The sequence below is a fragment of the Barbus barbus genome (genome assembly GCF_936440315.1).
Source record: "Barbus barbus genome assembly, chromosome: 46".
Taxonomy (NCBI): Eukaryota; Metazoa; Chordata; class Actinopteri; order Cypriniformes; family Cyprinidae; genus Barbus; species Barbus barbus.
This window is the reverse complement of record NC_136724.1, coordinates 10,399,907-10,471,995: the sequence shown is the minus strand read 5'-3', so window position 1 is coordinate 10,471,995 and position 72,089 is coordinate 10,399,907. Positions and strand designations below refer to the sequence as shown.

Genomic DNA, 72,089 nt, shown 5'->3' with positions numbered 1-72,089 from the left:
CGACCATCTATGTTGTTCACGGTTACAGTAGGTTCTCAGATATCGTCCAATCTCCTGATTCAATCTTTCCACCTGGCCATTGGCTTGAGGATGATATCCTGAAGTCAGACTCACGTTAATATCCAACTGTTTGCAGAATGCCCTCCATACTTGAGAAGTGAATTGGGTGCCCCTATCACTCACTATGTCTTCCGGGAGGCCATAGATGCGAAACACATTGTGGAAGAGAGCAAGAGCGGTTTCCATGGCAGAGGGCAGACCTTTTAGGGGGATGAGACGACAGGATTTGGAGAATCGATCGATGGTTACCAGTATTGCTGTGAAGTCGTTGGAGGGTGGTAGGTCGGTGATGAAGTCGATGGATAGGTGTGACCATGGACTTTGTGGTATGGGGAGTGGGCGTAGAAGACCAGAGGGCAATTCTTTGGGGGTCTTAGACTGAGCACAGAGGGAGCATGATTTCACAAATGATGTTACATCTCTGTTCATGGAGGGCCACCAGAATGTGTTCTTAGTTAAATGGAGAGTACGTGAGATACCTGGATGCCCGGAGCTTAGGGAAGAATGCACCCATTGCATCACTCGATTCCGTAGAGTACTTGGTACAAATTGCTGGTTGGGGGGACAGTTTGTGGGTGGTGGTTCGTTCTGTTGCTCACGCTGAATCTCCTCCATGATATCCCAAGAGATGGGAGCCAGGATAACCGTGGGAGGAAGTATTGGTTCTGGGGATTGTTGTTCGATAGGAGGATCGTGGCGTCGTGAGAGAGCGTCCGCTTTACTATTCTGACTGCCCGGCCTGTAGGTTACCGTAAACTGAAAGCGAGTGAAGAAGAGTGCCCAGCGAGCCTGCCTTGGATTTAGACGTTTCGCTCCCTTGATGTATTCTAGATTCTTATGGTCTGTGATTACTTGGAAGTGGTGAGTGGCACCTTCAAGCCAATGTCGCCACTCCTCAATTGCTGCTTTCATTGATAAAAGTTCCTTGTTCCCCACGTCGTAGTTACGCTCTGCCTGAGTCAGTTTCCTGGAGAAGAAAGCACATGGAAACAATTTGCCTGGCTGACCGTGTCTCTGTGACAAGACTGCCCCTATACCACAATCAGAAGCGTCCACCTCCACTATAAAGAGCAAATTTGGATCAGGATGTTTCAGGATGGGGGCCGAGGTGAATCTCTCTTTTAGGGAGACGAAAGCTTGACTGGCCGCTTCGGTCCATGCTAGTTTGGATGGTTTACCTTTTAGGAGGGATGTTAAGGGGGCTGCAATCATGCTGTAATCACGGATGAACCTCCTATAAAAGTTAGCAAACCCCAGGAACCGTTGCAACTCCTTTACTGTGGTGGGTTGTGGCCATTCGACGACTGCTTGGATTTTGGAAATGTCCATTTTAACCCCTTGATGACTGATATGGTACCCGAGGAACGAGGTTTGACGAACGTGAAATTCACATTTCTCTGCCTTTACATACAGTTGATTCTGTAGGAGTCTTGATAGGACGGTACGTACATGATCAACGTGATCTTCCTCTGTCTTGGAATATACTAGAATATCGTCAATATAGGCGATCACATACTTGTTGAGCAGGTCCTTGAAGATCTCATTGATGAACGACTGAAACACAGCTGGAGAGTTGGCCATCCCATACGGCATCACCCGGTACTCGTAGTGCCCCCTAGTGGTGAGGAAGGCGGTTTTCCATTCATCACCCTCACGGATTCGAATGAGATTGTAAGCGCTTCGTAGGTCAAGTTTGGTGTATATGGTGGCTTCACGTAACTGTTCTAAGGCAGAGGGTACTAAAGGGAGGGGGTAACGAAATTTAACTGTGACATTATTCAGGCCTCTATAGTCTATGCAGGGTCTTAGTCCTCCGTCCTTCTTCTCGACAAAGAAAAACCCTGCTGCCGCGGGAGAAGTAGAAGGTTGGATGAATCCGGAGTCTAGAGCCTCGTTAATATATTCCTCCATGGCTTGACTTTCCTTTTGTGAAAGGGGGTAAACTTTACTTTTAGGGGGCATGGCATTCGGGAGGAGCTCAATGGCACAATCCCAGGGACGATGTGGTGGAAGTTGGGCTGCCTTGGTCTTACTGAACACCTCAGATACGTCGTGATAGCAGGATGGAATGGTAACGTCCTTGTGAGTGAGGGGACTTTCTACCGTGGTGGTGTAACAGGGTTGGGGTTTTGCGGAAAGACAGTTCTTTTGACAGAAGGCGGACCAATGTGTTAGCTCACCATGATACCAGGAGATGTCGGGGTCGTGAATCGAAAGCCAGGGGAATCCCAAGATTACCTCATGCTTGGGAGAGTCAACGACGTAGAATGAAATAGATTCCTGGTGCAGCAGGCCGACCTTGAGTGTGAGTGTCTTGGTTTGATAAGTGATTCCTTCTCCGATGAGGGCGTCATCAATGGCTTTGATCTTTATGGGGGGTGTGCAAGGTTGAACGGGGATCTGGTATTCCTCCACCACAGTCCAGTTGATGATGTTTAACGCTGCTCCAGAGTCTATCAAGGCAGTAAGTTCAAGAGACAGAGTATCATTTTCTAGGGTAATGGGAAAGGTGAGAGATCGATTGGTAAGTAAGGCAAAGTGGTTAATATTTACCCTGGTGTTGGATGGACGTTTCTGAGGGCATCCTAGACTGCGATGGCCTGTTCCCCCGCAGTAGAAACACAAGTTGTTAGTGCGACGTCTTTCCTTCTCCTCCGCTGACAATCTTGAAATGTTGATCTGCATGGGTTCCTCCCGTGGAGAAGATATGGGTGTTGGTGCTATTGCGAATTTACGGGGGTTACTCCTTTCAGGTTTGGGTTTGGAGTGTTGTCTCATGAGGTTATCAATCTTTACCGTGAGCGAGACGAAATCAGAAAAGGACAAATCCTCTTTGCGGCAAGCCAGTTCAGTCTGTAGAGCAGGATTAAGACTGTGGAAAAACATAGCTTTCAATGAGACATCATTCCATCCACTTTGAGCAGCCAGAGTTCGGAAGTTAATGGCATATTCCGCAGCTGTACGATCACCTTGCTGAAGTCTGATCAATTGTGTCGAAACATCCCTGCGCCCTGCGGGATATTCAAACACCTCACGGAGTTGGTCCATGAAATAGTTAACTGAGCATCTGAACCGAACGTCCGCATCCCACACTGCTGAAGCCCAATCGATGGCTCTGCCCGTTAACAGTGTCATAAGGAAAGCACACTTTGTTTCTTCGGTTTCGAATTTGTCTTTCTGGTGGTCGAAATATAACTTAACTTGACGAATAAATCCTTTACATAACTCAGCAGTACCATCGAACTTGTCAGGGAGAGCAAAGCTTACCGTTCTAGGCGTGGGAGGAGGTAGCGATCGGATGTACTGTGTTAGGTGCTCGTTGACGGACTGGAGTTTGCGGAGTTGTTCCTGATAGCTCTTTAATAATTCTCCTTGATAAGCAAATGCCGCTTGGAGGTTAGAAACGTCCGCTGGATTCATTGTAGGCGAAGTATTCTGTAACGGGGACGCTGAGGCAGAAGTTGAATCCATTTGCGGATGTTTATTAAGAAAAGCAGAGTACACAAAACAGGTAGGAGGTCGGTGTCAGAAGGCAGTCTAAGGCAGATGCAACATAAACGTATTCCAGGCAGCGGTGAGATAAAGCAGGCAGAGGGTCAATACCGGGTGATCAGTCCAATTAAACAAACGTAGCAAGAAGGGGAAATCTAGAGAGCAAAAGACAAAGGCAGGCAAAAGGGGTCAAACCATAAAGCAGTCCTCACTGGCAAACAATCCAAAAGGGGCGATCCGTAAACTCGATAATCCAGAGGCAAAACAAGACGGCAACAGGTAATCAGACAGGGTATATGAAAAACGCTCGGTAAGGCAGGTGAAACTGGCAATACTTCGCAAGGTGGAAGCACATGGTGATCGCTTTTAAAGTACCAAACAGGAAGTGGAAGTAGAAGCAGCAGAGGGAGCATGCAGTCAGTATTCAGGTGAGGGCTCCCTCTGCTGGCGTGGCGTTACATGTATTTCTTAAATACTATTTCACTTGATTGGTATCTTATTCTACTTGTTTTTATTCTGTTGTTTTAATTAGAAATGATTAAAAAGTTTACATTGTTTGATTTCATGTAATTTTTATGTTATGTGAACAATTTTATATATTACTTTTGTTTTACTGTACACCTTTGATACACCTTATGTCAGTACGTCACAAAACCAATTACAACCAATATCTGGTTAACCTAATAGCTGTTTTTCATTCTTCATTTTTCCCTTTTTGTAGGCCCATCAGAGGGACATTTCCTTGGTTTGCTCACATCAGGTAAGAATTCATTTCTGCTGATTGTTACCTGTGACAGGTGTTGCATACTCTTAATATTTAACTTTTTTTTTTAATCTAGGTCAGAGGATGGAATCTCCTGGATCAAGGTTAATAATAAAAGGCAAGTCGTATTAAATGTACAAAATACATGTCTTAAATCATCTTAATCTTAATAAAAAAAAAACTATTTTGTAAAGGGAAGTAAGCTGCAGCATTAAATAGTAAAAGAGGCATAGGCTGTGTCCAAATTCAGGGTCTGCATCCTTCGGAGTACTCATTTGAAGGATGTTACGTCACAGCGCCGCGACGAAGGCTGTCCAAATTCGTAGGATCCTTCAAATGCGGCCCACAAATACGTCCTCCTTTTCCCCGAATTGGAAGGATGGGTGTGGTGGATCCTTTCCCGTCCTACCTATCCCATAATTCTTTTCGGCAGAGCGTAATGGCGGACGAAGCGAGCGGTAGCGGAGTGGGAGAGGAGTTTCTCTGACAAAACAAGCTAAAGTTTATGCTTCGGCTCAATGAATTTGTAGGAGAAATTAGTAGAATACTTAAAAACAAATAAAAATAGGCTATAATGGCTTACCTGGATGTGACTGTCTTGTAGTCTGATATAAAAAACTCTCCGACAACGAGCAAAGAAAGTATTTAATTTATTTAATTGCTTTATTTCTTCCAAAATAATTAAAATGAGGAGAATAACTCTTTGTTTATCCATTTTCCCGCTTCTTGCTTGGCACTGTCACGGTTGCTAGGCGACAGGATATGAGCAACGGGTAAGGGAGGGAACTGAAAGAAGGGTAGGCTGTCCAAATTCACAAACACCGACTTCCGGGTTTTGCGGACGTCGGAGGATCCCTCCTCCTTCAACCGGGTAGGAAGGATCCTAAGGAGGATGCAGACCCTGAATTTGGACACAGCCGTAGTCTCATCTCCAGTCCTCAGGCCCCCTTCCCACAATGTTTTAGATGTCTCACTAATTAAAACACCTGGTTCAGCTGTAACATTATAAAAATCGCTGAATAAATGTATTCACATTCTTTAAAAAAATTGTTTTAATTAAATACTGACCCCAAACTTTGGAACAGTAGTGCATGTTGTTAAAAAACAGCAAACATGTTATTAAAAAACAATGGGGGTGCCACTGCACTCACTGTGTGAATGGTGGTAATGAGATGGCTGGGATCATGTGGTGATGGTGATTTAGGCTACGTCCACACGAAGACGGGTTTCTCCATATCCAATCTTTTTTTTTGCCTCAAATTCCGTAAACACGGAGTCGTCTCAGGAAATATCTGCGTCCACACGGAATCACTGAAACCGACTGAAAACGATGTAGTACACATGCCAGACCAATATGTGGCGCTGTAATTCTGCCACAGTGATACACAAAAAAACAGAGAAGAAGACTTGGACCATGTGCGTAAACCTTGCGCGCTGAATATAAACTAACACACAAAGCAGAAGATTTTGCTTTAATAAAACTAATGAGCTCAGTAGGTTCTGCAGCACGAACTCAGGCACGTAGTCTGACATTGTTGTTGTCGCTGTTATGTGACGTAGCGGTGTCTGATTAGGGGCGAGACGTGGGCTGATGACGTCATCGTTTCAGAAAATATACGGATTCGCCGTCCACACGAAAACACGAAAACGCCGTTTTCAAATTTATCCACCCTGGGACCCAGTTTCAAAAATGCGTATACAGAGAAACCCGTCTTCGTGTGGACGGGGCCTTAGTCACATTTTTTTGTGATTGCTGTGAGCATGACTGCAGTGAGAGCACTTCTGTTTTTTAGGCCACTTCTGTCTTCACTCTTTAGGTAACCTGTGGTCATCCATGGTTGGTTATTTTTGTCTATGAGAAGTTTTATCTGGTTTCTCTGTAACACCCATTTGGTTAGTTTGACCAATAACAAGGCACATAGTTTCAGCTGGAAAGTGTTTCTTTGTCCCACTTGACACCTCATTTGCATGTTTCATGAGTGTTCTGGCGAATCGGTGTAAATTTTCCCACAGTACAGTAAAAATAGTATGATGCATTTCACGATCACATAGTGTACATCATTGTTTGATAAATAAAGAGCAGATCATCTTGATATCAAGAAAGAGACATCTAAAAGATATTAAACCAGAGATATTCATACACCTGAGTATGAGTGTTTAGAGCGTATTAATACAAATAACGAGTGGTCACTAGGCTAATATAATAAGGAAACATACAAACAACACACGCATATACCAGATACCTTTATAACTGATTAATTATGGTGTAAATAAAGAATATGTCTCTACGTGTGTGTGTGTTATGTATCTTGTAATCGTAGGGGGTAGTCCATTGGTCAGCCAGGCCTGGTCATTTAGTTCTCTTTGGAATTTGTTTGAAGTCAAATGGAGAGAAAAAATAGTCAATCTGTTTAGCGTCTTTTTGTCAGTGGGGGGACAACCATTGGCAATTTAGCACCCATATAAAGGTTGAATGGGGAGCCAGGTCTGTGAATTATATGCAAATGTCAAAAGGCTAAAAGGGGTCACTTAAGACATAAAGTCCCAACAACCATCAAGGATCATAAGCATATGCTACAGTGGGTCTTCATTCTTGTCCTGTGAGAGGAAGCAAAAAACCACACTAAAAACTAGACTGTGCATGACTGAAGTCAAGTGCTTTGTAAAAGCTAATCTGGCCACTGTATAAAGTCAAACACTAGCAACTTCATTTCATATGTTATTCATGTTTTTCCAACTGTGCCTGATGTTTAAACTAACACAAGCACAATGCAGTGTATCTTAAAATCATCTGCTTCAAAATTACATCAGCTATGTAACTGTAAATATAATTGAATTCATCTTGTACAAAATCCAATAGCAAAGAGTGTGAGCAGTGCCACAATTTCTCCCACACAACCAACGATGACAGTCACAGAGTGTCCATTTTGTCCTGTGTCATGTGAAATGCCTGTAACTGGACCAGAATGTATTTCAAATAATCCTCATTGCTGTAAATGATCTTGTTCTTTACTTTAAACTGTGTAAACTCACTTTCCGCTGTGAGCTGGATCTCTGCTGTTGAATGGCTGCTAGATTTATAGACCATTTCAACGGATATTCGGCGGTATAAGGAAGTGATGTATTTGTTCCTCGGACGTTTCCGGTTAGCGTTTGAGTGCATTCAAAACAATGGCGGCAGGTGCTTGATGGGATTGCGATTAATTTATTTAATCCTGCTGTTTAAAATGTCGAAATTAAAATTAGATCCTTGTTGCTCGGTGGTTGGGTGATCTCTCTGGGCTGGAACTAATTTATAAATAATCGGAAATTAAAGGGTTTAGATGTCCGAGAAATGTGCCTGGATTGCAGCAGTGAAGCGAGAAGCAGAATAGCAGCTCTAGGATATACAGCGCACATTTCCATTCAGGTAAGGAAAAGTTCTTGTTTTTTCCATTTGGCTACACTTTTTACCTGTATGTGTGTTACATACATACCCACATATATACTGTATGTAGTGTGTGTGTGCATTTATTAATCTGCATGTAGGCTATACTTTTATCTTTAAAAAAAATATATAAAAAAAAATAATAAAGGTTTATGCAAAACACGGTAGCCAGCATTGAATTGCATTCATCTTGTTTATTTGTGACAACATGATGGCTCAGATAGAGCATTCAAATGCTTTCTAGCACTGTTCCACAGCAACAAACTTGACCAAACTAAGCACACATTATAAAACGAATGAAATCAGTAATAATGGGATGAAGTGATTAGCTTACTAGCATTCATTTAGCGTTGTAATAAACATTCATGTTCTGTAAAGCTGCAGTGAAACGATATATATTGTGAAAAGCGCTGTACAAATAAAAATGAATGCGTAGACATACAGACTGACCCAGCAATGCAAAGGGAAAGGGAAGTGGTGTGTGGTGACGAAGAGTTTTATTAATCAAAATATAAATGAATCAAGTGTAATCAATGTGAATATAGCCATTTATGTATCAAGTTATTCTACTATTATAAAATTGTATCTGCCTGTGTGAGTAGAGGCCTGCAGAAGAATGGAATGTGCTGACGTATGGTTTAAGATAAAGCTGCACATCTGGTTTTGACATGATTGGGTCTCCTCCTTTAACGTAACGTAAATTGGGGCCTATTATCTGCTCCAGGAAGCAGATGGAGGCACAGTCAAAAGAAGATAAACAATGACGTAGGAAATGTATAGAACACACCTTAATACCTTTAATACACAAAAAACTGTATTAAAGGGTATGGAGACACACACTCGGGAGATTCCCTGCAGGGTCTCTCGGTTTTATTGCCTCTGATAATAAAATCTAAATTCTGGCATCAAAACCCCAAGACTCTGAGAATGATTCCTCACAGCATCTGCAGAAGCCACCACAAATTGGCGTCACGAACAGGATGATAGGAGCAAAGGGTGAAAGAACACGTTGGGCTTGCTTGACGAGCAACACAAATTAAGTGGCCACTAAAAAGGTAGGCAGTTTATGCTTATATAATTAGTTTGTGTTGTTTGCCAGTTAGCCCTTGGTGGTAAGAACTCTTAAAAATTGCTCTTCCAAATTTAAAGAACAAAGAGAATAAAGGGTTTTGATTCCAGAAGAAATAATTGCATGCACAGATCTGTTTTACTGTTAAGAGGGCCTTTGATGGATGGCAGTGGACATTAAGCAGATATACATTGCATATGCAATGGTCTGTGTTTATTGTTAAGTGGGCCTGGAAGGATAACAATAAACGTTAAGCAGATAAAGAAAAGAGATGCGCTCTGTTTGTAATAAAGTACAAGGAGGTCTGTACGGGTAGGCAAAGCCCTGCAGGATGCTACTTTTTTACTGTGTTGAGGAAGTGTACAGTGAAAGAGGAAGTATCTGACAGGTCACTCAGGAAGAGTGTAAGTATAGTCTGTTTTAATGTATGTGTCATGTATGAGTGTGGTCAGGCAGCGGAGATGGGAGTGGCTGGTGTTACACTGGAGAAGAGTGTATGAGTGTATGAGCCCTATATCTAAAAAAGAGACAAAGAATGAGTGCTATTAAAAAAAAAAAAAAAAGAAAGAAAAATAAAAATTGTTCCAAGATATCGACATTGCAGATGAATGAAATAATAATAGATTAATTAAAATAATAAATGTATAAGATATACATTTATTATCATAATGACATGTCTTAATAGATTAATAAAAATATTGCACATGCTTAAAACTTTATATCTTATATCTGTAGACGTCTAAAATTTGTATCTTGTTATCCCTGGGAGACAGTGTGAAAGAAAATACATTATAGAGTTTCAAAGATTTGGGTTTGAGTTAACTAAAGATAACTTGTCTACTGAAATGTTGAATGAGAGCAAGATTAGGTGACCAAGTTCATAGAAATTTAGATTCAAAAGCTATAGGACAATTTACAGTAATAATAGAACTTGTTGATTAAATAATAAAATAAGACAAAAAGCAATTATTTTATGTTGGTTGGGAAAATTCATTCACCATTACTAGATTATTCTGAACCATGTATGCAATAATAGAAGAAAAATTACGTCTTTAGTTTACCATACGCATGTCATGCTGTTGTAGAATGAAGGATTATTTTGTTTTATTGTATATTTAGATAATGAAGGTAGCTGCTTTCTGCAATTTGCAAAGAAAAAACTGCTTGCTGTTTTTCTGCAATGAAGAACTTGCTTTACTAAAATAGAATAAGGGAACTGCTGTTTTTAACCAAATGACTTTTTTAATGTATTTATTTTGTCAGGGTTGAGTGAAGGGATAGAGCGAAGACTCAATTGCTGGAGGAAAATAGGGCTTTATTAATAAAAAAATAAAATAAACAAACAAAAACTACCCCGTAGGGGAAAACACACTGGCAAGGCAAGGCAAGGCAGGACTTCACAAGGGTAAAGTGAACGACGATCCGGCACAGGACTGCAAACACAAGGAGATTATAAAGGGAGCAAATGAGGAGGGTAATGAGGTAACAGGTGGGGCAAATGAACCAATAATCAGGAAACAAGGTGGGTGGGGTCAAAACAATTGACATGAGAGCACATGGCACATAGAACTAAACAAGAACAGCCATGGCTCAAACAAAACAAAAACACAAGCACATGGCCAGCAAAACAAATCACTAGCCATGTGCAAAACAGGACACAAACACGCAGCTAATGAGAAGACTCATAAGCCGCGTGTTCACAAGAAACAAACATAAAAGCACGCAGCCAGTGAAAAAACACCAACTGCGTGCAACGCAGAGCAAAACAAAACGAGAAAAAGCACGCGGCCAAAACCGAACCAAACAAAACACACACACACAGAGAACAGAGGAGCGCCCCAGAAATCGCCTCAGAAATCGCACGCTCCCCAGCAAGAACAAACCTGGAGCGTGAGTGTCCGAACCCCGACACGAAACCAGAACAGAGTCTGAACAAGACAGGAGTGCCAGGATCCGAACACCACTCCCCAACATGAAACAGAGCACGCAGACAAGAGAGCACGCAGCTCGAGCACACTCGAAGCCACGCGCTCACCAGAAAACAAGACAAGAAGGGAGTGTCAGGGCTCCGTCACATAACCATGAATAAACTAGACCAAAGTGACAGAACCCCAACATATTTTCATTTAACCTTTTTTATTAAGGAACCATTGAAAGAGATGGTTGAAAAGTGAAAATTAGATAAAGAGTTGATTTCTCAGACACAATTTAGTCAGAGTTTATAAAGGTTCAATTTGATTAATGCAGTCTCTGAGTGTTAAAAATTTCAGATGGCTTCTGGAACAGAAGTTCTGGAACTTGACAAAAGGAAGCAAAGAACTGGAGTCTGTCTAACAATGCGGCAAAGAAGCAAAGACTCAGCTGCAGAGAGAAGAAGAGTGAGGGGCTGATGGATTGCCAACTCCCCTCCTGAAAGAGGAGGGCACACGTCAACATGGAGAAAGGCTGACTTAAAGCAGGAAAAGGTGAATCTTTCACTTGAGACTTTTCCTAAAGGTAATGAGAACATCCTGAAATGCAAAACTGGCAGGATCAATCAAAAGCCAGAATTGAGGAGAGGCAGAGAACAACGGAGATCATACACCACAACATCAGGCCTTTGAGTGCCATCACAGACTGACGACCAGCCAAACAGCTTCAACAGGCTGATGATCTAACCAGAAGCACTTTCATCCCTTCCCTTTGTGTTCACAGGTGCTGCATATTTATTTGATCACTATAGAGACTGTTTCAAAGTTTATTTTATTAACTGTATTAATCTTGATTATTCACTGGTCTTACAGCAGTTCTCTGAATTCTGTGTTTTAACTAACATTCTCAATCTGCTTTTCAGTAGGTACCAGTCCAGGCCTTATGTCTTAAAGAAAAAGGAATTTTTACAGAAAGAAGTGGGTGCTTGACTCACTAATCAGATAAAAATGGAGCTGGATTTGGCATAGTGAGGGCTATTTCATTAACCAACTAAGGGGGAAATGCACAACTGAATATTGAAAACAATACTGAACTCTTTGGGGAAAAGAAAAAAGAAAAATCAACAACAACAACAACAACAAATTTGAAGTAAAAAAAGGGTAGACAAAATGTCTAATAGGAAAAATATAGCTGATAAAATAAAAATACTGGTCTCTCCGTTTTGTTTAATGGTAATTTTTTAGGGCTAGATTGTATTTATTATTTTTTTCTAATTATTTTATTCAAAGTTCCAAAATCATTCAATCACATACTGTATGCTGTGATCACTGGGGATAATAAGATAGAAATGTTGATGGCCATGGATCCTAGATTGTATAGAGATCTCCAATCCTCTTCTCAAAGTAGCTCATGAGCAAAAACAAAAAGAATGTGACTTAACTTTAAATTACACACAAAAGTGACAAAAAGTGAAATTGCAGCTCTCTCAATTGCACAAAGCAGACAATTATTCTAAACAAATTAATCTATTATATTGTGTTAGAGGAAAAAGAGGTATATACTGCAATATTAAATTAAACTTTATGGTGACTGACATTGTCCAGTTGCATAATATGACATCCAGTAACTGTGGAATGCTACCAGGTCTTTACTTACTTTACTTTTTACTTTTAGTCATTTAGCAGACACTTTTATCCAAAGCGACTTACAAATAAGAAAAAGTAATTAAAACTTAAAGTTAACACTCTGTAAATACTCTATACACACCCATTTAAGAAAATACAGAAATTAAATTTAAAAAAAAAAAATTAAAATAAAATTGACAAATGCATACAACAACAACATTTCAATAGTAAACATATAAAGGAAAAAAATTAAAAATAATAAAAAGCGATACTTATATCCTTTGCCGGTGTCCTAGCCCGGTGGAGTCGCACGGTAGCTCAATACAGTGTAATGAAAAGAAGTTCATGTTATCCTATTTAGAATCCGTGGCATTCCACAGCTAAAATAATTCACTTCACAATCTGCTGAGGTTTCACAGAGAAAAATAGGTTTTGGCCATAAGGGGGGTGTGAAAGAGTGTGAATGATGGTGCTGTATAGAGTGAAAGAAGGTGTCTGATGAGACACTGAGGCAAATTAATCATTTAGCCAAAACAGCTGTATGCAAATTTTAATATGTGGGCCCACAGGGTACATTATTCCCAGTAAAATAATGACCATGGATGAATTTGGTTAAGTTTCCTGGTCAGTACCTAGGTCATTGTTGTGGCAGAAAGAAAAACAGTGCCACACTTGCGCAGCGCATTACATGGGAAGGCAAAGCAAGCAACCTTGCTCTGTCCACCCCACATCTAACTTTCTTTTCAGCATATCATGATGGAGCTGATTCTGTATCAAAAGGCTAAAATATTGTCTTTCTGAATGTTAACATAATTAACGTGGGTTGAGTGTTTTCCAGGTCAAAATGCCTATGCTACTGAGCAAGATAGGCCCAGGAAATTATCGAGTGATATAGTGGACCTCAGTTTATAAAACAAAAAGATAAATGAATTAGTAAATTGTTGAGAATTAATTTGAAATCATTTGAAAAATAATAAGGATGCAGATAACTGAGTAAATCCAAATTCTTTATTATATTATAGAAAATGGGTATTAGCCCTATACTCATTGTATTGACAGCAATGTATTTGTGAGAGCTCAAAAAAGGGGCCAGGACAGCCCTCAACCCACATGAAATTTCCACAGGCCACACCAAAAATAGACGACTGGCCAGATGAGCAAATGAGCATGCGTGATATAACTAACAAAAGCTGTAAAGGTTTCTCTTTACAGGTGACTGCAGTTCTATCAAGGCCAGGGAATGGTTACCAATAAGAACTAGTGAGTGTGCAGTTATGATCTCGAGGAAGAATCTTTTAATGATCAGCAAAATAGTTGCAAAGTGACACCTGAGTTCACATCTCTCACCTTAAAATACGACAACCAGCTTCAACAACCCCACACAGCATGAAGTGAGGGATGAAGGGTGTGCTAGTAACGACCCTCCCTTGCCAAGGGAAGACCATTGCAACGACTCGTAAAGATTCACCCTGGTGAAGATGGAATGATTGATGGGACAGTAAAGAAATGATCAAAATACTTTAAAGCAAATGTGGACCAACAAATGGAAAAGAGGAAGTGGAAAGAGAAGGAAACAGACAAGCAGAAAACTCAAGAGAAAGTGACGAGAGAAGACCAATGACAAGATGAAGTGCAAACTGATGACAACTCAAAAAGAGATAAGCAAGGATCTCACATTCTTTTGTCAGAGAAGCATAATAGAAAAGATATCTGATGATCATCACATGCCTAATGCATCTAATTCTGCAAGCTCAAGCCGTAGACAACAGCACCCAGACTTGCCTAGAATTGACTTTTCAATTCTCATCTGAATCTGGCAGTGGCTTTTACTTAATACAAAATGAATAAGAATTGGACGAGAAGCAAAACATATTTAGATAATTTAGACATATTGTAGATAATAATCATAATATCAGTTATAAAAAATTAGCAATTCACATGTTTTATGGGAAAAGGTAAAAGAAAATAATTTGTATAAATGGGTAACTTACACACACACACACACACACAAAAAAAGGGAGGGGGGGGGGGGGGGGGCTTAGTTTGCTTAGAATCAAGACCAGTCTTGTATATTGTACCAATACTCATACACAGTTCAAGTTGTAGAATAGAATATTTTAAGACAGCGGTTCTCAAACTTATCCATTCCACGACCCACCTAAACATGTATAGGCTAATCTATTTCAAGACCCACAAAATTATTTGAAATCAAAAAACAACTGACATTACAGTAAACTTAATCTTAATTAAAAATTTAATATGGCAGAAATTAAGAATTTAAGAAAAATAACCATTTTATTTTATAGTACAACTGTAAATTTTCACTAATAATATTTATGTTTTAATTTGTTCATTTACAGATTCCTCACAGCATCTGCAGAAGCCACCACAGTAGCTCCACAGTGCGACAGAATGACAGCAACAGGACAGATAGTAAAAAAAAATGTTTTTAAATAAATTAAAAATAAAAATAAAATAATATACAAATATACAAAAATGGACAATGTGCCAAATATCACAAACACAATATACAAAATAGACAATTCAGTATGTACAGGTATGTTAGGTGCAAATTTGAAATGTAATAAGTATGTGTGTAAAATAAAAATGTTTTTAAATAAATTAAAAATAAAAATAAAATAATATACAAATATACAAAAATGGACAATGTGCCAAATATCACAAACACAATATACAAAATAGACAATTCAGTATGTACAGGTATGTTAGGTGCAAATTTGAAATGTAATAAGTATGTGTGTAAAATAAAAATAAAAAGTATGATAGTGTTGTGTGTTTCATGTTTATTGTTAAGAGTTCAAGTGTTCATGAGATGGATTGCCTGAGGGAAGAAACTGTATATGTCTGGTCGTTCTGGTGCTCAGAGCTCTGCAGCGCCGACCAGACGGCAGGGTGTGTGCTGGATGTGAGGGGTCCAGAGTGATTTTACCAGCCCTTTTGCTCACTCTGGATGAGTAAAGTTCTTGGAGAGTGGGGAGGGTTGTCAGCAGATGATTCGCTCAGCAGTCCGGACTACCCTCTGTAGTCTTCTGAGGTCAGATTTGGTAGCTGAGCTGAACCAGACAGTTATTGAAGTGCAGAGGATGGATTCAATGATGGCAGAGTAGAACTGTTTCAGCAAGTCCTGTGGCAGGTTGAACTTCCTCAGCTGGCGAAGAAAGTACAACCTCTGCTGGGCCTTTTTCACAATATAGTCAATGTGAATGTCCCACTTCAGGTCCTGTGGTGCCCAGGAACCTGAATGACTCCACTGTTGTTACAGTTCTGTTCATGATGGTGAGTGGGGGGAGTTCAGGGGGGTTTCTCCTGAAGTCCACGATCATCTCCACTGTTTTGAGCATGTTGAGCTCCAGGTTGTTAAGACTGCACCAGAGAGCCAGCTCTTTAACCTCCTGTCTGTAAGCAGACTCGTCACCGTCCTGGATGAGGCCAATCAGTGTGGTGTCGTCTGCAAACTTCAGGAGCTGGACAGAGGGGTCTGTAGATGTGCAGTCATTGGTATAGAAGGAGAAGAGCAGCGGGGAGAGAACATAGTCCCGAGGAATTCCAGTGCTGATGTATATTTTCCCAGCCTCACTAGCTGCTGCCTGTCTGTCAGGAAGCTGGTGATCCACTGACATACAGAGGTGGGCACTGAGTTCATTTGGGCTGGAGGAGTGATGGGATGATCGTGTTAAAAGCTGAGCTGAGGTCCACAAATAGGATCCTCACATAAGTCCCTGGTCTGTCCAGATCCTGCAGGGTGTAAGAGCTGGTCGAAACCAGAACACACACACACACACAGTTTCGGACAGCACATTCTTGAGCAAAGCTTAATCCACTGATCTCCTCCACTGAACCTTCTTATCTCCTGGGATCATAAAACCCAGGCTATATTGGAGAAGAACATCTGGATATCTTTAAAGAACAGCACGGTCAATCGGTACTATAAATAAAGTCGAACAGGGCAAAAGACCTTGTCATTTGGAGAAACTCCACACAAACCCTCCCTAATCTCTTTCCATTAACGCAGTAATTCAAGGATGGTATCGTTGAAGATGATGTTTTTACAATCAACGTCCAACTAAGAAAATCTCCAGATCTTCCAAAAAAAAGTGACATTACGAACTCGCGTTATCAGCATATTCCAGGAACGCGCTTTATTGCTCCCTAACAGACAAAGAGACGCCACGCTTTGCTCAAGTATCTAAAAAGGGACAAATTATACTAGTTTATGCTATTGAAGCAATATACTCGAAAAACACTATATACAATATATTTACAACATATATTAAGGTTGTTTTCGTGTCATTTTAAAGGCTTGTGGAACGTATGATATTGTTGTAATCTTTTGATGCATGACTTTATACCTGATGACTAGTGTTCAGTTCACATGCTCGATGTGATTATTTAGAATTAAGGATTGTTTCTTCTATGGCTTAACCGCGTAATGAATACAAATGATATATGTATTTTTGTGCATGTCAAATACGTGGTGTTTGGTTTCAGATGAAAGCTGATTTCATTAATAGTAAGCTGGTGTGGATGAAATTTGTTTGTTCTCATCAATGCATGATTACAATACAAATAGAAATCTGCTGTCAATAATTTCTTCATGTGATAAATAACTGAACGGATAATGTATGCACGGAAAAAGGGCTGTGCAGGGCGGGGCTCCGCCCCACAGGAAGAATCCGACTAGGTCAGGCGCCCGTGGGCGGATCCCAAATCGGCCCGTTAAAAACAGATACCCAGTGGTTGTTGTTGGGAATTGAAAAGAAAAGCTTAAGCTCAGCTCGCTCCTTGCTCGACGCTCTCAGTCATTTAACATCATGATTGAGCAGTAAACTGAGATCAAGACTCAAGCTTCCAAAGAACTTTAACATCTAAAAGCCTCAGAAACTGAGACCAACTTCCTGGGAGTGTCATCAAGTCAGAACGAGGCCAACCAACCACTGAAGAGTATTCTCGTGACAACGAACTACCAAGCCGCCAATCAGCGCACGATTTTTCCTGAGCCGGGAAACAGCTGAACTCAACTGAAAGCAAAGAAAGTTGAAGTAGAGCATTCTTGAACCGGGAAAAGACTGAACTCAACCGAAAGCAAAGACAGTAAGACAAAATCTTCTGAATCTGCTGAACTGGTTGTATTTATCTTTTAAGAGTAAAGATAGAAGAGTTCCATGTGTGTGTGATTTCCCTCAGGTTGAAAACGAGCATTAGAACCTAAAACTCTCTTCAGATCAAAACAATTCATTGCAACGAATGTGTGTGTTTGTTTACGTATTTTGTTTCGTGTTGTTTAGCTTAGTATTGTGTTAGAGTAGTGAAATAAACTTTGATTCCATTAAGAAATCTCATGTCTGTTGCTATGTGATTTTCCAAGTCTGAAATTACTTGCCAAACATCGCATTTACCTGCGTTCATGAGCTTGATAACTAACTATTTGGTTTGTTTTATCGTTGGCCGCGAATAAGATAAACAAAATTGTTAAGAGATAACGTGCTGATTTTAATGCTTGCTGGACAAGTCGTTAATAAGGTATCTTAACAAGGTATAAGTTGGACATTCTGATTAATCTCAATTAATCATATAAATATCGAATTTTAAGAGTGATTCCCTAAAAGCTAAAATTAGAACAATGATTCTAAAGATTATTACAAGGGTAATGTGCAGTCCCATGTTGACTTTAAATATACACTGTGTATGTGTACACATATAGGCCTATATACTCCTGAAATAAAAGTTTAGAAAGATGTGATGCATTGTTTTTGTTAATATGACTCATCATATACAGTCTCTTTTAAGGGTATAATCAACTATTTTCCATTGTCTAGTCTTTAATAAGCAAACACAAATCACAATAAATTGTAACATCGAATTGCAAAATTGACTGCAAAGATGTTTTTTTTTTTTATTAATTGTGACAGTCTGTGTACGTAATGTATCATTCAACTTTTTCCCATGGTCTAGAGTTAAAAACAAAAATTCAAAAATCGCAACACATAGCAATATCGAATCGCAATACTTGTAGAATCGAAATTCTAAAAAAAAAAAAAAAAAAAAAAATCGCAATACATATCGTATCGGCACCCAAGTATCGTGATAGTATTGAATCGGGAGGTAGGTGTATCGTCCCATCCCTACTAAAAATACACGTCAATCAAAATACGTAACTATGTAGTTTGCATTAATGTTAGATTTTAAGCAGCTGAAACTGTTTAACCAATAACCAGCCAACAGGATTGTTTTTTATTTTAAAATATTTTATCTAGATCACATTAACCACAAGGATAAAACAAGGATATAAGCCATTACACAGATAATGATAGAAATCATTTTAACACAATACAAATGCTTCAAATAAATGCATTTACAGTATCAGCATCAATTGTTATAAGAAAACACATTGAAGGACAGTCCATGACCATTTACTAATTAATTACTAAATTAACAAACTTGTTTTTGATGTTGTCAATGATATTGTTTCATGTTTGATGTCAAATTCCAAAGAAAACACAACTGTAGGCGTTGATCCCTATAGCAAACAGAAACTTTTAATGAAAAAAATAAATAAATAAACAACTGAAAATATCCTGCTTGCACAAGTATGCACACAATAGAGCAGGGACTCTTTCTAAATAAGAGTACTAACACATCTGGATCTGTCAGTTTTCCCCCACTCTTCCTTTTAGACTGATCATACTGCCAGGGGATCTTCTGTGCACAGCCTTCTTCAGTCCAGTCAACAGGTGTTTTTGACTGGATTTACCCTGATCACCATGGCTTTCTGTTGTCAACAGAATGTCTAAAGGGGACCATCAAAATAAAGTGTAAACTTATTTTTTCACCTGAGCATAGATGTTCTCAGACAGAACACTGATGGCTTTTGTTTTTTTGTGTAACACGTGGACCTGTGCATATACTACATCTGAGCCTTTTTCACTGTTGTCTTCTTCTGTTGAATCATTCTCTGTAATGTGGTCGATCTGAGTACTGAACTCAGTTTCACAGTCACACACACTTTGATCATCAGAGATCTTGTTGTCCTGGTTGGTTAAGGTGAGGACATTAGCATACGTGGAATTCCTGTCAGTACTTCCATCCTGTGCCTTAAAATTTAAGACAAAAATATTTAGTGCAGCCTATACCAGCATTTCAGTCACGACAACTTTCTGTATAGTTTTAGCATGTTAAATGGATATAAATGTTGATGTATGTTGATCTTGGATCTGGGGGAGGTGGACAATTTCAGAGGATCTCTGATAATGTGCTGCAGGACCAGTTTACAGCACATGCTGAACCAGACTATTTAAATACTGAACAAGCAAGATCACCAACTGAAGAATCTGCAGAGGCCAATCAGCTTGTACCTTGTAGTAAATGATTGCTAACAGATGGCATGTTAGGACCTATCAACCTGCGCCATCTAGAGTTTGATGACTGAACTAGATATGCATAAAATTCTTGAACAATAGAAGTAATTTTGTGGATAGTTTTAGTTTGTTTATTGGACATCTCTTATTAAAAATTCATATAATGAAATTAAATTCTGCATTTTTAAAAGGAAAATATTTTGTCAGTTTCTTTAAAGTGACACTTTCATTGTCGTGTCATACTAAATCATTAACATATTTATGATTTGTGTTGACATGCATTACACAACCATCTCTTTCCACATCTTTTAATGTTCAAACTGCAAGCAAAAGTGGACAAATGTGATGAGGAATCAGCAGAGTTGGGATCCAATTGCGGCTTTATTGTAAAAGATTGTAGAGTAAAAAAGAGGCGAGGGTCAATCACCGGTGACAGGTATAAACAGGGCAGAGCAAACCCGTAATGTGAACAGCACAAACCACATGGAATCAGATTTATTTGATTCTGATTTGGGCCAAATCCATGCGGTACTAAATCAGATACAGGTTTGATGTTTTGCAATGCAACCTCAGTCTGAAGTTAACAGGATTTAGGGATAGGGACAAGAAATATCCCGATAAGGCACCATACATTTACACTGAATATGTTGTTATAGTTGCATACTGATTTATAACATACTACAACACACTGAGTTGCAAATAGTATCTGCCACGTATTCATTATTGGGTGTCCCTTACTTTCCCAATAGTGAAGATGGCAACCCTTTTTGAAAAAAGGCAGACCATAAAACCAAAACTCAGTTTTGTTTTTGACTGACATGCAATTCGCTAACCACTCAACAAATTTTGTCTCTCCTATCTAACACATGAACTGAGCTGTGTTTTGATTGACAGGGTCCCTATGCAGTGTTCACTGCTCACTATTCCCTGAGCATGGGATAATCATCGCCGTTCACTTCACTTGATGAAATGCAGTCATTCAATACACCCTGCAATGTCATCATATTACAGACAAAAGTCTGCATTATAGAGAAGTTTGATTTAAATAAATCACAATTAAATATTAGAAGTTGTTGAATTAAGAGAGAATTAAGAGCCATTGCTTTACATCAATGACAGTGATTTACAAAAAATCTTTGTTGTTTGATCGGTGTTATGACTAGTGTTTGAGGAAACATGCTGCACTGTATATAGTATGTAAAACATAAATGGAAACTGTTGGTTTATTTTTTGCTGACTGTGAACTAAATAGTCATCAGTCCACTGAACCTAAAAACCAAGGAATAGTGCACACACCTTATTTAGGGAATCATTTCCTCCAGCGTTGTCTCCCCTGTGTGTCTTTTTCCTGGTCCTGTTAGTAAAAATAAAGGATTAAACTAAATAACTTCTCGGGTTACTTGACTGTAACCTTGTTCCCTGAAAAAGCGGGAACGAGATGCTGCGTTTCAATAACGCTAATGAGAACATTCTTTGTTCGACTGGTTGTGAAGCACGTGTGTCAAACACGCCAAGAATTGGCTTAAATAACCTCGGTTGGTGACGTCATGATTACATGCACCTGCAAAGTTAAAAATAGACGTGACATGGACACATCCTCAGGTTACACCTTTGTCTGAAAGGATGTCCAGGCACGCCTACCATGTGGCATTGAGGCGCAGCATCTCGTTCCAGCTTTTTCAGGGAACAGGGTCACAGTCAAGTAACCCGAGAAACCTATCAAAAGTTACTCTCGATGCTGCGTTTCAATAACGCTAACGAGAACAAGAATACCAACGACACCGCACTGGAAGTGTCTGGACCCGTCAAGGTTGTGTAGTGTGTGCACACAAACATTGAAGAGGTCTCAGACATGACTCTAGGACGTTGACTCAAGGACATGCGAGCCCAGAGTAGCATGAACATCCAAACTACAGAATCTGACAAATGTATGCGGAGAGGACCAGCCTGCCGCATCACACACTTGCTGTAAGGGGGCACCTCTTGCCAAAGCCATAGAAGATGCAACCCCCATGGTTGAATGGGCCTTAACTCCTAGAGGCGAAGCTTGACCACGCGCCTCATAGGCTAGGGCAATAGCATCCCTTACCCAATGCGATACAGTATGCTTCATGGCAGCCGCCCCACCGGTTGCGGCCCCCATAGCATATGGAAAGCTGCTCCGACTTACGCCACTGGCTAGTGTGGTGGACGTAGATCTGAAGAGCACGTAATGGACACAGTAAGTGAAGTCTTTCCTGCTCCGGTGTCATGAACGGCGGAGGGCAGAAAGCTTCAAGAATGACCGGGTTCATGGTCGAGAATGGAACTTTCGGAAGATAATTCGGATAAGGATGCAAAATAACTTTGACCAGCCCAGGGGCAAAGTCTAGGCAGGATGGAGAGAGATTGACAGAGCCTGCAAATCCCCAATTCTCTTAGAGAAGTAATGGCCATTAAAAAAAACATCTTTAGAGTCAGAAACCTGACAGGCGTTAACTCTAGTGGTTCGAAAGTGGTCGTGACCAGACACTCGAACACAATAGCTAAGTCCCACAAAGGGACTGTCGCTCTGGTGGGCGGCCTCAACCGCTTAGCTCCCCGAATGAAGCGGGCAACTAGAGGGTGCTTTCCCACAGAAACCCCGTCAATCAGAACATGGCAAGCCGAAATAGGGCCACATAGACTCTGAGAGTACCAGGACATGTGCCTGAGGACAATTTCTCCTGCAGGAACTCCAGCACTGAAACAACTTGGCAGTGAACTGGGTCTACATGGTGTGCCATACACCAATTTTTGAAAATGTACCATTTGAAAGCATAACTCCTTCTAGTGGAGGGAGCCCTAGCGCTTAGAATAGTCTCTACTACGTCGGCTGGAAGCCCAGCATCTCTCAGTTGGTCCCCCTCAGGGGCCAGACATCCAGAGCTCGGGCCGGGGATGAAATACTGTCCCCTACGCCTGAGATAGGAGATCTCTCCTGACCGGAATTGCCCACGGCGAGCCGTCGATGAGGAATATTAGATCTGAGAACCATACTCTGGTCGGACAACGGGGCGCCATCAGTAAGAGGCAAGACCCCTGTTGACGGACCTTGGCCAGGACTCCCGGGAGCAGAGTGATCGGGGGAAATGCATAAAGACCCCGACTGGGCCACATATGGGCCATAGCGTCCAGACCCAGGGGAGCTGGAGGAGTCAGAGAGAAGTAGAGGGGACATTGTGCTGTCTCCTGTGAAGCAAAGAGGTCCACCTCCGCTTCGTAAAATCTTTCCCAGATTTGACTGACTACTTCGGGGTGAAGTTTCCATTCCCCATGGAAACAAGGTGTTTCTGCTGTCCAGAACTTATCCTGTGCCCAAAGCAGAACCTTCTGTGCTAGCCTGTTCAGGCGGTGCGAATGCAGTCCGCCCTGGTGATTTATGTAAGAGACTACCGCTGTGTTGTCCGCCCACACTAGGACATGGTAGCCTCTCAACTGCTGGAGGAAGTATTTTAGGGCCTTAAATAGAGCCATTATTTTGAGGCAACTGATGTGCCAATCGAGAAGATGGCCTCTCCAGATCCCTTTGGCTGGACGACCATCCAAGACCGCACCCCAGCCCGTGAGGGAAATGTCTGTCGTTAACATCTTGTGACGAAAACACGGACCTAGAGTGGGACCCAAAGTCAGAAACCGGGGTCTGAACCACATAAAAAGGGTACGAAGTCCCTGGCGCGTAACCCTTATTTGCCTCTGGGGATTGGCCCTTGGATGAAATCCCCTGGCTCTGAGCCACAACAGTGCTGCATCCATGCATTTCGTGTACGTGCGGGGTGATAAAGCTAGGCCGAATGGAAGAACCCGATACTGGTAAGCTTCGCCCCTGAAAGCGAACCTCAGGAACTTCCTGTGTTGTGGCAATATTTCTATATGAAAATATGCGTCCTTGAGATCGATTGTCACAAACCAATCCCCCAATTGGATCTGAGACACAATCATCTTGATTGTTAGCATTTTGAACTTGTAAGTTCTGAGGTAGCGGTTCAACCCACGAAGATCTAAAATTGGACACAACCCCCCATCTTTCTTGGGCACCAGAAAATACCGGCTGTAATAGCCTGACTCTCTGTCTGGCAGGGGAACACGTTCTATGGTCCCTTTGTCCAGCAGAGCTTGTAATTCCTGTCAACAAATGCACTTGTTCTAGTTCACGAATGTGGAAACCACACCGTTGAAACGCGGAGGCCGACACCCCCACGGTCCTGGGCGCACCAGCTCCAGGACTTTTCCTTAGCGGAGATGATGCTCCGCAGGTCCGGTCTCTTCGAGGCGGGTTGAGAAGTGCGGCGAGCCGCTCCCCAGTCTCTTTGGGGGGGTGCACGACTCGCCACACTCTCCTTCTGGGCTTCTCGCCACAGAGAAACTGAACCTGGTCGGGACTGGGTGGCGTCGCCAAATAGTCCGGAAGGCGAGACAGGGGCATCAAGAAGGAAAGATCGATCCCTCTCCTTGATGCCCGTGAGGTTCAGCCACAGATGTCTCTCCGTGGAAACCATAGCAGCCATAGAACGGTCGATGGCATGGGCCGTCTGCTTAGTCGCACAGAGAGACAAATCTGTGACCCGGCGAAGTTCGGAAAACGCCTACTCATCGATAGTCCCGCATGTGTTCAAGTCTTTGAGCAGGTCAGCCTGGTACGCCTGCAGAACCGCCATGGTGTGCAGGGCAGCACCAGCCTGACCCGCTGCCTGAAAATCTTTCCCCACCAGCGAGGATGTCATTCTGCAAGGCTTGGTGGGGAGCAAAGGCTTTTTCAGGGAAGATGAAGTCCCAGGGGAGAGATAGCCCACAAGTGTCTCTTCCACCTGGGGCATCATCATGTAGCCACATGCCTTTGCATCCACGATAGTCGAATAAATCGACGTCGATGGCACAAAGACACGGGATGAATAGGGCTTATTCCATGAACGAACCAGCTCGTCATGGAGATCGCCAAAGAAGGGGAGAGACCATCGCTAAGGCCCCGACCACCTGACAGAAACCTGTCATCTAACTTTGAGCATTTGGGGGTCTCGTGCTCCTGCGGCCAGTCTAGTTTTAAACAATCGACTGCTCGAGTTACCACCTCGTGTAACTCCTCATACGCTCTATCATCGCGAGAGGAGCGCTCTGAGGTGGCACTCTCCATCTCCGCAGAAGCATGAGATGAAGTATCCTCGGCCCATTCAGAAGAAGCGCTAAGGCGCGCTTCAGAAGTGGACGCGAGGACCTCGTGATCCGGCGAGAGTGCGAGAGAAAGGGGCAGACCCGTCCCACGCACCTCAGCCAGATCAACACGCGACCCCCAGGATCCTAATGAGGGAGCGGCGGCTCGCTCGTCTTTGAAAAGATGGCAGCGTGCTCATCCCCCAAACACTCAAAACAGAATCTGTGAGGATCGTCCTCCGAGATGAGCTTCTGACACGGAGGCACACATCCCTTATCAGACTCTGCCATGATAATGTAAGTGTTTTATTTACTTTTCTTTTATTTAAAGCTCTTTTTCTTTTCTCACACACACACACACACACAATGCGGTCCTTGAATACAAAAAAACCTGAGGATGTGTCCGTGTCACGTCTATTTAGAAACTCGCAGGTGCATGTAATCATGACGTCACCAACCGAGGTTATTTAAGCCAATTCTTGGCATGTTTGACACACGTGCTTCACAACCGGTCGAACAAAGAATGTTCTCATTAGTGTTATTGAAACGCAGCATCGAGAGTAACTTTTGATAGGGAACATGACTGGTCAAACACACTAGCAACTCTAGTTTTAACTGTGGCTGATGCTTAAACTCAAGCACATCTTAAAACTAACTGTTTCAAAATTACATTAATGATGATTAAGTAACTGTAAATGTTACTGAATTTAAATAAACGTAACTAAATACCTTGCACAAAATCCAATAGCAGAGAGCATGAGCACTGCCACAATTCCTACCACACAACCAGTGATCACAGTCATAGAGTGTCCATCTTGTGCTGTGTCATGTGAAATGCCTGTAATTGGACCATAATGTTGTATTTCAAATGATGTCCATTGCTTTAGATCTGCAAATAAGCTTGTTTTTTACATTTAGACTGTGTAAACTCACCTTCAGCTGTGAGCTGGATCTCTGCTGATGACTGATTGCCATGTTTATTCTGTACTCTGCATAAGTACAATCCTGTATTAATGTTATTTAGAATTAAATGAATCTTCTTTTCCTGAGCTATTAGCATCTCCTGTCCATGTTTGTACCAGGTGTAGTTCATTTCTTTTGATGGACTGGCTTTGCTTTTGCAGGTCAAAGTCACATTAGTGCCAACAGAGACTGAATCAGATGGATTGATGGTGATGTGAGTTTCTTTTGGAGAAACTTTGACAAAAACACAAGCACATACATGGGATAAAAGTGAAATCTTTGCATTAGACATTTCTGGGTAGCTGAGCATCAGATTATATGTTTAAGTTGCACTTTATGCATTTAAGCACACACAGGGTTCTGTTAAATGAAATAAGCTGTCACATCTCTTACACAGGACTCGTAGCATCACGGTGCTCTCCACAGTTGAGGCATCAGATGTATTTCTTGAATATGTAGCAGTGCAGGTGATGTTCTTCCTGTGATCTTTATATGAAGCTTTTAAGGTCATGTTCGAAACCACTGACTGGGTTTTATCAGGTTTCTCCTGTAACTGTGTTGTAATGTGGGCAGATTCAGGGATGTTAGACCAGGATATTGTAGGAGGTTGTTTGGGGCAGGGGGCTTCAGCAGAGCAGCTCAGATTGACTGTAGTTCCTTCCATCCTTCCTCTTTTCAGATCAGTGGGTTTCAGTTCAGGAGGTTGTGGTGAATCTACAGAATAAATTACTGTAGGAGATATTTTTGTCCTTTTACCCAAAAATTTTAATTTGCTGTTAATTTACTCATCCTAAGGCCAGCAGAACCATAAAGAAGACTTTTAGCTGAAACTGTGGTTCTTGGTGATTCCTAAAATGCAAGTCAGCAGTTGCCCATTAAGAATAAAAAAGCATATCAAGGAGTAAAAAAATAATATCTGTGGCTCCTGGCAATATACTGTTGTCTTATGAAGTGAAACAGTTGGTCAGTGCAAGAAACTGAACATTATGCTTAAACATAACCTGTAATAGCCTCAGGGAAATGGGAAAATCTGATTCTTTCAGTCCGATTTGATGAACTGCAGCTAGTTCACCAAAAACAACTGGTTAAAACGAATGATTTGTTCAAGAGCCAGACATCACTCCTGACCATTTACCTGAGGCTATGGATTACAGGTAATAATGTTGCAAATAATGTTTCTCACACACACTGATCGTTTCGCTTAAGACCTCATTATATCAGGAGCCACAGGTATTATTTTTCTGTTCCTTGACGCTTTTAGTTATTGTTAAAAACGGGCAGCACTTCAACCTTCTTTAAGCCAAACTATGGCTTGAGGAACTGATATCTACTCTACCCCTGGAATGAATCAGATATCTCTTAAAAGGCAACACTGGACAATTTTACAAGATTTGGGACCCTTTCTTCTGTAACCTCAATAGATTCTGTTCCTTAATGCAATGTATTGTAACTTAAATGTTGTGTGTTTATGTCACTGTATTGTATATTAACAGGCTGTGGAAGAGGTGTTACATAAAAAAAAAAATATCTTCTTTTAGTTTATTTACAACAAAGGCATACATTGGCATAAGGCAGTCATAAAGGACACAACAGCACCATTACAGTAATTGACTTATATATGACTTGTGTCCTACATTCAAAGGCTTCTGAAGCCACATGATAGCTTTATCTGAGGAACAGACAAAAATGACAGTCTTTGCTTGATACTATTTTTTTTTCTTTTTCGTCTTTTGCAAATCACATGCCTTCCCACTATTTTGTCTCGGGTCGTCATATCAGTAGTGGTTCTGCTGGTAAATGTTGTGATATTTGTCATTGAAAATAAACTTAAAATGATATGGACCAACCTGAGTGAGTGAGTAGAAACACAGAGCTGAGGATAATGATGAAGGATATTATATGGAACACGAACATTTCTGGAGCTCTGACACAAACACAGGTAAGAAAATTAATTTATAAATATATATTTCTGCCAAAAAACATACAACAAATTGTTTTTACTCTGTCCACAAGTGTAAGCCATGAACTGCACCTTATGCTTGTGCATTAATACTAAAGACATTTCTGCTTTACGTTTGAGAGTTAATAGTCAGTGGAAACTGCAGATTCTCCCATCCTCGATTAATATCTTTATAAAATGAATAATCATTGTTATGAACTTTCTGTACAACATTTTTCTAATGATTAATATTTTAAAATCGGTCAGTTTGCAAGAGAAGATCCTAACCTCAGAGCAATGCAGTCAAAGAAAAGCAGAAGATCATGAAGGTGTCGTCCTCTCTATGAGATCTTACTGACGTGAAACACCACTGACTACTTCCCAGCAGCACTACAGGACGAGATACTATGAATCTCATTCTGTGATTAAACACCCGTGTTTGAAGAGTAAAGAAGAAAGGAAAGACAATGCACAAAAAATAATTTGAAGAATTTAGTTGGCAAGAGACCTGACACTTTTGAAAATGTGCTTGAAAATATAGGACTTCTTTTTCCCGATGTAAATGTGAAGATGGTCAGAATGCTGTTTTTTTTTTTTCTGATCACCACTTGACAATTAAAATGAATTGTAGAATATAAGTGTGACATCAAAGTCACACTAACACTCATTCAGCTGAACTCATTCATTGCATATCATCATATTATCTACATTATCTATGCCAACTGAAACATTCTGAAACTTTTGTTGTCTTTGTGCTCATTGTAGCTGATACACAAGTCAGCAACAGTGCAACCCACAAATTAACACCATTTTTTTTACTGTATGCTACCAGAGTGCTTGTCAAAGTCTGTTTATAATCTCGCATTAAAAAAAGGAACTACAGCTTATAAGCGCTTTAAACGTATCGCCCTTTAGTCTCTTTAAACAAGTCTTTCTGTATTCAGTTTCTGAATTTAAAACTATTTCTGAGAAAATACTTTACTGTGACTTTCATTTGTATTATATATATATATATATATATATATATATATATATATATATACTTTACTTTACTTTACTTTTGTCATTTAGCAGACGCTTTTGTCCAAAGCGACTTACAAATAAGAAAAAGTAACTAAAACTAAAAAGTTACAACTCTATAAATACTATCTACCCACATATTTAAGAAAATAAAGAAATTAAATAAAATTAACACATGCATATAACAACAACATTTCAATAATAAACATATCAATGAAAAAATTAAATAAAAAGCTACTACTATCCCTTGCCGGTGTCCCTGCCCGGTGGAGTCGCACGGTAGAGTCGATGGTCTTTACACTCTTTACTTTTTTACTTTTGTCATTTAGCATTTATATATATATAAAATGTCAGGTGGTGTGAAGTTTAACCAATAACCAGTCAACAGAAGGTCTCTAGTGTTAATCAAAAGCACAGTTTCCTTGGAGGAAATAAGCCATTACACAGATAATGACAGATAATAGACAAATTATAACACAATAATAATGTTTAAAATAAATGGCAAGCTGTAATCCATGATTCATTTACACATAGTTTTGCTCTCTCTCTTTCTGTGGTTCATCATGGCCTATTTTTGAAAGTCAGAGTCAAATTCTGACCAATTCTGTCAGAAAGCTGCTAGAATTAACAGGGAACTTGAACTCGAAGCTCCCAGAAGCTGACAAGGAGGCAGAACAATCCTTCGAAGGTTCAACCCTTGACAGTTAATGTTGAACACAGTTAGTTATAACCAATCTGCTTTAATGAATGCATCCTTATTTTACGTGTTAATAATAACTTTCCTTACAGTTCTTCCTCTCAAATATTTTAGGTACTCAAATACCAAAGGAAGGCCTGTCAAGGGATTTGATTTTGGCCATACTGTGCGTGTACAGAGAAGACCAAAAGCTGCAAAGGCAAACACTTCCAATGGTACGTCTGTGTTGGTCTGAGAATCTTGGCTAAACTGTACTGCAGTTACATTTTGCACAGCATGTGATATTTCTTAAACTTTGATTTACACACCCCACGGTAGTAGTAATAATTCATACAATTTACCAAGTTAGCAAATTCATATGACATTGTACGAGCGTACTCATACAAAATTGTACGACTTTTACATTCTACGACTGCTGACATTGGCCATTGCCTCAACTCTCATGCAGATTGTGCTCATAGTAAGTAGTCAGAGTGTTTGTATCATAAAGTTTATTTTAAGTCCATTGTAGTCTTTATTAACCTTTACAAATTGGTGCAGCGTCTTCCTGTTCCAACAGTTCTGTCCACACCTCACAGTCTGCCTTTCTTTCCGTGTTGATCTGTCTAAGCAGCAAGAGTCTGGAAATGCTAGTTTAACTTGTCAGGTGACAAATCAGATCTTCAATTAATTTGGCCAAATCAGATCACTTTAAGCTGTTCACACCAAAAGCAATAACTATAATGAGAAGTATTTTAGCATCCACACCAACAGATAGTAAAATTCTGTTTATTGTAAGCGTGCGTTGCGGTTATATTGTCTGCCATTTAAATGCTCAAGCTCTTAAAAATCTGGTGGATTCTGAAATTGTTCTGAAAGAGATTCCAATGATATTGTTCCTCTGTGTCATTAAATGTTAAATAGCTGTGGTGTGGACTCATTCTTGGTGTGAAGAGGCCTTTAAACTGCTTACAACAATATGGCAGCATGTAATCATGTTTAATAAAATTTATATTAATTTAGCTTGCAATTAAAGATACAGCTTTTTCTAATGCTGCTGTCCTCTCGTTATGTTAAACCTACACACAAAAATCTGCCTTTCTCTGCCTATTTATCTTCATCTTATTCCTTTACGCCGTCACTCACTTACACCTTTTTTTGTGCTCTGTTGTAAGTTAGAAACTGAGTTTGCATGATGGCCTTTTCTCAGATGAACTCAGGAGCCTGCTAGTGTTGCCAGGGAACTTGAGCTTGAAGTTTATTATTATAACTGCTTAATTTATGTTTAAAAAAACAATAATAATTAAACATTGGGTCAATAGATATTTTCTTGTTTTATAGCTGAAGACCAAAAACGCAAAGAAAATCACTCACAGCAAGCCGGTCAAGCCAGTCCTGATGAATGAGGAATGAACATGGTCTTCTTGTGCCCAAACAGAAAAGACAAGCTGGAAAGTTGCACGTTTCCATTGGTATGTCTGTATTCAATGCAGTTATGTGTGGTACAGCTTTGATGTTGATCTCTCAAAAGTCAACAGTTATAGTTTTTCACACATACATCTTTTTATAGCTCCTAGAATGAGCAAATCAGCTGCGCATCATCTTTGAAATGACTGGAATATGACTGAATATGGTCAGTTCTGGCACCTGCACCTGAATTCACCAACACTATTTCTCTAGAGTTATTGTTGTGTCTGTTTGTTTGAAGGAGGATGAATCCAGTTGATTAAGATATCAATGCAATGGCCACCAATTGCTGCACTGCTGCCTGAACCCATCAGATATCTGCTGTGAAGACTGCATTCACGAACAGCTCTACTACGACAGCTCAGATTTACCATATGTTGTTCTCTACCTGTATTGAGTCCCTTATATGTGTGTTGCATGTATATATTCAATACTTGTAATCCATAATGTCATGCTGCAGTTTGCACAAAAGACTTTCACCACCTGTACACTTGCGTTCATGGTATTGTGACAATAAAGTGATTTGATTTGAATTGGTCACATGTCTTTTGTTCGTCAGTTGTACTGTACGGTGCTGGATAACAACTGCAAATTGTTTTAAGTCATGGAAGAAGATGTTTATGATAGTGACATGGACAAGCAAGCAAGAGGAAGAAAACCAGGAGAGCTCTGATGATGAGCAGAAAACTGAATGTGATTCTGTGATGCTCAGGACATTTCACCATGCATGCATTTGGGTGACTTCATCTGATTAAAATAATATGGTTTTAAATAACTTTTAATTTTTAAAAATAATTTTTATTTATCTTGAATATGATTTGTCTTTATATGCTACTTTAGCTGTCTTTATGCTGTATTCTCCAGTAAAGTATTGTGCATGGTGTTGGACAATAAAGTATGGTGAATATTCTGTATTAGGGATGGTGTTTGGTAAATACACCATTTAATTTAGTAAACAATACATATAATTACTATGATTGTTTTAATTAAGATATGAACATTTGGTCATATTAATGAGTCCATTACAAGAAGGGAATGCTGAAAGATGCATTAGAAGAGACTGCATGGACTATATTGCTACAAACACTACATGCACAACTTAGGGTGATGCACCAGGGAAAGATCAACATGAATTCTGTACCGTATTATAAGCAAGATGAGCATGCGCATTACTGATGTTTAGCACTTGAGGAGGACAAAGATGAGACATTTCTGACACAGAGATACAAATTAGGTCTTTTGTATTATGATTCTATGAATTGTATGGTTTTTGCACCATAAACCACACACTGTCTGTACCTTGTCTTACTGAATGACATATTGGCATTGTGTGATAGTACAATAAAGTGTCACAGTATGTATTGGCTGTTTAAATTAGTGTCTTTGTTTACAGTCAACACTGTATTCTTGCTCCTAATCTAATGAAATAAATGGAGTCCATTCCAAATAGGCACTGATGTATATTTTTTGGGGTCTATTCTTATTCTAAGATAACAAGTTGTTGACAAGTTGTTGAAAAGACTAAATCTAAAACAAATGTGACTCAGCACAGTTTGTTGTAATACTGAGAATAGATCTGTGTATGTTTTACTGCCCTTCCATTCCCAGGGGCCCAGTAGAGTCCCCTAGAAGAGCAAAAGAATTGAACATTTCAAATGTCTGTAACTCAAAGTATGATTATAGTTTTAAAGAGAAATTTGTCAGGACAACTACTTATGCTATGTTAATTAAATAATGTTGGACCGAGCTTTTAGACATATATGGAAAGGTGGTATATAGGTGTTTAAAAAAGTACTCTTAGTAAAATACCAAATTTCAGCCTGTCTATTAAATATGTCATAAATGTTTGCACAATGAACATGTTTAGATATACCTTTGTTCAAAAAAGATTGTATTTTCCCCCTTTTTATTATTAAACATTTTAAACTACATCACCCACAAGCCTCTGCCATTCAAACACGAAAAACATGGTGCTGGTATTTGTAGTTCAATAAAGTTATGCTCAGGGTTAGGGTTACGATCTCGGTAAAGTGGCAATTTCTCATGACATAACAACACTGGATTGTTAACTGAAGGTATTACTGATGTAATAAAAACCTACTTTGCAATTACTTTAAATTGGGTTAAAAGATAGTCCAATCACAGCGACTTCTGCGAGTGCCAAGAGAACTTCAAAGCCAATGGCAACCCGGTTGAGCAGAAGCGTCACACTTGTCCATATATGGTCATTTATGACAGGATCTTCCGGGTTCTTGTGATGAATGGATAGAGAATCAGTTCAAGATTTATTTGTCACCACTCAATATAAAACTGCAACAACAGATTGCATTGTGTGGTTAACCTGATGCAACAATAAATTTGTTGATTACAGTGAAAACAAGGGTGTAATGGTTCCCATTGTATACATTGTTTACACTAATATTAATTAATGTACAATATTTAAACTCAAAAGTGTGCATATACCGTGTGAAAAAAATAAATGTCAAAATCTTTAATTTGCTTAACAAAAACAATGTAATTATTCAAACATGTAGTATTTTTATAATATACAGTTTTCCTTCTGTAACATTTACAGTGTATGTATAGTGTATTAAATGTACAATTAATCACTTTTATGTTTCCTGGAAATGGACACTACAAACTTACTATTCTTAGCTTTGCCAGTTGACGTACGGGAATATATATATAAAAAACAAACAAACAAACAAAACACACACACACACATTACAAATTTCCCAAAGTTTATTGATATGGCAAACTTTTCCAAGACAAATATAGTGCCCAGAACAGCACTCACTCTCTCCAGTTTGTGCCACTATGAAAAAAAATTAAATAAATCAAAAACAAAAAGCAGTTATAGTGAAACATAACTCAAAACAATGACTGATTGATAAAGTAATTAATGGGTACATGGATGTAAATATGTAACTAAAAAAAACCTTAAAAAACATGGTCTAAATTTTAAAAAAGTATCAGAAAGTGTCATAAGATGCCAAATAACATTTTACAAACCAGGAGTTTTGAGGCTCCAGGTGAAAAAATATTACTATTTTTTCCTTTAATGAACAAATAGTCAAATAAAAGATTAAGTACAATATTTTACGATTATTATTCTCCTGTGAAACACACCAAATTGAGAAACTAATGGAATGCATAGTCGATATAAAAAACTGGATGACGAGTAACTTCTTACTGCTAAATTCTGAAAAAACAGAGGTGTTCATTATCGGACCTAAAAACCCCACATGTAATAACCTAGAACACTATCTAACACCTGACGGCTGCTCTGTCAATTCTTCATCAGTTAGGAACCTAGGTGTGCTGTTTGACAGCAATCTTTCATTTGAAAGCCACGTTTCTAGCATCTGTAAAACTGCGTTTTTCCATCTCAAAAACATATCTAAATTGCGACCTATGCTCTCAACGTCAAATGCAGAAATACTAATTCATGCATTTTTGACCTCAAGGTTAGACTATTGTAATGCTTTATTGGGTGGTTGTTCTGCACGCTTGATCAACAAACTACAGTTGGTCCAAAATGCAGCAGCTAGATTCCTTACTAGAACCAAGAATTACGACCATATTAGCCCGGTTCTGTCAACACTGCACTGGCTCCCTATCAAACATCGTATAGATTTTAAAATCTTGTTAATTACTTATAAAGCCCTGAATGGCTTAGCTCCTCAGTACTTGAGCAAGCTCTTATCACATTATAGTGCTCCACGTCCGCTGCGTTCTCAAAACTCTGGCCATTTGATAATACCTAGAATATGAAAAACGACTGTGGGCGGCAGATCCTTTTCCTATTTAGCACCCAAACTCTGGAACAATCTCCCTAACACTGTTCGGGAGGCAGACACACTCTGTCAGTTTAAATCTAGATTAAAGACATTTCTTTAACCTGGCTTACACATAACACACTACTACACTTCTATTATTCAAATCCGTTAAAGGATTGTTAGGCTGCATTAATTAGATCAACCGGAACCGGGAACACTCCCCATAACACATGATGTACTCGTTACATCATAAGAAGAATGGCATTTACGCTAATATTTATCTGTTTCTGTTCTGTTTCTCAGTCCGCATCCAGATCAGATGATGGATCAGCACCCAGAGATGACCTCTACAGCCCTGAACGTCAGCGGAGACCAGGACACCGAGATGAGCTCCAGAGACAGATCCCCAGTGAGGACCCCGCCACTTAGACAGCCATCGGGAAAGACCACTGGAACCAGAGTCTGACTTTGCTGCAGTTTGGAATTGAACTGCTGGTTCGTTTGTCCAGAGGAGAACTGCAGAAGAGAAGAAGAGAGAGAGAGAGACTAGAGTGTAAGGCAAGGGTAAGAGAGCGCGGCAAAAGAGAGGGAGGAGAAAGCAGGACAAGAGTTTTAAACTCGCTTTCAGACCGTCCCATCTGGATGTCTTGACCAATTAGATAGGCTATTATCTTAGCTAGGGGTGTTCTTTACATCATAAATCAGCTTGTTATCAGTCACATGGTCCGAATTTTACAGGCCCTTGCAAAGTATACTCTTGTCCATGATTTCTAATAACAAGACTATGATGCATTTGACAAAGAATTGATTGGAAGAAACATTTAAAGCATGAATTTTCAAACTCATACATACTAAACATGCATTTGAATTCTTCAGCTATTCAATAATGATTAAAAGACACATATTATTTGATTAAAACATGATATGTGGTTTACAAACATAATATGGGGTTCTGCATAAAAATGTCCTTTTAGGATGATTTTATGTGCATATGGAAAAAAAAGTCTTTGTTTAGTTCTAAGGAGAACGAAGACATGTTCTTTAGACAAAGGAATTTTGGTTTGGTCTGTCTTCTATGTGTGGAGACCCGCCCAAGAGAGAGTTATCTTCTATCACAGGCTTACATGTGACCATCAGTCTTGATTACTTGCAACAAATTTGACAGTCTCCTTCTTGAATTGGAATTATCAATAAGTGTTCTTTTGTCTCAGTGTTGCAAGCTGTTTGGTGAAAGAGGCTTGCTAGTTACAGCTTTGAGGCCTCTCTGCATTCCAGCTCATCAGGTTTCAATGCTCTGATGCATCTTAAAATGGTCTGATTCAGTCTCTGATATCCTACATATATATATATGTATATATATATATATATATATATATATATATATATATATATAAAACATAGTGAGAGGAGTGCCCACAGTAGAGATGGGAGTGGGAGTGTTGACTGTAAAGGAGAAATTAAAACAAGTAGACATGCTAAGACTGCCAGGAAGTTGGCAGTAAAGGACTGAGAGCAGATCTGCCACATGAGAGAGAGAGCAATGTAGAAGCTTTTGAAAGGGCTGATATTGTGGAGAGCTGATGGAGAAGATCTAAATAGTCTGTGAGAAATCCCGCAAGCAGGAACAAAGATAATGTATCACATGATGAACAATAAAAACCTTCACAACAGCAAATAGTAAACAACAACATACTGTAACTGCAGCGTGTATAACAGTAAACAGATCGTTTTCGTCTGTTGGTGTGGATGCTAAAATACTTCTCATTATAGTTATTGTTCTTGGTGTGAACAGCTTAAAGTGATCTGATTTGTCACCTGACAAGTTAAACTAGCATTTCCAGACTCTTGCTGCTTAGACAGATCAACACGGAAAGAAAGGCAGACTGTGAGGTGTGGACAGAACTGTTGGAACGGGAAGACGCTGCACCAATTTGTAAAAGTTAATAAAGACTACAATGGACTTAAAATAAACTTTATGATACAAACACTCTGACTACTTACTATGAGCACAATCTGCATGAGAGTTGAGGCAATGGCCAATGTCAGCATTCGTAGAATGTAAAAGTCGTAAAATTTTGTATGAGTACGCTCGTACAATGTCATATGAATTTGCTAACTTGGTAAATTGTATGAATTATTACTACTTCAAATGAGACTTTTCTGGGGGTTCTTCCTGATGGGGCCGTTGGGTGTGTAAATCAAAGTTTAAGAAATATCACATGCTGTGCAAAATGTAACTGCAGTACAGTTTAGCCAAGATTCTCAGACCAACACAGACGTACCATTGGAAGTGTTTGCCTTTGCAGCTTTTGGTCTTCTCTGTACACGCACAGTATGGCCAAAATCAAATCCCATGACAGGCCTTCCTTTGGTCTTCCCTTTCAGCTGAAATGAAGAGAAATATACACATGATGAGACAGTGTGTTAAAATGATCTGTGAGCAAAATATTTGAGAGGAAGGACTGTAAGGAAAGTTCTTATTAACACGTAAAAAGTCACGTGTTATACGTAAAAAGTGGGGAAGTCGTGGCCTAATGGTTAGAGAGTCTGACTCGTAATCCAAAGGTTCGAGTCTCAGGCCGGCAGGGATTGTAGGTGGGGGGAGTGAATGTACAGCGCTCTCTCACAAAGCTAAAAAAGTAATTGGGCTAAATAGTGTTTTAAGATAACATTAGCTGCATGAGAAGGCAGCTATTACAGATTCTTACAAAAGCCTGTTGTGAAGCCATTCCAATCAAATGAATCTCTTTTACTGTAAAATAAAAGCTGTAGGTGAAAGACGTTTACTACAGATATCTACTTTGTTACAGATAACTCATAACTTTACAAAATAGAGAAGAAAAAACCTTACCACACAGGAGTTCACAAAAGTAGAAGATCATTTCCATTGCAACATATTTTAAATATTAATTTGAAGAACTTGACATGAAGTAACACTGCCCACCCAAGATGTATACAAATACATTGTTTCATCACTCATAAAATAAACATTAAAATGGTGATCTATCACCACAGTTTGTCAAAATATGACCAAGATTTAATGAAATATTCAGCATTTTATTCCTTAACATTAATGTTAACTTAATAAGCATTTTTTCTTGTTAAATACAACTGCACTATATACACTTTCATATGCTGTCATCATTGAATGAAACATTAACTTGGATGTTTTAATCCAAACAAATTTGGCACAAATCTGATAATTCAGTGAAAGGATGAATGATGTGTTTATGTGACTCTTGCAGACTTAAAAATGCACTGTTGACTTGTGTTGAAACGCTGGTGTCAAAATAGTTTTATTATATAACATGGTTAGAGAAGTTCAAATTAATGTTGTTAAGAGCATGGTAAATGAAATGTAGCAAAGTGTAAGGAATTTAATAACTGCATGCCTTTTAAAGATGTTTTAAAGACTCATGTCCCTCACAAAACATTTCAATTTGTCAAGAAACCACTGTCTCTTTGTGACTGGTGTGGGAGGAGGCCGCAGCACTTAAAACCCACAAACACTTTAAAGACTGCTTTGAAACAAGGAAATTGTCTAAATACTTAGACACTTGCTCAAGATAGAAACTCGTCTTCTTTTCCTGGAATTCTTTTAGGTCTTCTAGATGTCACTGTCATTAGAGACTATCAGAGACTAAAACAGAGCATACAACAGTTATACTTTATTGTTGTTAGATGTCATTGTTACAGTGTAATTATATTTAAGTACTGTGTAATTAATTATCAACTTACTAGCATAATTTACTGTTATTAAATATATGATTGTATATGATATCTGATTATATCATGCATGTGTAACATGGACACTGTAAAATAAAGTTTTACCTTAACAACATCAATGAATAAATGAAAATCTTGCTAATTTTGATCATTAACTGATCATTTTATAAACATCTTAATATTTACATATGTTTCATTGTATTTTACAACTACGATATTCAATTTACAGAAGCTTATAAAAAACACAAAGAAACCACACTTTGAGCATTTTTTCTTCATCATGTTTTACAAGTAGAGTTAAAAATTTTACTGAATTTCATGTAGAAATGGTACTAATGTGTAAATACATATTAAATAAAAACACATTAATTGTGAAACAATGCAGAGCATAACTCGAATCCTGAAATAAATAAATCAAAAATTTAAATATATACAGATATTATAAATAAAATGGCAGCTCAAAAACGGCAAGAAACAATGTCATACATATAAAAAACAAATCAATAACATTTTTTTTTTTTCAGTGAACAGTATGTAATGCAATGATTACATGACTGGATGACAAGCCAACATTATAGAAATTTCTGATCAGTTGTCACTTGTCAGTCATTTTTTACTTTGAACAAAATAACCGAATCACCAGTGTAGTTTTAGTGACATTTGATATTGATGTTGATGTTTCAGCACTAGGAGCACAGTAAGTGAAAACATGGATTACAAATATAATTCGGTTACACTTCGTCTTTGTTGCAGTGTATTTATACATTTAAGTACTCAGTAATATTAATTAACTACATGTACTTACTCTATGGTTTGGGTTAGGAATAGGGTTTGGCTTAGGTTCACTTGCATGTAATTAGTCATAGTTTATTGTTATTATAATAGTAAGTATATGTAACATGAAACAAGAACACCTTAAAATAAAGTGTTACCAATAATTATTTCAGTACTTAAAAGTGGGAAACAATATACTCCAATCGGATAAAAAATGACTATTTGCATTTTATTTGTTTTTTTACAGTATTGTGTTGTTGGCGTAGCAGCATATTAACATACTATATTGAACCTGTCACATTTATGGACTTTGTTGGTTTTGTTTTCCCCGTGTTTGTTCTTGTTTCCTTATTTGGTTTGATTAAGATTCCGTTCAGCTGTGTTTGATTGATTATCTAGTTTCATCCTGTGTATTTAAGTTCCTGTCTGTTCAGGTTTTGTCTGGTCTACTCGTTACTCCCGGTGTTTCTGTGTGTCTGCCCTGCCTTGCCTATATTAAAGACTGTTATTTTGAGTTTACTCTTCGTCTATTGTTCCTCGTTCCTCCCCGTCGTGTGCACCGTGACAGAACCCTCCTCAGTTCATGAGCAGTAAATAAATTTTAACCATCCTAAATTCCATTTTCATCTATTGAAAGTTTTTCATTTTTATCTACATCTCTGCACTTGGTTTTAATGTTACTATAAAACACTGTTTCAGATTTAACACGTTTTAATTCCCTTATGAAAATGAACCATTATTATAATTATTAAAATTAACCATTTATTATAGTGAAAGTGTAGTAACCAAGCATGAACCACTCAAAAGGACGAACCCATGCCCACAGCGGACCCCTCATCTCCCGCGCGGACGTGGCTGGCAGGCTGTATTGTGCATCGCGACTTAAGAGTCTGGGAACACCTTCAGGAAGTGGAGGTGAAAATCAATGGCCGCACATTCCCAGCTCTTCTGGACTCCGGCAGTGTGGTCAGCCTAGTTCAGTCCCGCATCCTCACGCCCCACGGAGAAACCAAGGCTACCCTTCCGATCACGTGCGTGCACGGATACACGCGACACGTCCCGACCCGGAGAGTGACCGTCTCCGCTTCCCCTGGCACAAGGCCGCTGGAAGTGGGCGTGGTAAAGGATTTACCAGTCCCCGTCCTTATTGGAAGAGACTGGCCAGGGTTTGACCGCCTGCTGGCCGCCGCCATACAACCTGTCACCACAAAAGGGAGCCGCTGCCGGAAAAAGCCGGCGAAAGGAGTCCATCGTCGCCCTGCCTTGCTGGCCTCGGACAGCGGGAGAGATGGTGAGTCCCCACATTCTAACGCTAACCTCTACCGAGATCTGTTTCAGCAGGTGGTTGGAGGCGGGTCATTCGCCAAGGAACAGCGCGAGGACGATCGGCTAAAGCATTGCTGGGCCCAAGTGCGCATGGTGGAGGGTAAAGAGACTCAACCGGGGCCCCATCCTCTCCCACATTTCATCATCCGAAATGGCCTGCTCTACTGTGTCGCGCAGCGAAGGGGGGAGGAAAAAACTTTACTGGTGGTGCCCTGGACGAAGACAGAAACGGTGCTAGAGTTGGCCCACTCGCACCCCCTGGCGGGCCACCTTGGGGCCGAAAACACCACCCACCGAGTCCGTGACCGTTTCCACTGGCCGGGGATGGAAGCCGAAGTCAAGCGGTTCTGCCAGGCCTGCCCAACCTGCCAAAGAACGTCTCCGTGGAAGCCTCCCCCCAGCCAGCTGATTCCACTGCCCATCATTGAGGTGCCCTTCGAGCGCATCGGGATGGACCTGTTAGGGCCGTTGCCTAAGTCTGCCCGGGGCCACGAACACATTCTGGTGATTGTGGATTACACCACCCGGTACCCCGAAGCAGTGCCCCTCCGAAAGGCCACCGCCAAGTCTATCGCAACTGTCCCCAACTCCACCTGCAAGTTCCTGGCCAGCTGCCAGGGCCGTATACTGTCACCGAAAAGGTTGGTCCCATTACGTACCGGGTCCACCAGACGGGGCAGCGGAAAGCAGACCAACTCTATCCCGTCACCTGCTGAAGAAATGGGTGGGGACAAGGGACCAGCTCGCTGCCCTCGTCACCATGGATCGTACAGTGGTAGTGGATATTAATCCACAGCTGTCGGCAGCTCAGAAGACAGAGCTGCATCACCTGGTCGGTCAGTTCACTGATGTGTTCTCCCCAAACCCCGGGCGGACCCAGATCCTCCAACACGAGATCCACACACCAGCCGGAGTCATCGTCCAGCAATGGCCCTACCGAGTCCCAGAGGCTCGTCGGCAGGCTATTGAGGAAGAGATCCAACAAATGCTGAAGTTGGGGGTGATTGAACCATCTAACAGCCCTTGGTCCAGCCCTATCGTCATGGTACCAAAACCAGATGGCACCCTCTGCTTCTGCAACCACTTCCACCGCTTAAATGAAGTCTCGGAGTTCGACGGATACCCAATGCCTCAGGTGGATGAGCTCCTCGATCGCCTGGGAAAGGGCCCGGTACATCTCTACACTGGACTTGACAAAAGGATACTGGTAAGTGCCCCTCTCCGAAACGGCCAAGCCCAAAACGGCCTTCAGTACCCCCAGTGGGCACTGGCAGTACCGGACCCTTCCGTTCGGCCTGCACGGGGCTCCGACCACGTTCCAGCGCATGATGGACATCCTATTGCGGCCCCACCAATCCTGTGCCGTGGCGTACCTGGACGACGTGGTCATCCACTCTGAGCGTTGGGAAGACCACCTGGACTGCCTGCGGACGGTGCTAATGGAGCTGCGTAGGGCTGGGCTTACCGCCAACCCCCGAAAATGTCACCTGGGCCTGTCTGAGGCAAAGTATCTGGGCTTCCAGGTCGGGCGGGGCTTCATCAAGCCCCAAGAAAAGAAGGTGGAAGCGGTCCGGTCCTCCCCGAAACCCAGCACGAAGTCCCAGGTACGAGCCTTTTTGGGTTGGCAGGGTACTATCGCTGTTTCATCCCTAACTTCTCCTCCTTAGCTGCCCCCCTGACAGACCTGACCAGGAAGGGGCAGCCAGAAAATGTGTGCTGGACACCTGAAGCAGAGGAGGCGTTTACGAGGGTGAAGATGACGCTTATCTCGGAGTCGGTCCTACGAGCCCGGACTTCAGCTGCCCCTTTCTGCTGCAAATGGATGGCTCCGACACAGGACACAAACTGACCCCAGCCGAGAAGAACTACGCCACCGTCGAGAAGGACGCTCTGGCCATCAAGTGGGCAGTCCTGGAGCTGCGCTATTATCTCCTGGGCCGGAGGTTCACCCTTGTTACGGACCACGCACCCCTCCAATGGATGGCCCGGGCCAAGGATACGAACACCAGAGTGACGCGGTGGTTCCTCGCGCTCCAGGACTTCCACTTTGAAGTGCAACATCGGGCTGGAGCAGCCAACTCCAACGCAGACGGCCTCTCCCGGATTTGGTCAGCTTTCGCTGGTCTGTCAGGGGTCACTCCCCACCCACCGCTTATATCACCCCTACTAACACCGTATTATTCTGCCAGGCAAGGACAATGCTTAGGGAGGGGGAGTGTGACGAGCGTCCCGAGTCCACATCAGCGTTGCCCTGGAAATTCACGTGGAGCACCTGTTCACAGCTCATCACGGGCTGATCGGCCACACCTGTGCCTCGTCAGCCGGGCTGTATTTAAACAGCGTGCTCACAGAGATAGAGTGAGAAGCCTCTCCATGAGACAGCGACCTAATCCCCTGTTCTCTTTCCCCTTCCAGACAGCAGTGTGTGACCGATCTGCACCGCCACGAGCACCGCACGGATTCACCTGCACCTGGACACGATCAAGAGCACCACCACAAGAAAGACCACCATCACCACCCACATATTTTCGCACTTATTAATAAAATCCACCCTCCTTCACCTAAGCTTTGCTTGTCGCGTGTTCCTTCCACCCCGCCACAGTACATACTATACTATATTTAAGCTGGCTTGAAAAAGCCAACCTAGTGATCTACATCTAAATTAAGTAATGGCAGTTACTTTGTTTTTCAAGACTGGCATTGTGCGCAACGTGCAAACATGATGGTTAGGCTACTGCTGTTCTATAGACTAAATGTCAGCATTACTCATCTTACTTTCACAAAAACAGACCCTGTATTGCTCAAAATTAATAAAAACAGTAAAATGGAAACCACCGTCAAACACTGTCAAACACATTGATGTGAATTTACTTTTCCTTCAGCCTGAGGCTCATTTCACTTTTGGTGTGAAAGGGCTTTATATTTGCCAAAAATAGAACTTTATATATTAAAAACAAACAAGCCCAGCCCAGATGAGAAAAAGTAACTCAAAAGTAACTTTTCCGCAAAAAGTAACTAAGTATTGTAATTAGTTAAGAGATTAATGAAATAGTGTAATGCATTTTAAAAGTAACTTTCCCCAACACGGGCTATCAATGTGCTAAATCATGATACAATACAATATAGCAACATATTAAATCATGCTAACAGCATGTTAACAATATCCAAAATCATGTTATCAGCATGCTAAAACATATTAGCAATGTGTTAAAACATGGTAGCAACATGCTAAAACATGTTAGCAATGTAGAACATGTTAATAACATTTCAAACTTCAAGCTAGTTCAAACTTTAAAACAAGCCTTGTCAGACCAATATTATTTATTTCTGTACTTCAGTAGGCTAGTATAATGTAGCAAGTAACACCTTTTTGGTTTTTACCTAAAGTATAATATATTGTACTTCTTCATGTGCAAACCAGTTTCTTTTTTTACTTCACTATACTACAACACCACATTATTTGTTTATACGGTTATAGGTTTAATCAACAAAAGTGACTATTCAGTTTTGCATTTCTATTCAAATTGATTTATGTATAGTGTTTTTCACAATACATATTGTTTTAAAGCAGCTTCACAAATGTATGTTTGAATGGTACAATCAATTATGATGTATTCTGTTTTCAACTAGAGATGAGTGTGTCGGAGTAAAATCCAGATTTTTTCCAGTTAATTATTATTATTTATAACAACAACAACAACAATACTAATACTTTTTTTTTTTTAATAGCTTTTAATAGTATGCCCTTGAGCAAGACATTTCACCTCAAAAGTGGCTCCAGTAAGACGTGTAATAAGTGGACCAAAATACTACAATATTGCAAATTAGATCTTTACTATAGCAGGTAACATATAAAATAAAGCAGTATTCATTTATAATTACTTGTTTTTTATTAAATCTCTTAAAACCACAACATACTCTGACCAGATAATACATCACCTCTGCAAAACAAACCAACTAACATGAACAAAACACGCTCTACCATCATTAGATATTTAACTGTAACTTAAAATAAAAATGTTTAAAACTTCATAGGGAGGGTTTCAACATTTCCATATGTAATATTGATTTTTTTTATTATAAACTTTATTTGTTATAAACAAATCTACACAAGATTTTGCCTGAAAACAACAATGAAAAATAATAACAATTAAAAAAATGTTTTATTAACTGTCATGATCAAAACTATAAAAGCATACAAATATATTTGGAGGATCATAATCAGATTTGAATGAATGAATGAATGAATGAAAAAAATTGAAAAAAAGTTTTACAATTACAGAATACTTCATATGTGGCATTTAACCACCTGAAAGACTGTGGAAACACTGCAGAAAAATTGTCCTCAGAAAGATCGATGAACAATGTTCCTAATAAATCAGTTCTATGAAACCTACGATAAAGAACCTAACACCGAAGTATTTTTTCATTTTTTAAAACAAATATATTTCCATATTGCAAGACAATGCTCATATGACACAGGCCAAAGCATACGACAGTTATACATTTATACATTCACTCATAAGTTGTTTATTCTAATATAAACTAATCTTTCCCTGAACCACAGACCTCAGCATATATCGTCTCTTGTTCTGAGCCCTTCACTGTGGCGCTTTTGGTTTGGGGATTGGAAAAGTCAATTTGTCCATAATGGATTTCATTCTCATCCTTTGGCATCTCTAGCTCATCACTCGTTGCAAAAGCACTATTATCATAAATGGAGGTGATTTGCATATGTTTTTCCCGACCCTGAAAGAGGAAGAAAAAAAAAATACATATCTGTTTCTGTTAATCCATTGTCCTTGGTTTCTATACATAAGTGAAATGTGTGGTAGAATATATCAATATCTGATTTTTATGACACTCCCTGTTTGAAAAATCTAAAAGAGTGTAGAACATACCTGATCTGAGATGTCAGTTTCCCTAATAGAGGATGGCTTTACTCTTTGCACTCTGTATTAATGTAGAAATCCATATAAATACAAAAAGGACCTCCATATTGTGAACAACAGATTTTATGTATGTTTATGTAGTTAAATGATATTTATTATGAAGGTTTTTTGTTTTTTTTTACAATTACAAAGATTTGGACAATGGAGATTCAAAAAGGATCAAAAGCACCATCTAACTGTGCTTACCTTAGGAAAATTGTTACCAGAAGAAATATAAACAGAAATGCTGAAATTCCTCCTACACAGCCAATTATTAAAGACAATGATTCTGATGAAGCAAAATTAGTTGAAGCAAAATTAGTTGATTATAGGCTGTGCACAGAATGTAAAAATACAGTTCAGTCATAAAACTGGAGCTACACATGATGATCATTAATTTTAGTATCTGTATACAATGACATATGTCTGTATTAAACTCACCTGCTACAATTAGTTGGATCTCTTCTGACATTTGCATACCATGTTTATTCTTTGCTCTGCAGAAGTACCAGCCTTCACTTCTTCTATTTATATTAAAGGTCAGTTGTTCTCCAAAATCCAGCTCTTTCTCCTGTCCGCGTTTGTACCAGGTGTAGTTCATTTCATTTGGACTGGCTTTGCTTTTGCAGGTCAAAGTCACATTTGTGCCAACAGCCACTGAATCAGATGGATCGATGTTGATGTGAGTCTCTTTTGGAGAAACTTTAGGGCAAAATAGAAACATCTGTAGGTAAACTAGACATCATAATATCGCACATCTGAACATAATAATGCTTGTGAAAGAGCAAAACAACTCTTACACAGGACTCGTAGAATCATGGTGCTCTCCACATTTGAGTCATTAGATGTATTTCTTGGATATGTAGCAGTGCAGGAGATATTCTTCCTGTGATCTTTGTATGAAGCTTTGAAGGTCATGTTCGAAACCACTGACTGGGTTTTATTAGGTTTCTCCTGTAACTGTGTTGTAATGAGGGCAGATTCAGGGATGTTAGACCAGGATATTGTAGGACGTTGTTCGGGGCAGGGGGCTTCAGCAGAGCAACTCAGATTGACTGTAGTTTCCTCCATCACTTCTTGTAGATCAGTGGGTGTAAAGATGGGAAGCTCAGGCATTTCTAATGGGCAAAAATACAACTAAATTAAATGTAATTGTTTTGCATGTTACATAATTACACCAATGATTGACTTTTTAAGTAATTGAATAATTTAATCAACCGATTCAATCAAAAACACTGATTCATTCAGGAATGTAACAAATACAGAGTTCTGGCATCAAACTTTATCGCAGTGCGATAGGTCCACCTGTATAAATCTGCTATGAGGTGATTCAGGGGGTTATTTCATGTATGATATATTTGCAGCAGCAGCAGTATTTCTTACATGCTCAAACATTTAGCTCAAATACACTGATTCATTTAGAAACAACAAAACACTGCGTTTCTTGGAGATTCTTCAGAGGCTCCATTTGGAATCATTTTTTCTGTTAGAGCGAAAATAGACAAAGTAACTGGTAAAGACTGTCTTTAAGAATTAAGCTGCTCAGTATTATTTGTTAAATTGTTGTATAAAAGCACTTTATTTTTAGTACAGTAGAGTGCAATACTCAATGAAATACTCAACGACTCCATTGATACTTAATTATAATCACAGAATAATTATGATTATAAAATAACAATATAATTTACAATGAAGACCATTGGTGGAAAGAGTACGAAAATATTCTACTCAAGTTAAAGTACCATTACATTAATGAAATTTTACTTAAGTACAAGTAAAATACCAATCTAATACATTCAAGTAAAAGTAAAAAGTAGCTAATTTAAAATTTACTCTGAGTAAAAATTTGCTACTGTGACGAGTCGGCTGCCTCCCCCCTTATTGCCATCACCACCCCGTCCCGTATTCGACGCCCTTCACCAGGCTGCCGACGGGAGTGGGTGTGTGAGAGAGGAGGGGCGCTGAACACCCAGGGCTGGCGGCGTGTGATGAGGCGCACCTGATGTGAATAGAGCCTCATCACCGCCGCTGTTTAAACGCCGAGCGCGCCTCTCCTCGAGAGACCGGTCTCTTCCCCGTGCATGCACGCTGGTGTCCTCGTGGGTCCAGGAAGGGTGCGTCGAGGAGGACTGCCGCACCCGTTAGGCGGCTGACGGGCCAGGATGCCGGGCCGTCGAGTCCCCCAGAAGCGCCGGGAACCTAGGAGTTGGAAGGAGCCGCGCAAGAGACGCCGCCGCCACTCGCTCCCGGCCCCGAGAGGGTAGCGCGTGCGGCCACCGGACTCCGCCCCTTTCCTGGATCCTTCCCTGACGAACACTACCCTCCTTCACTAGCCCCGCGGCACAGCGAGGACACCAGGTTCCCTGTTTATTTGGACACTTTTCCCCTTGGACACGTTATTTTCCCTTTTTATTGTTTAATAAAAACCTCTCCGAGGCTTGACGCCACACCCACTGTGTCTGTCGTTTGCTCCTCCCGCCACACTACTTAGTTACATTTTAACAGCAGGAGACAAAATGGGATAGGCTTATAAATCTCAAACTAGTTCCTCTTCAGGAACTCGAGCTGCGTCAGGAGACGCTTTGGGGAACGCCTTCAGCGTGACCGGCTCTGAATACCAATGAAATCTGTCCAATGGATGGGAGGGACGTCACGGGTGAGGTGACGTAATGACCAGCTGGTATAAAAGCACGTGCGGTGAAACCGGCGTCAGCTTTCTGTCATTCAGCTAGCGCTCTGTGTACTTGTAAGTCTTATTTACTGTTGCCTGTCTGTTTTGCGAGTATGAAGAAGCTGTGTAAAGCAAAGCATGGGAGTGAGGCGCAATACAAGCTGTGTGTTCCTCCCTGCAAACGATATTTGTGTGCGGGGGATACACACAGCTTGTGTGTGCTTTGCTTGGGTGCGAGACGCGCGGAGGCGGCCCTCGAGGGGGCTGATTGCCCGCACTGCGAGGGCCTCCCTCTGCGTGTACTTCACTCCCGAAAGGCTCTCTTCTCCGGAGAGGGCTCTTTCTTCAGCGTTCCCCGCGGTGCTGGCCCCGCTTACGCTGAGGCGGAGCGAAGGCGGCGCTCGTGGGGTTCGCAACAGGATTTGGCAGAGGGATCGGAGACGAGTGAGTCTCTATCTCCATCCTCACCTGCCAGATCCCATGACCGCCCCCCGAGATCGGAAGCCCGCCTGGCGGATACTTCCCCTCGGGCAGCGGTCGCGGCGTTTCTCATGTCTTCCTCCGAGGAGGTTGACATGGGAGACGCCGAACAGGTCGTACCCCCTCTTTCACCCCAGTATGAGGAGCTTGTGGAGGTGATCACTCGTGCTGCAGCCAAGTTGAGTCTCGACTGGCCGGCCGAGTGTCCGGTCGAACCATGGAAAGGCAAACTAGATGAGTGTTTCCTGCGGTTCCAGACATCACCTCCACATCAGAGCCTGCCTTTTTTCCGTTTCCGAAAACCATTTTCGGCCCGCCTCTTTGCCCCCTCCGATTACTACGGTAATGTGATGGGGACGAGTGAGCGCGGTTACAGGGCGATGCCTGTAGGGTCTCTGAAGGCTCCGACCCTGCCCACCAAGCTGCTGCACACATTGGGCAAGAGGTACGCGGCAGTCTGGAGGCACCCTTGTGCATCCCCGCCCGGAGTTGTGGAAGCTGTGGGTGTGGCCCCTGAGGGGGCACGGCTCGTAGCTTCCGGTCTCTCAACCGAGGTTGTTGAGACCATCCTCCAATCCAGAGCTCCCTCTACGAGGAGACTGTACGCCCTGAAGTGGAGACTCTTCACTTCATGGTGCGGAGATCGCCAGCTCGACCCAGTTAACTGCCCAGTTGGTACAGTGCTGGAGTTCCTGCAGGCTCGACTCTCCGCAGGGTTAACCCACTCCACCTTGAAGGTTTATGTGGCGGCGATCTCGGCCTACCACACCCCTCTTGGTGGGCAGTCAGTGGGCAGACACCCCCTAGTTACACGTTTCCTCCGTGGTGCACTGAGGCTAAGGCCTCCAGTACGGTCCCGGGTCCCCCCTTGGGACTTGGCTGTGGTGTTGAATGCTCTCTGTAGGCCTCCATTTGAGCCTATTGAGGAGATCTCTGACCGCCACCTTACCCTGAAGACCGTGTTTCTGGCGATGTCATCTCTGAAGAGCATACGTCCACAGAGCTGCCATGTGGAGAAGGGCGGACCAGTTGCTTGTCTGCTGCGGTCCCCCTAAGAGAGGTCTTCCTGCTTCCAAGCAGACCCTCAGTCGGTGGATTGTGGATGCCATTCAGATGGCCTATGAGTCTTCTGACCTCCCCTCGCCGATGGGAGTCAAGGCTCATTCCACGAGGAGTGTGGCGGCCTCCAAGGCCTTTCTCGCAGGTGTCCCTATCCAGAACATCTGCAACGCTGCAGGATGGTCTACGCCCCTGACCTTTGTCAGGTTTTATGGCCTGGACATGCGAGCCACTCCAGGCTCTTCCATTCTCTTGCCCTAGCTGTGCTCCGTATGGATACACACAGGGCAGGGACTTGGAAGCGTCTCCTGACGCAGCTCGAGTTCCTGAAGAGGAACGTCTTAGGTTACGTATGTAACCCCAGTTCCTCGAAGGAACAAGACACTGCGTCGCGAGGCCACACTTCCGGCATCCCTGCCAGCGCTTGCTTCATTCTAGAAGTTGACGCCGGTTTCACCGCACGTGCTTTTATACCAGCTGGTCATTATGTCACCTCGCCCGTGACGTCCCTCCCATCCATTGGACAGATTTCATTGGTATTCAGAGCCGGTCAAGCTGAAGGCATTCCCCAAAGCGTCTCGTTCCTTCGAGGAACTGGGGTTACATACGTAACCTAAGACGTTTTCTTTGTTGTTGTTTTTTTATTTTTATAATAGTTCAATAAACAAGAAGGTAATTAAGAGACCATATTGCCTGTTTTTGCTCTATTTGACAACAAAAATAATCCCAAACACAGCCACAGCACTGTTTTGTGTCTCTGAGCAACATGACAGTGTTTCGTTCCTGAATTAATCGGTTTAAATGATTCAGTTCAGTCACAATGTCTCACTTATTAACAGTGACTTTTATTTTTTATAATTTCAAATTAGTATTCAACATTTTATGTCTTATATATCAAAACGTTATTTCTGCATTTGTAACTGCAGGTTAAATGCATTCATGTCCTGCATTAAACAGTGTGTAAATACATTTAAATTCCACTTCAGATGAGCTTCTGTGTTTCCTCTGCATTGCAAAGATGAATTTTGTTGATATTTATTTAATTTGCCTTGTAACAGCCCAAATGTCTTATTATTCTAAATAACTGATTCCTTTAATTAAAAACAACTAGTTTGAGATTTAAAGGCCTATCCCAGGGGTGTCAAACTCAGTTCCTGGAGGGTCGCAGCCCTGCTGAGTTTAGTTCCAACCCTGCTCCAACACACATACCATGTAGTTTTCAAATAATCATGTGAGTTTGACACCCTTGGCCTATCCAATTTTTGCATCCCTCCCACTGTTAAAAAGTAACTAAGTAAGTTTTACGCTGAGTAAATTTTAAATGAGCTACTTTTTACTTTTATTTGAGTAGATTTTTAGACTGGTACTTTTACTTGTACTTAAGTAAAATTCATTAATGTAATGGTACTTTTACTTGAGTAACAGCCCGCGAATGTTACACTTGCACAGTAACTACACATAACAAGAGGGTAACAAGGGATCACTTTAAATTACAGCCTGCGGATGTTACACTTACACAATAACTACATATAACAAGGGTGTATGTTTGCACAGTAGTTAAGAAAAAGGTTGTAGTACATTTTATTCTACTGGCCTCAACCCACATGCGGAAGCCCAAAGTGCACCAACAGCATTACAGCTATCAAAAAACATAAATTATACAGTAAATATACGTGTTGTGTATTATTCTGTTATTTATCCTGGGAGGAGCTGGAAACAGGTAATCTACTTTTCCACTGTATTGCACCTGAAACAATACTCTTTCATCAGGTAAATTTTCATATGGGAATTTCTAAACCAAATCATATCAGAAGCTCATCACATAATTACCCCATACTTTCAGCTGAGTTCAGTAATCTCCATGACCTCAGATGAATAACACTAGTAAATAACATAGCTTATATTCTTTAGTAAACTGTGGTAAAATTTATAAAGACTATGGTGGTTTTTAACTTCACTATAATTACATAAATTATACTATAGTATACTAAAGTTTACTATTTGTATCAATGTCATGTAAGATATATATGTTGTAATAATACAATAAGTAGGCTACCCAGTACGTAGTGTAAAAATATGTTGCATCATATATTTTGTGTTATTACAATAAGGTAGTTTGTTCTAAATCATAATATTGTTGCCTAACACAGTAGGATACAAATACCCTGTAATCCTAGAATAGTTACACCTTGCTTATGAAATACTAATAGTGTAAATACTTTAATTTTCCAAGTCATTACCCCCTTATTCCACAATTGTTTCTGTTTACCTACATGTACGTTCAGCTTTAAAGGTGCCATAGAATGCATTGATACAGTATTTTAAATTGTTCTCTGATATCTACACAGAAGGTATGTGGCTTAGGTAAGGGCAAAAAATCTCCAGAAACGATTTTACATGTCCATTTACAACCCTAGGATTTCTCCCTAGAATGAAACGGTCTGTTATTGGCTTATTTGGCAGGGTCATGAATAATAATGAGCTCTGCTCTGATTGGCTGTTTCACAGTGCTGCTCAATGTTGAGCTCTGCTCTGATTGGCTGTTTCACAGTACGGCTCATCAGCAAGAAGGAAGCACAGGGAGGAAAATATATATTTAAATACTTTCTCTCGCAGTTATATCGTCGGGTAATTATACTGTATATAAAACGCGGGCATCAGGGAGCCGTTATTAATATGCGAGGCATTGAAACTGCTTTTGAACGATCCATCGATCGCGTTATATTTTCACTTTCAAGAGACGCGATCACACAAACTATGTTTACATTATGGAGCAACAGTACTTACCACACATTTCACAAGATCAGATGCTTGTCAGTGGTGCTCAGGATCTGTAAGTCATTCGCCATCATCCTCATCTCTCCTTACTGAGAGTGAAATCGTATGTACTGTAACAGGCTACCGCTAGCAAGGAGCTAACCATGTCCCTTTAGTGGCTCGCGTTATTTGCTTTCTGTGCCTTTCTGAATACAGACACCAACCCATCCCTGCACTTCACACCCCCTGCACGGCCTGGAACATAACATTTATTTTGTTATTTTCGCTGTTGTCCGCGCTTGTTTATTTACAATACCTGCAGAGCTTCTGATGGTTCGGCCGGCTTAGAACAAGGGCGGGTTTATGCAAATGTTGGGGGCGTAGTGATCCCGACTGTTGCGTCACAGTCGGTGTTATGTTCTGATTCGCCTGTTTTTCAGTGGTCTTTTTTAATCACGAGATTTACATATGAAGGAGAAAACTATGGTGTTTGAGGCTCACTGTATGTCATTTCCATGTACAGAACTGTTATTATTTAAATATGCCAGGGTAAAGACAGTTTTTCATTCTATGGCACCTTTAAGTTATGCTCACGCGGAAAATTGCCAACTCTGCATACACGTAATTTCAGAATAGGTACCCTTTAGTTATAAAATACTTACAGTATAAATGCTTTATAATTCTGCAGGTTATTACCCCCTTATTCCCCAAACGTTGCATATTGTTCCCTTATACCTACGAGTAGGTACTGTGGAGGTACGCTATAGTTACAAATAGGTACGCTGTAAATTCTGTTCAATTACGCGGTACATTGCGGGCTGTAATCTAAAGCGTCACTTTATTATGTTTATGATTATGACAGAATTTGTGAATGCAGATTCAGAATTCAGTCAGTGAGCGCACACTTGAACAACTCTAGCGTATTAATAAAATCAAAGCCATAGGTAACTGTCTAGAGCTACAGTTGTAATTTGTAAATTATACAATTCAATTAAAATTTATCTACTTTTATATTTTATTAAAGTTCTGTTTTGACCCCGGTAGTAGGTGTTTTATGTTGTTGTTGTTGTTTTACTTCCATAATATTTGAGGGAGGGGGCACAACAATACATTTCTGCTTAGGGCACCCATTTGGCCAGCAGTGACCCTGATAATAGAGCATAAATATGGCAGGGGTTCACTTCATTTCCTTCGAGTTCAACTTCAGCAGAATACGACAGGGTTTTGTTTTCAGCTGGGTCTGCACCATAACGCCTGCCTTGTCCATCTGCATCTTTCTTGTGATTTTAGCACCAGTTTGTTCTCCTGCCCATTATTTACTGCAGTAGTTGTTTTTTTTATTACTCTGTATTTAATGTGTTTTAAAATGTAGCGAATACAATACTTTAAACAAAATATACTTAAGTAAAAGTAAAATTATAGATTTTAATAATTACTTTAAAAAGTTGAAGTACACAAAAAAGATACTCAGTTATGTAGCTTAATTTTTTACATTCTATCTCTGATGAAGACCACTTACCTGAGACAGAAATGTAGATGGGATTTTCAGCATATGTATATTTCCAATCCACTGACTTCATTTCCACCCTAAAGTAATAATTGTCTGTATGATTTGTCATGACATCATAGAAAACACTGGTACACTCATACTGACTAAGATTTCCAAGTATCTTAATATGACTAAATCCTTTGATGATGTTTGTACTTCCATTGAAAACCACCAAACAGTCTGCACTGAGAAAAGCATGGTCCTTCTTTAGCCAAAAGCCAAATATACTTTCTGCGTTCTTCAACGTATCTTTTGGTGCATCAAATGTGCAAGGTATCTGGACGCAAGAGCCACTCAGTGCTGTTATTCTGGCAGGCAATTTTGCATAAAATTTAGTATCTGAAAACAGAAAAGTAATACAAACAATAAGTCTTTAAAATCTTTTGTTTACACCATTAGTCTAATACTAAAGATTCCTTATATCATCTTTTTTAATTAGACAGCACTGACTCACTTTGTTGCATATGAACTTGTACTGGTAAGAGCAGAAAAAACATCAATGAAAAGACAGACATCTCAGGTGCTGTAGTTACAAAAAACAGATTAGTTTTCCATCTATGAAGGCACTGCATATGGGTGCTATACATTTTTTATTTTTTGATAGACACAGACACTTTAGTTATATTACCTGAATTATATCATGAACATTTCTGCATTAGAAAAAGTCTGAAATATGCTCAGAGACAATAAAATGATAGAAAAGCCTCACCTGTAGTGGTACAGTACATCATTCATACAGAGTGAAACAGAAGTCCAACACAGTTTCCTCACAGAACTGTGGATTTATGTTAACCTGGCTTCTTGTTTTATGAATAGGTTATTTCCAGGACTTCCAACGCATGCTTTCAACAGGTGAAGCATTTAACATGACCACACTAAAAGGAACCAAAAACATGCATCTAAACTATCATATTACCCATTTAAATGTTTTTAAATTATATCTGTACGTCAACACTAGAATATCATGTAACAGTTTTTCAAACTTAAACACAATAGTCTGTTGTTCCTTCTCATGCAAGCCTGTTTATCAGCCCAACAGCAGGAAACAGAGAGGCTTTAGTATTACGTTAATGATTATTCCTCTGAAATAATGGAGTGCTATAACATAGAGATCTAGGTAAGAAAAAGGCATGGCTCCAGGAACAAAAAATATATTCAGATAATTAGCCTATTTAGATACCTTAAAACCAGAGAAGTGCTTTTTCTAATCCAGACAGCATTTCTGCAAACAAACTCAATGAAAACAAAGCACAGTCTGCTATGATTAAATAAAGATTATCTTTATTCAAGATAATTTAAAAACAAAAAAGCCCATTTAAAACAGTTTTCTCCCCTTGTTCATTAAAATAGTGAAAGCAACTGTTTTCATGTTTTGCTCATTAATATGAAATGATTTGATGAATGATTTTGATTTTTTCATTTGCCCATCTTGAATTTGCCTGGTGTACCACTTGTCACATGCTTCTTTTTAGCAGATCTCTTTATTTTAAGCTCCAGTGTAAAACCTATTAATATAACTAGGCTACCTAATTACCTGCCCACAAATAAACATGCTGCATTACAACCTTTGCGTTTCACTTGCATTGCCCAAAGTTAATTAATGCTGGAAACACACTACACGACTCGCTGAAACACTGTAAGACTGAACTCCACTACAAAACACACTTAATGACTGGCAAGTCACGACTGGACAAATTCTGCCAAACCAAGAAATCTCATAATAACTCAACTGCGCAAGATCTGTCAACAGATAGCTGATAATATTTATTTGATGTGCAATTTGTGCAGAAAAAGTTTGGAAAACATAAAAAAATGGCAATATCCAATGATATGGTGTACTTGCACTCTGCGGACAACACTGGTACTTTTATTTTAAAACAAGGTTTGTTTTACTTTTCTTAGTTTATGCTTAAAGGATAAGTTCGCCCAAAAATTAAAATTAGCCCACGTTTTTCTCACCCTCAAAGCATCCTAGGTGTATATGACTTTGTTCTTTCAGACAAATACAATTGGAGTTATATTAAAAATTGTCTTTGCTTTTTCAAGCTTTGGAATGGCAGTAGGCGGGTGTTTTTTTCAACAATCCAAAAGTAGTTACATAAAGTGCATCCATCCATAGGCCTAATAAAACGTGCGGATGACGTAGAACGTACATGTCATGAAAAATGTTGGAGGATTTTGATATAAGCCAAGAGAAGACTGGTTTTCTTTTACTAAAGTAAGGAAATTTGCTTTCTTTGCTCCTGTAAACAAACTCGCGAGACTAGCATATCTCATAGGATCGCGCACAACGCATACGTCCTAAGTAAAATGCCAGATAGGCTTGTACATACGACAGTTGGCGGAAATGAGAGAAAAGTGTTCATAACGTTTTAAATATGGATATTTTTATTACAAAACACACCGAGGAGGCCTGTATTCACTTCAAATTCAAATTCAAATTCAAATTTTATTTGTCACATACATATACATACGTAGTACGACATGTAGTGAAATGTATTGTACGACTGTCCAACAAATTGTCCAACAAAATTAGAAAAACCTCAAGTTTACAAAAATACAAATAGAAAAAGTACAGTAAACATATATACAGAATAAACTAGCAATAAAATAAAATAACAAATAGATATGAGAATAAAAAATAGAATATGATTCTATATAGATTCTATAAAAAGTAAAGTGTATGTCAGTGATAAAGTGTCCGTGTGCTGTGCTGTGCAGTGCAGTAAAGTGTATAAGTGAGTAAAAGGATACTAAAGACAAAGACAAATGGTATGTAAGTCCCACTCATTTATCCTTTCGTAACCTTCTACAAATTAGTGCAGATTGTACTTGAAAAATGTGCAAAGTGGAAGTGTGGGGTGATGTGATTAGAGTGGAGAGTGGTTTAGACTCCGAATGGCCTGCGGGAAGAAGCTCCTCCTCATTCTCTCTGTGTTCGCCTTCATGGAGCGGAAGCGTCTCCCTGAACGCAGCAGAGAAAAGAGTCCATTGTTGGGATGGCTGAGGTCCTTCACTATCTTCCTGGCCCTGGTCAGGCACCGCTTGCTGTAGATGTCCTGCAGGTTAGGGAGCTCGGTGTGAATGGTACGTTCCGCTGAACGCACCACCCTCTGGAGGGCTCGTCTGTCCTGCATAGTGCAGTTCCCGAACCAGGAAGTGATGCTGCCCGTCAGGACGCTCTCGATGGTGCAGGTGTAAAAAGTCTTAAGCACCCGAGTGGGAAGTCTAAAGTCCTTTAAGCGTCTCAGATGGTACAGACGCTGCCTGGCCTTCTTCACCAGGGTGCTGGTATGACAGGACCAAGTCAAGTCCTGCGTGATGTGAACACCCAGGTATCTGAAGCTGTCCACTCTCTCCACTGGAGTCCCGCTGATCGTGATCGGCTGGTACGACCGCTCCTGCTTCGTACTGAAGTCCACTATCAGCTCCTTAGTTTTGCTGATGTTCAGGTGTAGACTATTCACCTGGCACCAACTCTCCAGGTTCTTAATCTCCTGTATGTAGGCCGTCTCGTCGTTGTCTGAGATCAGGCCCAACACAACAGTGTCATCAGCAAACTTAATGATGGTGGTGGAGTTGGAAGTGGCCACACAGTCATAAGTGTACAGTGAGTACAGCAGGGGGCTCAGAACACAACCTTGAGGGGCTCCGGTGCTTAGGGTGATGGAGGATGAGGTGTGTTTACCCATCCGTACGGCTTGCCTTCTGTCCTTCAGGAAGCTGGAGATCCATTGGCACAAGGATGTGCTGAGACCAAGGACCTCCAACTTGGAGGTGAGTGTGGAGGGAATTATGGTGTTAAACGCTGAACTGTAGTCCACAAACAGCATTTTTACATAATTCCCTTTTCTGCAGTCCAGGTGACTTGTTGTGGTGTGGAGGAGGTGTGAGATGGCATCCTCCGTGGAGCGGTTATGTCTGTATGCAAACTGTAGTGGATCCAGTGTGTCTGGTAGTGATGCAATGATGAAGTCTCTGACCAGTCTCTCAAAGCACTTCATCACCACTGATGTGAGGGCTACAGGGCGATAGTCGTTTAGGCAGGTGGGCTGCGGTTTCTTGGGGACAGGAACAATGGTGGACTGCTTAAAGCATGAGGGGACTATGGACTGTTCCAGGGAGAGGTTGAAGATCTCGGTGAACACCGGTGCTAGCTGGTCAGCGCAGGCCTTCAGAACCCGACCTGTGATGCCATCTGGTCCTGCTGCCTTCCTGATGTTCACTCTCTTGAATGCCCTCCTCACGTCATGCTCCGTGATGGTGAATACGTTGTCCTCACCGGCTTCCTCAGCGTGCATGCAGTTAGCACTGCTAGCGCCGTTAGCGTGATTAGCTGCAGCCTCGAAGCGAGCATAAAAAGTGTTCAGCTCGTCAGCCAGAGAGGCGTCCGCATTCCCCGATCTGGAGGGTGGTGTTTTATAGTCCGTGATGGTTCTAAGTCCCTGCCACAGGCTCCTAGAGTCGCCATGTTGGAATTGCGACTCTAGTTTCCTCCCGTAGCGCTGCTTCGCCTCCTTCACCGATCTGCGCACGCTGTAAGATGCAGCCTTGTAATCATCCATGTTCCCGGTGATGAGCCCTGTGTTGTAGGCAGCGGAGCGGGATCTCAGGGCGTCGCGGATGGTTTTATCCACCCACGGCTTCTGGTTGGGAAACGTCCTGATGATGGTTTTCTGCACCGTATCATCCATTAGTTTCTCTATAAATCCCACAACCGCTTCCGTAAACAAGCTGACGTCATCAGAGCTGCGCCGGAACATGTCCCAGTCTGCGTCATCTAGCGCGTCCTGCAGAGCGGCCACCGATTGGTCCGTCCAGCGTTGGACCTCCCTCTGCACCGGGGCTTCCTGTTTCAGCCTCTGTTTGTAAACAGGCATGAGGAAGATGGCGGCGTGGTCCGATTTCCCAAACGGTGGTTGTGACTGTGCCTTGTAGCTGTTCTTGTATGGGGTGTAACAGTGATCTAATGTCCTTTCGCCCCTGGTGGGGCAGCTGATGTGCTGATGGAAGTTCGGCAGTGCACGCTTGAGGTTGGCACTGTTGAAATCTCCCAAAACAATGAATGCGGCGTCCCGGTGCTGTGTCTGGTGAAGGTGTAGTGTTTCATGTAAATCCCATATCGCAGTGTCCGTGTCCGCTTGAGGTGGAATATAAACGGCACTGACGATGACCGAGCTAAATTCCCGAGGGAGATAAAAAGGGCGACATTTGATGGTCAGAAGTTCAAGATTCGGTGTGCAGGAGCATGAGAGGGGAACAATGCTCGCGCTGTCACACCAGTGTTCGTTCACCATCAGACATACTCCACCTCCCCTAGTCTTCCCCGAGTCCAGCGTTCTGTCCATGCGGTAAACCGAGAAGAACTCGGCCGGCTGGATGGCGTGGTCTGGTACCGCTGGGTTCAGCCATGTCTCGGTGAAGCAGAGAAGGTTGCAGTCCCGAATGTCCCTCTGGAACCTGACTCTTGCCCTGGAGCCCTTCCCGGAGCCATGTGAGGATGGATGGTCTAATTTTATTATGGACGGATGTGCTTTATGTGACTACTTTTGCACTGTTGAAAAAACAAAAACACCCGGTTACACTTTATTTCGATAGTCCACTTTAGACATTCTACTAGCTATAAGTAACTTTGTAACTACATGTCAACTACATGTCAACTAATTCTCATTAATGTGCAACTACATGTCTACTAACTCTCAGAGTGGACTGTTAGGTTAGGTTTAGGGTTGGTAGAATAAGTTTACATATACTTGCAAAGTTTCTAATAGTCAGTATGTTGTATGTTGTGGACGCATCAAAATAAAGTGTTAGAAGATATTAAGCAGACAATCTACTAATACTCTAATGACTGCTAGTTGACATGTAGTTGCAAAGTTACTTACTGGTAGTAGAATGTCTAAAGTGGACTATCGAAATAAAGTTTTACCAAACACCCGTCTAACTGCCATTCTAAAGCTTGGAAGAACAAGGATAATTTTTAATATAACTCATATAGGATTTGTCTGAAAGAAGAAAGTCATACACCTAGTATGCCTTCAGGGTGAGTAAAACATGGGCTGATATTCATTTTTGGGCGAACAAAAATGTCAACTTTTTTTATATATAAATTATATAGTTATCCACTAGAAAGAAATAAAACATTACTGCTCCATTTTTTTCCAGAAAGAAAAGTAATTTAAAAATACTGTTTGTGTATTTACATTTTGATTGTATTAGTGTACAGCAAACGTTAATGCTCCCAATGCTATTTAATGGTGCTGTCAACACTGCACTCTGACAAAGTATTTCAATGCACTGTAAGGCTCCAAGAAAAGACTCCATCATGACAATAGCATAACAAAACGCTGGATGGAAACACCAAGATGCACATTAATTTTAAAAATGTGCATAAAAAAAATTGAATAGGATAAACTTTTTATCCGATAAGAAAACGTTTTGCATCAAATAAGTCATGTGACTTTGCACATGGGATGGGATCTCGTTGCACAGTATCTGAAATGTTGTTTTGGTTGTTCTAAAATGCCCGAGCAAAGTCATCAAAGTATTTATGTAGGCTATAACTGTCTTACACGACTGCATTCCCAAACAGCAGGGAAAGCAATGATATTATTTATTGTTTCATCTGCTTGCTCTGAGGCACAAGTAATTCATCATATATGAAAATTATTATATTAAGTGGCTTCTCATTCTTTTATTAGTATTATCTAATTTTTTCTACAATGTCCTCATTTGTATATCTGTATAGTTTGCATTTACATATATTTAAACTGTATTTATCTGTATTTTTACTGTATGCACCAAGGGTCTGAGAGTTACGCAGTTTCAATTCTCTGTATGTATGTGCTGTACATGTGGCAGAATTGACAATAAAGCAGACTTTGACTTTGACTATATAGTGCAAGTTTATCAGGAAGTGATGATTTTGTTCTCTTTGACTTTTTGTCTCTTTGATGAACATGGTGCTTTATTCGCAAATGTTTTATGGATATCAAATTGCAAAATAACTCCAAAATTCTTACATAGGACCAGGCCCGTAGCCAGCTATGAGGCCACCGAGGTCCGGACCTCTGTAAATGTTTCATGTTCAAAATTCAAATTTGTTCTCTGAATGACTAATTTGCTGTTAAACTCCTAATATGAATGTCATTAATGTCTTAATTTGACACTTTAGAAAGTTAATAAAGCATGAAGTTGTAATTTAGGATCAGCGATAGCTTTATCTTATCTTATTTGCAAAAGATTTGAAATAATTTCAGTTTATCTTTATTTATTTTTCGTTTTTAATAGAAATATCTGGAAAAACTGCATCGCCGGCACTCAAACTGACAGTAATCAAAAAAGCCCATGGACATGTTATTCCTGACAATATCATGTTATTTTTGCATTTTCCTTACCGAATGTGCTATCCTTACTGTCAGAAACGTTATCAACGCTGTCAAAAACAGTATTTAACACCAGTACACAGATCTGTAGAACAAGTAGGTTACATAATGAAATGAAATGAAATATGCAAACACTATAGCCATGAAGAAGTCTATGCTATGTCATTCAGTATAGTAGTTAAAATGTTCAGAAATCATGTTATAAATATTCATAAGAGCACTAGACACAGTTATCAGCTATATAGCAATGGTTATTAGTAAAGACTATAACAGTAATATATTGTTGCAGCATGAATAATAAACAACCGATAAAATTATCCACTCCAACTATAGTACAGTATTAACAAATTTTGATGCAATAAATAGGGTATGATTTAAAAATGATCATCCCTCCAAAACAGAGAAAAAATCTTTCACAAATATCTACATCTCTGTCTCTTTTAAAGTGTTTATAGTGTACATAATGAGTTGAATTTGTATTTATTTGTTATTATAGTATACAATTTTTTTAATACATAAAAAAAAGTATACTATACAAAATTGTATACCCAAAAATTAAAATTTTGTCATCGTTTACACTCGCACAAGCTGTTCCAAACCTGTAATAATTCCTTTCTTTTGTTGAACATAAAAGAAAATAGTATGTGGGTAACCAGACAGTTTCTGGTCCCCAATGTACGGTGGCCCAGTAGTGCACTACACAAAGCAATTAAAAAAGCAAATATAAGCTCACAACACAACAACATTAAGCCACAACATGGTCTGCAGAAACAGGCAATGGACTCTATGCACGGCACGCAGCCTATGTATTTCCGGTGAAATCTCAGGGCACATAAAAGGTTCCGACAATGCAATCTTTTGTCAATGAACGATTAATATAAAATAATATTTATACATTTTATTGCTATAATATAACAAATTAAGTATACCACAGTAATATATTAATTTAATGAAGAGTTCCATGTCCTGTTTTGTGAGGCTTCTCAAAGGTTTTTCATACCTCTCCCCTGGATGAAGAAACTCACAATAAGTGGATTCAAAGTAGTAGATGTAAGGTTCCCTATCGATACTCCACTCGTACTGCGTCTTGCTAAAGACGCTATGGGAAAAAGCCTTTTTTCTCCTTTACTGAAGCCTTATTCAATCACGCAGTGAAACTGCACGATCATTGGTTCGTGCAGTGTGTTAAAAACGAACCAATGTGTCGGCAGCGGAGCTGCATGAGCCTATGGCGACGGAGCCCGCCAGATCCCGCCAGAATGGGCGGGGTTATCTGGCTATATAATCGGCCGTCTGGCCATAGGATCCTCAGATTTCTTCTCCTTCAGCGACGACATCTCGCCTTCGCTGATCCCAAGAAGCCGCCTCGCCGTTGACACGCCTCGCAGCTGAGCCAGAGACCTCCTGCCAGCTGAGACGCCGCTTTCACCGCGCTCCAGCCCCGCAGAAGCCCCGGTCTGTTCGCTGCCGCCATCCGGTGAGTGCTATAAAAATGCATATTTATCGGCGTTGTTGCAAATGCCGCAACAGCGAGTGTGGCTCGTGCAGGGAATCCTGCACGATGCAAAAGAGCAGTGAGCGCGTGCCGCCTGTCTGGGTCTCGCCCACGCACTGACTGCGCGCTTACTGAGACAGCTCGTTCAAGTATGAGTCTCGCTCTTCCCGCTTGCTGTCCGTCTCTGTGGAGGCAGCTCCGCTCTCCCGTTTCCCCTCTCTCAGCAAAGCTCGGAGAATGAAACATCAGAGCCACGGAGCTTCCTGCAGCGCTCTGATCCGCCGGTGTTCACACGTGAGAATCAGAGCTCCTCCTTCATTGGGCGGCTCTATTCTCTTTGGCGGACCGGAGTGGAAAGCTATGTGTGTGCGTCACTGAGACTGCGCTCACACAGGCAGCCTGCTTTCACCGAAAGCCGGGCTTTGCTCTGATTTGCTCGCGGTCCTCTATGTAGCAGGCCCCGCCTCCCCCCTTCTCTTCTCCCAGTCACCTCGGAGACAGGAACAGCGAGTGAGGCTGAGCAATCAGGTTTGAGTGATTTTTCGCGCCGGCATAGCCCCGTGTGTTTCACTCTGCATACAGCGCTTTGATCTGCCAGCGCGTGTGGATTAACGCGCCTCATTACATTGAGTGGCTCAATCCTTCTGCGCGCATTGTAAAATGCTGCGCTGGGCGGCCACCCACTCACGTTTATTTCTCCCAGTCACCTCGGAGAAAAAGACGGTAAAATCGCATGGCTGGGCGTTCAGGCTTGAGTGATTTTTCGCGCCGGCATAGCCCCGTGTGTTTCACTCTGCATACAGCGCTTTGATCTGCCAGCGCGTGTGGATTAACGCGCCTCATTACATTGAGTGGCTCAATCCTTCTGTGCACATTGTAACATGCTGCACTGGGCGGCCCCGACTCTCGCGTTTCTCTTCTCCCAGTCACCTCGGAGAAGGAGACGGATAAAAAAAAAAAAAAAAAAAAAAAGGCTTGAGTGATTTTTCGCGCCGGCATAGCCCCGCGTTTTTCACTCTGCATACAGTCTTTGATCTGCCAGTGTGTTTACACTAAGTATTAGCGCCTCTTGCAGCTCTTTGATCTGCCAGCGCTACTTTCATTATGAAAGCTTCAGTCTGTCCTTGCCGCGCTCACGGTCCCTTTCTTCAATGAAGGTGGCCACGCCTCCCCTGCTCTAGTGTTTCTACTCTCCCAGTTATCTCGGGGAAGAAACTGCAAGCTCCAGGGTTCGCGCGATCAAGCTTGAGTGAATTTACGCCAGGGCAGCCCCGCGTTTCACTCTTTGATCTCGGCTCGCCTTCTTCAGTGAAGATGGCCCCTCCCCTCGTCCGCTACGAGCGGATCTGAGAGGATGCGCGTGGCACTTTTGATCTGCTGGTGTGTTTACACAATGGTAATTAATACCCCTCTTCTAAGAGTGGTTGATCCTTTTAGGCAGATCGAAAGCAAGTTGTCACTATGATTATAACTGACAGCTTCAGACTCCTGACGCTTCTGGGCTGTGCCCACGGCCCAAATGGCCTCTGTCATGCCTCCAAACACCCCGTTTAGCTCCGGGTGCCGATGGCAATGAGTTTGTGGTAAATACTGTTGTGAACACTGGGCCCTTTCAAAAAGCGCCCACACAACTGATCGCTGTTATAGCAAGGAAATAAAACACAAACATTTTCAAAAGGGAGCACATTCCTCTCCCTCTTATCACGAGCTTCAGGTCCCCGCTAGGCGGCCTGCCACTCGAGTTTATCCAGCCCCTTGCCACGCGGGCCAAGGCCTGGAGGGCCATCCCCGGAGTGTCAGAATGGGTTATACGGATAATAGAACGAGGTTACTCACTCCAATTCGCTCGGCGTGGTCTCCTCTTCTGTAGACGGCTAGAACGCTCACATTCTACGTTCAGAAATGATGATGCTGTTGAAAAAAGGAGCCATTGAAATGGTTCCTCCAGCTCAGAGCGAATCAGGCTTTTACAGCCATTACTTCCTCGTTCCCAAGAAGGATGGCGGCCTCCGACCCATCCTCGATCTCAGACGCCTGAATCGCGCCCTCGTGAGGAGGTCGTTCAGGATGATCACACTGAAGCAGATCCTCTCGCAAATTCGCTCAGAGGACTGGATCTGTTCCCTGGACCTGAAAGACGCATACTTTCACGTCCAGATAGCCCCGCCATCACAGACGATTCTTGAGATTCGCCTTTGAGGGAGTGGCTTATCAGTACACGGTCCTTTCCTTTGGACTGTCCCTGGCCCCACGCACTTTTACGAAGCGGCTCTTTCCCCTCTCAGGCAGATGGGAATCCGCATTCTCAATTACCTCGACGACTGGCTCATTCTGGCCCAGTCAGAGGTACAACTACTCTCACACAGAGCCCTCCTCCTCAGCCACCTAGAATGCCTGGGGCTCAGGGTCAATTTTGCCAAGAGCGCGCTGTTTCCCAGCCGACGGGTGTCGTTTCTGGGAACAGTTTTGGACTCAGCTCAGATGAGAGCTGTGCTAGCGCCGGAACGCGCTCTGGCCATTTAAAAGCTCGCAGCCTCCTTCCAGAGCGGCACCGCTCGCCCCGTCAAAGCGTTTCAGAGGATGCTGGGCCTCATGGCCACAGCATCGCCGGTGCTACAGTTGGGCCTGCTTCGCATGCGGCCCCTTCAGCGCTGGTTGAAACCACGGGTTCCGCCCCACGCATGGCGACATGATCGCCTACATATCAGGGTGAGCCAGGCCTGTGTAACAGCCCTGGTCCCCTGGAAGAACCCACGATGGTTCAGAAAGGGTGTGACCATAGGGATGGTCTGCAGCAGGAAAGTTGTCACAACAGACGCCTCCAACATGGGTTGGGGCGCTGTGCGAAGGCAAACCGACCTTTGGTCGAAGGCGGAGCAGAACCTCCACATCGACTGCTTAGAAATGCTAGCAGTGTGTCGAGCCTGCCAGTTTTTCCTGCCAGAGCTAAAGGGACGACATTTGCTGATCCGCTCAGACAACATGTCAGTGGTGTCCTACGTAAATCACCAGGGAGGTCTCTCCTCGAAGCGCCTCTTCCTTATGGTAGAGCGACTTCTGGAGTGGGCTCAGCTCAACTTGCGCTCGCTGAGAGCAGCAAATTTGCCGGGCAGATTGAACCGAGGAGCGGATATGCTATCACGGAGCAACGTCCCCTCTGAAGAGTGGATGCTCCATCCGCAGACGGTTCGAATGATCTGGAGAATCTTTGGCAAGGCCGAAGTAGACCTTTTTGCCTCCAAAGACAACTCTCACTGCCCAGCCTATTATTCGAAGGTCAAGGACGCGTTGGCCCACGACTGGCCCAACCTCCTCCTTTATGCATACCCTCCGATCGCTCTGATTCCTCAGGTCATCAGGCGAATCAGGGAACAACGACACAAGGTCTTGTTGGTGGCCCCCCTGTGGGAGAACCAGCCTTGGATGTCAGAGCTGACCCAGCTGCTAACCGCAGCCCCCTGGTCCGTGCCCCTGAGACGAGATCTCCTCTCTCAGGTGAATGGTTTGTGGCACCCTCTTCCCAAACTGTGGGCGCTTCACCTCTGGCCGCTCAACGGGAGCCTACCAGCCTCCCAGAGCGAGTGCTAAATACCATTTCTGAGGCTAGAGCCCCGTCTACGAGACGCCTCTATGCCCTTAAATGGGTTTGTTTTCTCCAAATGGTGTCTAAACCGCGGTGAGGACCCCCCTACATCAGAGTTGGCGGTGATTCTGTCCTTCCTGCAGGAACTGCCGGATAAAGGACGCTCTCCCTCCACACTCGGGGTGTTCGTATCGGCAATAGCGGCCTTCCACGCCCCTATTGCGGGCCAATCAGTGGGCAGGGACAATGCTATCGTCCGTTTTCTAAGGGGTGCCAAGAGGCTGAATCCGCCTCGGCCCCTTACTGTCCCTACATGGGACTTACCCACTGTGCTGAGGGCCCTGAGGGGCCCTCCTTTTTGAGCCGCTCCAGTCCACGAACCTTTGGTCACTGTCGCTGAAGACTGCTCTGCTACTAGCACTAGCGTCAGTCAAGCGAGTAGGAGACCTGCAGGCGCTCTCTGTGAGCCCCGCCTGCCTGGAATTTGGGCCAAACGACTCCAAGGTCGTCCTAAAACCAAGGCATGGATACGTACCTAAGGTACTTTCCACTCCGTTCAGAGCTCAGGTCATCAAACTCTCCGCGCTTCCTCCCTCCGAGGAGGACCGGGAGTTAATTTTGTGATGCCATGTTAGAGCCCTACGGATCTACTTTGAGCGTTCCGCCTCCTTCAGGCGCACGGAACAGCTCTTTGTTAGCTTCGGTAACCGCGCCAAAGGGCTTCCGGTCATGAAGCAGAGACTCTCTTAGTGGATAGTGGATGCCGTTACGCTGGCTTACTCTTCCTTGGGCCTTCAATGCCCCATTGGAGTACGAGCCCATTTGACTAGAGGCATTGCCTCGTCACGGGCCTGGTCTAGCAGTGTGTCTATTACAGACATTTGTGCGGCGGCCGGCTGGGCCTCGCCGTCCACATTTGCAAGGTTTTATAAGCTGGATGTACCGGCCTTGCAGGCCAGGGTCCTATCTGCTTAGATGAGTATGACTTACGTTGTGGGAACAACCCTAACGGAGAACTCTTGACTGCACGGGCACTCAAGCTCTCTGATGGGTTCCTTGCTTATCTCAGCCCTGGAAGTGCTGAGTATGCGAGGAATGCATGGAATGACCCGGGCCGAGCGTGACCCCTACGAGCTCAGCTCGCTTTAGCCCGAGTATACTATTATACTTCCCTCTGAGCATGGAATGCTTATGGAGGTATTTTACACAGTCGTTCCTCTACCATAGCACGGCGTGATTGAATTGTGTTCCCATAGCGTCTTTAGCAAGACGCAGTACGAGTGGAGTATCGATAGGGAACGTACTTGGTTACTATCGTAACCTCGGTTCCCTGAGATACGGAACAAGTACTGCGTACTTTGCCGTGCCAGGTAGCTGCACGACTCAGTCGTCGCTTCAGTCGAAGTAAACCTGAGGGTCCTATGGCCAGACGGCCGATTATATAGCCAGATAACCCCGCCCATTCTGGCGGGATCTGGCGGGCTCCGTCGCCATAGGCTCATGCAGCTCCGCTGCCGACACATTGGTTCGTTTTTAACACACTGCACGAACCAATGATCGTGCAGTTTCACTGCGTGATTGAATAAGGCTTCAGTAAAGGAGAAAAAAGGCTTTTTCCCATAGCGTCTTTAGCAAGACGCAGTACTCGTTCCGTATCTCAGGGAACCGAGGTTACGATAGTAACCGAGTACGATTTTAACATCACTTCTGATACTTCAAGAATGACGACAGCATGCGGTTAAACACCAGGCAAGATCTAAACCCTCATATACTTTACTATATTACCAAGCATAGTGTAGACCTATTGTGATTTTCTTTTGTCGCTGTGGTTGCCTGTTTGTTTAAAAAGCTCTTCTGTGGGTCTGGGCAACACGTGTTAACGAGTTAACAGATGATTCACCCAAAAATAAAAATAAACCTGTCATCATATACTCATCTTTATGCCGTTGTAAACCCATATGGCTTGCTTTCTTCATTGGCATATAGAAATGTTGTAAATAATGTTCGTGTCAGTCAGCTATTTAGATCTTTTTTTCCCCACAGAAGAAATTCATAATGGTTTGGAATGACATGAGGGAGAGTAAGCTAAAACCCCAGCTAAAATCCTTTTATTCATAAGACTACTTGCATGTAACCTTCAGGTTCAGTGTAGGCAAACTAACTGGCATTGTTATTACATTGTGTGGTGTGAATTTTCTGAAAACATGTCTCATCCAATCTAGATTTGAGATGTAGAACCATTTAATGGCCTTCTGGAGAGTTATTGAACCTGCATCCCACAGCATGGTATGTGTGACCAGAGCAAGGACAGCTACAACGAGGACCGACGTTGGAGTAACAAGCAATGCAATGCTAAATATTGACATTATATTGTTTGTGACAAAGAAAGAAAATGTTATATATATTAAAAAAATTTGATACACACATTACATGCATGTATCATAATTATTAAAAATGTATTTTGACAGTGTCAGTCTCTGCAGCCCTTCGATGAGTTCCTCCTCTTCATGGTCCACTTTTCAGTCGGTCTTCCACAGAGAGATCTGGCCTTACACAAAACACTTGGGATGGATTAATTTGGTTTTATTTGTGCAGACTAGAATATAAAATGTAAATTAAATATAATGTAAATGCAAATATATATGACTTTAATACGGTTTCTTGCTCACTAGTGTAATCTAAATATGTAAATATAAACACGTACATTTTAGAAAATTTGATACGGTGTAATAGTTATGCAAAATACTAATAACTGTGGTAGCGTAATGGTGTTTTTTTTTTTAACACTTCTGCCACTTGGAGGACTGATAGGTCAGGAGGTCAGGCAGATCGCTGGTGACACCACTGTAAAGCATTCTCCTGAGATAAAAACAGACGTATAGCGTAAATTGACCATTAAAAAAAAATAAAAATCTTCCACTACGGTCATTACATGTTGCATACATTATGAATGGAGCCATATTCAATATGATTGTTTTTGTCTTTTTTTCTGCTTGGGCTAATCATATACAGGTGCATCTCAATAAATTAGAATGTAGTGAAAAAGTTCATTTATTTCAGTAATTCAACTCAAATTGTGAAACTCGTGTATTAAATAAATTCAATGCACACAGCCTGAAGTAGTTTAAGTATTTGGTTCTTTTAATTGTGATGATTTAGGCTCACATTTAACAAAAACCCACTAATTCACCACCAATCTCAACAAATTAAAATACTTCATAAGACCAATAATAAAAAAAAAATATTTAGTGAGTTGTTGGCTTTCTGGAAAGTATGTTCATTTACTGTATATGTACCCATTACTGCCTCAATGTGGCGTGGCATGGAGTTGATCAGTTTGTGGCACTGCTGAGGTGGTATGGAAGCCCAGGTGGCTTTGATAGCGGCCTTCAGGTCATCTGCATTGTTGGGTCTGGTGTCTCTCATCTTCCTCTTGACAACACCCCATAGATTCTCTATGGGGTTCAGGTCAGGCGAGTTTGCTGGCCAATCAAGCACAGTAACACCATAGTCATTGAACCAGCTATTGGTACCTTTGGCAGTGTGGGCAGGTGCCAAGTCCTGCTGGAAAATGAAATCAGCATCTCCATAAAGCTTGTCAGCAGAAGGAAGCATGAAGTGCTCTAAAATTTCCTGGTAGATGGCTGCGTTGACTGGACTTCAGAAGTGGACCAACACCAGCAGATGACGTGGCAGCCCAAATCGTCACTGGCTGTGGAAACTTCAAGCAACATGGATTCTGTGTCTCTCCACTCTTCCTCCAGACTCTGGGACCTTGAATTCCAAATGAAATGCAAAATTTACTTTCATCTGAAAAGAGGACTTTGGACCACTGAGCAACAGTCCAGTTCTTTTTCTCCACAGGTAAGACGCTTCTGACGTTGTCTCTGGTTCAGAAGTGGCTTGGTAGCCCTTTTCCTGAAGACGTCTGAGTGTGGTGACTCTTGATGCACTGACTCCAGCTTCAGTCCACTCCTTGTGAAGCTCTCCTAAGTGTTTGAATCAGTTTTGCTTGACAGTATTCTCAAGCTTGCAGTCATCCCTATTGCTTGTGCACCTTTTCCTAGCCAAATTCTTCCTTCCAGTCAACTTTGCATTTAATATGCTTTGATAGAGCACTCTGTAAACAGTCACACCTTTCAATAATGATCCTCTGTGACTTACCCTCTTTGTGGAGGGTGTCAATGTTCGTCTTCTGGACCATTGCCAAGTCAGCAGTCTTCTCCATTATTGTGGTTTCAAAGAACAAGAAATACCCAGAATTTATACTGTAGTGATGGTCATTAACTGAAACTCAAATGTAAATATTCTAATATTTTGAAATACTGATTTTTGAATTTCATCAGCTGTAAGCGCTAATCATCAAAATATAAAACAAAAAAACTTTTGAAATGTTTTACTTTACATGCAACGAATCTAAAATATATGAAAGTTTCACTTTTTGAAATAACTTTTCAAAAAGAAAAAATTAACTTTTTCACGATATTCTAATTTGAGATGCACCTGTAGGCATGTTATACATTATAATATAGCAAGATATGAAAAGATGATGTAACAATATTAGACAGTCTACTCCTACCTTAACCACTCTCTTACAAACAGGACCACCGTCCCACTGACAGGACCTGGCTTGACTCTCTAGGCATATCAATGGGGCATGTTAATATTATTAATCAAAGTTTATTAATTATGTCATTCATTACAGCAGGGGTGCCCAACCCTGTTCCTGGCGATCGACTGTCCTGCAAAGACACACCTGAAGCAACTAATTAAGGTCTTCAGGATCGTGTGAAAATTAAAGGCAGGTGTGTTTGATTAGAGTTGGAGCTAAACTTTGCAGGACAGTCGAGCGCCAGGAACAGGGTTGGGCACCCCTGCATTAGAGAATTTGATAATTATCTTACTTAACATTGTTCTAGTTTTGTGCCAGCTCTACTCCATTCAGTGCAGCTCTGTACAGGAGGAACTGCGTTGATTCTCAGTTCTGAATAGTGTGCTGTCTGATACAGTGCTGCAACAGTATGGATGGGAGTCCTTTAAAACAATCTGTGACGATAATTACATATTGGGTTAATTGGGTTACATATTGAATTTATTTCTGATACATTTTTAATTACTTTCAGTTGCATTTTAAATTGTTACATTGTAAATTAAACTATATTCAAATAAATTATGAAAAATTAATAGTCAATATAATGTTACAAACATGCACTGTAAAGAGTTCAGTAATATTTCAAAGGATGTCCCTATCCCTCTTAACCATTTCTGATCTTTTTTGCTTTTTACTGAACAGCTTCATCATGTTTGTGTTAGGAATCCCTGGAAAACTGCTATATTAAATGTAAACAATACAAGCTTCAGGTTACAGATAATAAAAGTTGAAAACATAACAATAACTGCCAGAAACGGTCACACTTAAGGTTTATTGCGATACATGGCAATCTAAAAATGGGAACAGTATTTAAAATACTTTATATCAAGTGAAGACGTTCCTATCACAGCAAACGCCTATCAGAGCCACAGATGCAAACAAACGTGGATTACCGGAAGCTCTGCTGTTATTTATACTATCTCTTAGGAATTATAAAAACTTATAAAAAGGAATTATAAAAATGATACT

The 72,089-nt window shown here is 41.4% G+C and overlaps 1 protein-coding gene across 1 annotated transcript; it reads right to left on the bottom strand.

The window, feature by feature from the left end:
• Positions 1–44,453: 44,453 nt before the first annotated feature.
• Positions 44,454–54,881, bottom strand: LOC306865107 (B-cell receptor CD22-like). Its single transcript, XM_079409482.1, has 8 exons — positions 54,716–54,881; positions 54,461–54,529; positions 53,977–54,345; positions 46,291–46,608; positions 45,932–46,192; positions 45,698–45,779; positions 45,461–45,512; positions 44,454–45,308 (listed from the first exon to the last, which is right to left on the bottom strand). The coding sequence occupies exons 1-8, from the start codon at positions 54,735–54,737 to the stop codon at positions 45,105–45,107; spliced, it is 1,377 nt and encodes a 458-aa protein (XP_079265608.1). The 5' UTR covers positions 54,738–54,881; the 3' UTR covers positions 44,454–45,104.
• Positions 54,882–72,089: the final 17,208 nt, after the last annotated feature.

What these genes read in the sequence shown, in the direction of transcription:
- LOC306865107 (XM_079409482.1), bottom strand. Translation starts at nt 54,737, where the DNA reads ATGATGTACTGTACCACTACAG. An exon ending in CATCTACATTTCTGTCTCAG is followed by an intron (nt 46,609 to 53,976) that starts GTAAGTGGTCTT and finishes TTTGCCCATTAG; the next exon opens with AAATGCCTGAGCTTCCCATC. An exon ending in AAACTGACATCTCAGATCAG is followed by an intron (nt 45,309 to 45,460) that starts GTATGTTCTACA and finishes TTCCTCTTTCAG; the next exon opens with GGTCGGGAAAAACATATGCA.